Raw genomic sequence first — 60,948 nt, forward strand, 5'->3', positions numbered from 1 at the left:
CCCATTCTAGACCTACACCACGCTATGCAGCAGGGCAGAGCAGCTCCAGGCCAAATACCCAGACACCCGTGACACAGAACAAGACAAACAAGGGGACACAACAGGGGGAGAAAGCTCTGAGCGAGAAGAATGCCCTCAGGGAGCCAGAGACTGCAGAATGAGATGACCTAGCTGAGACTGATGGCGAGCCTCTAAGGCTCAGAGAACCCTGCAGGAACAAGATGCTAACTGAATGACCTATTCCAAGCAAGGCAGAGACGGATGCCCGAGAATCCTAGCGTCAGAATGCTCTACGGATCTCCGCATTGCTACGAGTCCTAATCTGCTAGAACGCATCCTTGCTGTCACTATTGTCACAAATCACAGCTGTCGAGAACAGCCCAGAACAAGACCTCAAAAGACATCTGACCGGATGCTACTCCAAGGCCTGTCCGGGCTCCCGAGCCAAAGGTGAGAAGGAATCAGCACGGGGCCGAGGAACACAGAGATGAGAGAGGCAAAGATGGACGCCCGGGCTTCCGATAAGCCCCTCAAAGGACTAAGGCAAAAGACACAGAAGGCACGACAGACAAGTGACACACCGTGCACCGGCACTGCTCTGCCCTGAGCACTTCAGCACTGTGAGGCTTTTCCTTTAGGTGGCCTAAAGGGCCACCCCCATCTCCAAAGCTGCCTCCAAAAGCCCTCCCAGCGCCTCGCTTCCATCCCCTCTCAGGGTCCCAGCCCTCCACTTATCTCTCGGACAACCGGGGAGGAGTACCCACGTCGGGGGCCGAGGAAGGCCGCCTCGCCTGCTGGCAGTTTCCTGGAGTCACCGACTGTGGCCCCTTGCTCAGCTACAATCAAGAACACCAAACATCACTGCAGGATCTTAGCTACACAGAGGCCAATAACCAATAACAATTCTGCTACTCACCATTCTCCTAAGAACGTCCGCCTCATCTGGCCGCACCCGGAGGCCGATGCCCTCGCGGCAGGGTCTGCCTGGGTGAAGAGGAGACGAGGTGACGTGGCATCGCTGAAACTCGAGTGGACCCTGGCTCCTCCTCCCTAGCTCCCCGACTTACAGCAACTCCTCGGCCGCTCCTGAAGGCTCCCCGGGTGACACCTTCAAATGACAAAGATCAGGGCTTCATCACAGTTCCGTGCACCGCTTCCCGAATTCCCACGAGAGTGACGAAGCGGGGGTCTGCGGGCCCGTTGCTGAGGGGGCTCTCGGCGTAATACCAGCTGACCGCCTAGAGCACGCAAACAAGAACGGAGCCTAAGAGCTGCACCGGGAATTGAGACCGGAGCAAGAACAACTGCTGCCTGCCACCGCTCACTGCTCCCCTTGCCCACTTACCTTGACTGCTAGTAACTGGCTTTAGTTCCTAAAAATAACAACAAAGAAAATAGCTGTAATACAGAGGCACCATTTATACTCCCCCTGCAAAGACAAACGGTGACTGACCTTCTCGGGGGACCCCCCCCCTCACCCGTGACGGGGCCCTCTGCCACGGATTCCATCTGGCTGCTCCTGAAAGAACGTTAGGACAAAAGTCAGAGCACTGCAGGATAACTTAACAGCTCCAGATAGCCTTCATCAATCTACAGATCCCATCTAGAGTCCAAATACACCCCACATTACAAATTTCCAGGCCCCAGGACACGCCCCATTCTAGACCTACACCACGCTATGCAGCAGGGCAGAGCAGCTCCAGGCCAAATACCCAGACACCCGTGACACAGAACAAGACAAACAAGGGGACACAACAGGGGGAGAAAGCTCTGAGCGAGAAGAATGCCCTCAGGGAGCCAGAGACTGCAGAATGAGATGACCTAGCTGAGACTGATGGCGAGCCTCTAAGGCTCAGAGAACCCTGCAGGAACAAGATGCTAACTGAATGACCTATTCCAAGCAAGGCAGAGACGGATGCCCGAGAATCCTAGCGTCAGAATGCTCTACGGATCTCCGCATTGCTACGAGTCCTAATCTGCTAGAACGCATCCTTGCTGTCACTATTGTCACAAATCACAGCTGTCGAGAACAGCCCAGAACAAGACCTCAAAAGACATCTGACCGGATGCTACTCCAAGGCCTGTCCGGGCTCCCGAGCCAAAGGTGAGAAGGAATCAGCACGGGGCCGAGGAACACAGAGATGAGAGAGGCAAAGATGGACGCCCGGGCTTCCGATAAGCCCCTCAAAGGACTAAGGCAAAAGACACAGAAGGCACGACAGACAAGTGACACACCGTGCACCGGCACTGCTCTGCCCTGAGCACTTCAGCACTGTGAGGCTTTTCCTTTAGGTGGCCTAAAGGGCCACCCCCATCTCCAAAGCTGCCTCCAAAAGCCCTCCCAGCGCCTCGCTTCCATCCCCTCTCAGGGTCCCAGCCCTCCACTTATCTCTCGGACAACCGGGGAGGAGTACCCACGTCGGGGGCCGAGGAAGGCCGCCTCGCCTGCTGGCAGTTTCCTGGAGTCACCGACTGTGGCCCCTTGCTCAGCTACAATCAAGAACACCAAACATCACTGCAGGATCTTAGCTACACAGAGGCCAATAACCAATAACAATTCTGCTACTCACCATTCTCCTAAGAACGTCCGCCTCATCTGGCCGCGCCCGGAGGCCGATGCCCTCGCGGCAGGGTCTGCCTGGGTGAAGAGGAGACGAGGTGACGTGGCATCGCTGAAACTCGAGTGGACCCTGGCTCCTCCTCCCTAGCTCCCCGACTTACAGCAACTCCTCGGCCGCTCCTGAAGGCTCCCCGGGTGACACCTTCAAATGACAAAGATCGGGGCTTCATCACAGTTCCGTGCACCGCTTCCCGAATTCCCACGAGAGTGACGAAGCGGGGGTCTGCGGGCCCGTTGCTGAGGGGGCTCTCGGCGTAATACCAGCTGACCGCCTAGAGCACGCAAACAAGAACGGAGCCTAAGAGCTGCACCGGGAATTGAGACCGGAGCAAGAACAACTGCTGCCTGCCACCGCTCACTGCTCCCCTTGCCCACTTACCTTGACTGCTAGTAACTGGCTTTAGTTCCTAAAAATAACAACAAAGAAAATAGCTGTAATACAGAGGCACCATTTATACTCCCCCTGCAAAGACAAACGGTGACTGACCTTCTCGGGGGACCCCCCCCCTCACCCGTGACGGGGCCCTCTGCCACGGATTCCATCTGGCTGCTCCTGAAAGAACGTTAGGACAAAAGTCAGAGCACTGCAGGATAACTTAACAGCTCCAGATAGCCTTCATCAATCTACAGATCCCATCTAGAGTCCAAATACACCCCACATTACAAATTTCCAGGCCCCAGGACACGCCCCATTCTAGACCTACACCACGCTATGCAGCAGGGCAGAGCAGCTCCAGGCCAAATACCCAGACACCCGTGACACAGAACAAGACAAACAAGGGGACACAACAGGGGGAGAAAGCTCTGAGCGAGAAGAATGCCCTCAGGGAGCCAGAGACTGCAGAATGAGATGACCTAGCTGAGACTGATGGCGAGCCTCTAAGGCTCAGAGAACCCTGCAGGAACAAGATGCTAACTGAATGACCTATTCCAAGCAAGGCAGAGACGGATGCCCGAGAATCCTAGCGTCAGAATGCTCTACGGATCTCCGCATTGCTACGAGTCCTAATCTGCTAGAACGCATCCTTGCTGTCACTATTGTCACAAATCACAGCTGTCGAGAACAGCCCAGAACAAGACCTCAAAAGACATCTGACCGGATGCTACTCCAAGGCCTGTCCGGGCTCCCGAGCCAAAGGTGAGAAGGAATCAGCACGGGGCCGAGGAACACAGAGATGAGAGAGGCAAAGATGGACACCCGGGCTTCCGATAAGCCCCTCAAAGGACTAAGGCAAAAGACACAGAAGGCACGACAGACAAGTGACACACCGTGCACCGGCACTGCTCTGCCCTGAGCACTTCAGCACTGTGAGGCTTTTCCTTTAGGTGGCCTAAAGGGCCACCCCCATCTCCAAAGCTGCCTCCAAAAGCCCTCCCAGCACCTCGCTTCCATCCCCTCTCAGGGTCCCAGCCCTCCACTTATCTCTCGGACAACCGGGGAGGAGTACCCACGTCGGGTGCCGAGGAAGGCCGCCTCGCCTGCTGGCAGTTTCCTGGAGTCACCGACTGTGGCCCCTTGCTCAGCTACAATCAAGAACACCAAACATCACTGCAGGATCTTAGCTACACAGAGGCCAATAACCAATAACAATTCTGCTACTCACCATTCTCCTAAGAACGTCCGCCTCATCTGGCCGCGCCCGGAGGCCGATGCCCTCGCGGCAGGGTCTGCCTGGGTGAAGAGGAGACGAGGTGACGTGGCATCGCTGAAACTCGAGTGGACCCTGGCTCCTCCTCCCTAGCTCCCCGACTTACAGCAACTCCTCGGCCGCTCCTGAAGGCTCCCCGGGTGACACCTTCAAATGACAAAGATCAGGGCTTCATCACAGTTCCGTGCACCGCTTCCCGAATTCCCACGAGAGTGACGAAGCGGGGGTCTGCGGGCCCGTTGCTGAGGGGGCTCTCGGCGTAATACCAGCTGACCGCCTAGAGCACGCAAACAAGAACGGAGCCTAAGAGCTGCACCGGGAATTGAGACCGGAGCAAGAACAACTGCTGCCTGCCACCGCTCACTGCTCCCCTTGCCCACTTACCTTGACTGCTAGTAACTGGCTTTAGTTCCTAAAAATAACAACAAAGAAAATAGCTGTAATACAGAGGCACCATTTATACTCCCCCTGCAAAGACAAACGGTGACTGACCTTCTCGGGGGACCCCCCCCCTCACCCGTGACGGGGCCCTCTGCCACGGATTCCATCTGGCTGCTCCTGAAAGAACGTTAGGACAAAAGTCAGAGCACTGCAGGATAACTTAACAGCTCCAGATAGCCTTCATCAATCTACAGATCCCATCTAGAGTCCAAATACACCCCACATTACAAATTTCCAGGCCCCAGGACACGCCCCATTCTAGACCTACACCACGCTATGCAGCAGGGCAGAGCAGCTCCAGGCCAAATACCCAGACACCCGTGACACAGAACAAGACAAACAAGGGGACACAACAGGGGGAGAAAGCTCTGAGCGAGAAGAATGCCCTCAGGGAGCCAGAGACTGCAGAATGAGATGACCTAGCTGAGACTGATGGCGAGCCTCTAAGGCTCAGAGAACCCTGCAGGAACAAGATGCTAACTGAATGACCTATTCCAAGCAAGGCAGAGACGGATGCCCGAGAATCCTAGCGTCAGAATGCTCTACGGATCTCCGCATTGCTACGAGTCCTAATCTGCTAGAACGCATCCTTGCTGTCACTATTGTCACAAATCACAGCTGTCGAGAACAGCCCAGAACAAGACCTCAAAAGACATCTGACCGGATGCTACTCCAAGGCCTGTCCGGGCTCCCGAGCCAAAGGTGAGAAGGAATCAGCACGGGGCCGAGGAACACAGAGATGAGAGAGGCAAAGATGGACGCCTGGGCTTCCGATAAGCCCCTCAAAGGACTAAGGCAAAAGACACAGAAGGCACGACAGACAAGTGACACACCGTGCACCGGCACTGCTCTGCCCTGAGCACTTCAGCACTGTGAGGCTTTTCCTTTATGTGGCCTAAAGGGCCACCCCCATCTCCAAAGCTGCCTCCAAAAGCCCTCCCAGCGCCTCGCTTCCATCCCCTCTCAGGGTCCCAGCCCTCCACTTATCTCTCGGACATCCGGGGATGAGTATCCACGTCCGGTGCCGAGGAAGGCCGCCTCGCCCGCTGGCAGTTTCCTAGAGTCACTGACCTGTGGCCCCTTGCTCAGCTACAATAAGAACACCAAAGAAACATGTTACCATAATCAGTATTTCACAGATTCTCTGCAACAACAAACAAAACATACATGACAATCAAACAAACTAAATGAATAAAACCTCTATTATACAATAAATAATAATGCAATTTCCAATATTATAAATACCTCACTGATTAACTACAGGACAGTACCTAAAACCATCAAAACGAACACTACATACTCACACTTAGAAAACCCACTACAGCAGAATTATAACCCTCTACTTCATGGTATGACCTATATAAACTTTTGTAGACCTTAAACAACAGATCCTCGTAAAATTTTACTGTTTTAATTATATTTTTATAGCATAAAAATATTACTACATAGTAAAAAAAAAAATAAATCAAAACAAAAAAATCTAGCAAATTCCACAACAAAAAAATATTCAACAAAACTCAATCCCAAAAAACTCTTGCCATCAGCACCTGAACCAAGAACCGTAACATTCAAGAAGTACACCATGTCGGTTATCATACATCAACTACGAACAAAATAAAACGATACAATCAATTCCTAAGAACCACTTCAAAGTCACAACATCAAGGAACTTTGGAAAATTAAAAGCCGCGCTCCCGGCACCGGGCGGAACGCGGCTTCCGGTAAGAAAGCTGCTCCTCCGGCGGCTCCTGAGGGCTGCAGGGGGCCCCGACGGCGCCCGAGCCCCGCGCCCGGAGCGGACGGAGCGGCCGGCACCGGCGCAGCGCCCGCGCCGCCTCTCCCACCCGCCGGCCCGGCAAAGCTCCCCTCGGCTCCGCACGCCTCGCTCCGGCGCGGCTCTGGCAGTCCCGCGCCAGCCCGGCCACGCCCAAGTCCCCTTCCACCTCGGCAGCTCCCCAGGCAACGCCAGCCGCTCCCGCGCCACAGCCTTGGCTGCCGGGCCAGGGGCAGAAGAAGCGCCCTCCAATGCAGCGGCACACCCCGATTCCAACCCTTCAAACGCTGCGAGAGCTGCAGCTTCCTTCAATTCAACCCCCGGAACTGACGCCACACTCAGGTGCTCACCTCACTTCAACAAGGGCAAATAAATGTGTTCTCCCCTTCAGTTTCAGCCCCTATAAAAGCAGAAAAGAAGGTACTTTCCTCAAATGATGGTAAAAGGGGGATTTTTACCGCAGTCCAAACCCTTTACAAGGACGGACAACACGTCCCCTACCAACTACCCCCTCCATTTAAACCTCAGGATGATGAAAATGGGGGGGGGGGCTACCCTCAAGTCAAAACCCAGCATACAACAACAATATTTTTCCCCTTCTATTTGAAATAGAACACAGGGATTCGCTGCCACCCCGGGATACCCCTAACACCCTGGAAAAGGCATGTTTTCCTTCAATCAAGACCCTCAAAACCACGAGTGCACGGGAATCCCACCCAATTCAAACACAAGCAATAATGGAAGAAAAGTTGCTTCCCTCATTTTGAATTTCTTTTGTCTTAATAAACCCTAGTTTGTTTGGGTTTTGTGGTTTTTTTTTTTTTGGTTTTGGGGTTTTTTGGTTTTTTTGGTGGGTTTTTTTTTTTTCAGGGAGCAATGGGGAGGGATTGGCAAAACGAAATTTAAAAGGGAAAGGAGAAAAGTCCCCGCTACAAAGGCACACCGTCTCACCTGTTTGGCTGCTGTTTCCTGGCACAAAGGTTTGTCCCTCGGCACCTCCTTTGAGCAACGCTCCAGGTATCCAAGCGATCCCCCAGACCCTGTCAGAAGCTCTCACCGTCCTTCCATGAGACAACCCCGGGAGCCCCCCCCACAAACTCCTCTTCTCCAACAGCTCCATGCAAGAGTGAGCTGAGGCAAACCCCCTAAAACAGCCGCCGGCAGGAGCCGCCCCCTCATCATCCTCACAGCTCACACCTGGGGCTGCTCTGAGCCCTCATCATCCTCACAGCTCACACCTAGGGCTCCTCTGAACCCTCATCATCCTCACAGCTCACACCTGGGGCTGCTCTGAGCCCTCATCATCCTCACAGCTCACACCTGGCGCTGTTGCCACTCTCCAACAGCGCCTCTCCCTGTCCATCACACAGCCCAATTCTCACAGACACACATCAAGCAGAAATCCACTAGGGGTGTTGGCTTTTCGCCCTGCAGCGATTTCGGCTCCCTCCCAACAAACAATGCACAGTCACTATGCCAGTCCCTGCACCATTTCACCTCGAGGCCCCCAGCCCAGTTCTCAGGAATACTGTTTCTTTTCCATTTTCACTCACGATCCCAGCCCCGCAGTCCATTTCCCAGGGCCCACAGTGATTCTGGCTCCAGCCCTAGAGGTACCATCAGAGACCAAGGCAATACCACTGCATCACCAGCTTTTTCAGGCACACAGTTAGAGCCCCGATTTCCCCACTACACATCCTGGTCTAGTTTCAGTCCCAACAGCCAGCGCCCCAGCATCAGTGTCACAGGCCTACAAGAATTTCAGTGCACAAAGCCCACAGTCTCTGCGTCAGCCATTTGGTTCCTATGCCCCGTGCAGTCCCTTTCCCAGCCCTGCAGTGATTACAGCTCCAGCCCTACAAATCCCCTTTCCCAGCCCCAGTGATTTCAGCTCTTGACCCACAAGCTTTATTTCTCTGCCAGCTCTCTTCTTCCAGCTCCAGCTGCGCGCGTCTCCAGCTTCAAAGGGCAGCATCTTGGTCTTGCCGCCAGCTCTGCAGCAGCTCAGCTCCTGCCCGGCGGTCCCTAAGCCCATCCCACCACCAATACCCCAGCCCCGCAGCGACTTCGGCTCCCTCCCAACAAACAATGCACAGTCACTATGCCAGTCCCTGCACCATTTCACCTCGAGGCCCCCAGCCCAGTTCTCAGGAATACTGTTTCTTTTCCATTTTCACTCACGATCCCAGCCCCGCAGTCCATTTCCCAGGGCCCACAGTGATTCTGGCTCCAGCCCTAGAGGTACCATCAGAGACCAAGGCAATACCACTGCATCACCAGCTTTTTCAGGCACACAGTTAGAGCCCCGATTTCCCCACTACACATCCTGGTCTAGTTTCAGTCCCAACAGCCAGCGCCCCAGCATCAGTGTCACAGGCCTACAAGAATTTCAGTGCACAAAGCCCACAGTCTCTGCGTCAGCCATTTGGTTCCTATGCCCCGTGCAGTCCCTTTCCCAGCCCTGCAGTGATTACAGCTCCAGCCCTACAAATCCCCTTTCCCAGCCCCAGTGATTTCAGCTCTTGACCCACAAGCTTTATTTCTCTGCCAGCTCTCTTCTTCCAGCTCCAGCTGCGCGCGTCTCCAGCTTCAAAGGGCAGCATCTTGGTCTTGCCGCCAGCTCTGCAGCAGCTCAGCTCCTGCCCGGCGGTCCCTAAGCCCATCCCACCACCAATACCCCAGCCCCGCAGCGACTTCGGCTCCCTCCCAACAAACAATGCACAGTCACTATGCCAGTCCCTGCACCATTTCACCTCGAGGCCCCCAGCCCAGTTCTCAGGAATACTGTTTCTTTTCCATTTTCACTCACGATCCCAGCCCCGCAGTCCATTTCCCAGGGCCCACAGTGATTCTGGCTCCAGCCCTAGAGGTACCATCAGAGACCAAGGCAATACCACTGCATCACCAGCTTTTTCAGGCACACAGTTAGAGCCCCGATTTCCCCACTACACATCCTGGTCTAGTTTCAGTCCCAACAGCCAGCGCCCCAGCATCAGTGTCACAGGCCTACAAGAATTTCAGTGCACAAAGCCCACAGTCTCTGCGTCAGCCATTTGGTTCCTATGCCCCGTGCAGTCCCTTTCCCAGCCCTGCAGTGATTACAGCTCCAGCCCTACAAATCCCCTTTCCCAGCCCCAGTGATTTCAGCTCTTGACCCACAAGCTTTATTTCTCTGCCAGCTCTCTTCTTCCAGCTCCAGCTGCGCGCGTCTCCAGCTTCAAAGGGCAGCATCTTGGTCTTGCCGCCAGCTCTGCAGCAGCTCAGCTCCTGCCCGGCGGTCCCTAAGCCCATCCCACCACCAATACCCCAGCCCCGCAGCGACTTCGGCTCCCTCCCAACAAACAATGCACAGTCACTATGCCAGTCCCTGCACCATTTCACCTCGAGGCCCCCAGCCCAGTTCTCAGGAATACTGTTTCTTTTCCATTTTCACTCACGATCCCAGCCCCGCAGTCCATTTCCCAGGGCCCACAGTGATTCTGGCTCCAGCCCTAGAGGTACCATCAGAGACCAAGGCAATACCACTGCATCACCAGCTTTTTCAGGCACACAGTTAGAGCCCCGATTTCCCCACTACACATCCTGGTCTAGTTTCAGTCCCAACAGCCAGCGCCCCAGCATCAGTGTCACAGGCCTACAAGAATTTCAGTGCACAAAGCCCACAGTCTCTGCGTCAGCCATTTGGTTCCTATGCCCCGTGCAGTCCCTTTCCCAGCCCTGCAGTGATTACAGCTCCAGCCCTACAAATCCCCTTTCCCAGCCCCAGTGATTTCAGCTCTTGACCCACAAGCTTTATTTCTCTGCCAGCTCTCTTCTTCCAGCTCCAGCTGCGCGCGTCTCCAGCTTCAAAGGGCAGCATCTTGGTCTTGCCGCCAGCTCTGCAGCAGCTCAGCTCCTGCCCGGCGGTCCCTAAGCCCATCCCACCACCAATACCCCAGCCCCGCAGCGACTTCGGCTCCCTCCCAACAAACAATGCACAGTCACTATGCCAGTCCCTGCACCATTTCACCTCGAGGCCCCCAGCCCAGTTCTCAGGAATACTGTTTCTTTTCCATTTTCACTCACGATCCCAGCCCCGCAGTCCATTTCCCAGGGCCCACAGTGATTCTGGCTCCAGCCCTAGAGGTACCATCAGAGACCAAGGCAATACCACTGCATCACCAGCTTTTTCAGGCACACAGTTAGAGCCCCGATTTCCCCACTACACATCCTGGTCTAGTTTCAGTCCCAACAGCCAGCGCCCCAGCATCAGTGTCACAGGCCTACAAGAATTTCAGTGCACAAAGCCCACAGTCTCTGCGTCAGCCATTTGGTTCCTATGCCCCGTGCAGTCCCTTTCCCAGCCCTGCAGTGATTACAGCTCCAGCCCTACAAATCCCCTTTCCCAGCCCCAGTGATTTCAGCTCTTGACCCACAAGCTTTATTTCTCTGCCAGCTCTCTTCTTCCAGCTCCAGCTGCGCGCGTCTCCAGCTTCAAAGGGCAGCATCTTGGTCTTGCCGCCAGCTCTGCAGCAGCTCAGCTCCTGCCCGGCGGTCCCTAAGCCCATCCCACCACCAATACCCCAGCCCCGCAGCGACTTCGGCTCCCTCCCAACAAACAATGCACAGTCACTATGCCAGTCCCTGCACCATTTCACCTCGAGGCCCCCAGCCCAGTTCTCAGGAATACTGTTTCTTTTCCATTTTCACTCACGATCCCAGCCCCGCAGTCCATTTCCCAGGGCCCACAGTGATTCTGGCTCCAGCCCTAGAGGTACCATCAGAGACCAAGGCAATACCACTGCATCACCAGCTTTTTCAGGCACACAGTTAGAGCCCCGATTTCCCCACTACACATCCTGGTCTAGTTTCAGTCCCAACAGCCAGCGCCCCAGCATCAGTGTCACAGGCCTACAAGAATTTCAGTGCACAAAGCCCACAGTCTCTGCGTCAGCCATTTGGTTCCTATGCCCCGTGCAGTCCCTTTCCCAGCCCTGCAGTGATTACAGCTCCAGCCCTACAAATCCCCTTTCCCAGCCCCAGTGATTTCAGCTCTTGACCCACAAGCTTTATTTCTCTGCCAGCTCTCTTCTTCCAGCTCCAGCTGCGCGCGTCTCCAGCTTCAAAGGGCAGCATCTTGGTCTTGCCGCCAGCTCTGCAGCAGCTCAGCTCCTGCCCGGCGGTCCCTAAGCCCATCCCACCACCAATACCGCAGCCCCGCAGCGACTTCGGCTCCCTCCCAACAAACAATGCACAGTCACTATGCCAGTCCCTGCACCATTTCACCTCGAGGCCCCCAGCCCAGTTCTCAGGAATACTGTTTCTTTTCCATTTTCACTCACGATCCCAGCCCCGCAGTCCATTTCCCAGGGCCCACAGTGATTCTGGCTCCAGCCCTAGAGGTACCATCAGAGACCAAGGCAATACCACTGCATCACCAGCTTTTTCAGGCACACAGTTAGAGCCCCGATTTCCCCACTACACATCCTGGTCTAGTTTCAGTCCCAACAGCCAGCGCCCCAGCATCAGTGTCACAGGCCTACAAGAATTTCAGTGCACAAAGCCCACAGTCTCTGCGTCAGCCATTTGGTTCCTATGCCCCGTGCAGTCCCTTTCCCAGCCCTGCAGTGATTACAGCTCCAGCCCTACAAATCCCCTTTCCCAGCCCCAGTGATTTCAGCTCTTGACCCACAAGCTTTATTTCTCTGCCAGCTCTCTTCTTCCAGCTCCAGCTGCGCGCGTCTCCAGCTTCAAAGGGCAGCATCTTGGTCTTGCCGCCAGCTCTGCAGCAGCTCAGCTCCTGCCCGGCGGTCCCTAAGCCCATCCCACCACCAATACCCCAGCCCCGCAGCGACTTCGGCTCCCTCCCAACAAACAATGCACAGTCACTATGCCAGTCCCTGCACCATTTCACCTCGAGGCCCCCAGCCCAGTTCTCAGGAATACTGTTTCTTTTCCATTTTCACTCACGATCCCAGCCCCGCAGTCCATTTCCCAGGGCCCACAGTGATTCTGGCTCCAGCCCTAGAGGTACCATCAGAGACCAAGGCAATACCACTGCATCACCAGCTTTTTCAGGCACACAGTTAGAGCCCCGATTTCCCCACTACACATCCTGGTCTAGTTTCAGTCCCAACAGCCAGCGCCCCAGCATCAGTGTCACAGGCCTACAAGAATTTCAGTGCACAAAGCCCACAGTCTCTGCGTCAGCCATTTGGTTCCTATGCCCCGTGCAGTCCCTTTCCCAGCCCTGCAGTGATTACAGCTCCAGCCCTACAAATCCCCTTTCCCAGCCCCAGTGATTTCAGCTCTTGACCCACAAGCTTTATTTCTCTGCCAGCTCTCTTCTTCCAGCTCCAGCTGCGCGCGTCTCCAGCTTCAAAGGGCAGCATCTTGGTCTTGCCGCCAGCTCTGCAGCAGCTCAGCTCCTGCCCGGCGGTCCCTAAGCCCATCCCACCACCAATACCCCAGCCCCGCAGCGACTTCGGCTCCCTCCCAACAAACAATGCACAGTCACTATGCCAGTCCCTGCACCATTTCACCTCGAGGCCCCCAGCCCAGTTCTCAGGAATACTGTTTCTTTTCCATTTTCACTCACGATCCCAGCCCCGCAGTCCATTTCCCAGGGCCCACAGTGATTCTGGCTCCAGCCCTAGAGGTACCATCAGAGACCAAGGCAATACCACTGCATCACCAGCTTTTTCAGGCACACAGTTAGAGCCCCGATTTCCCCACTACACATCCTGGTCTAGTTTCAGTCCCAACAGCCAGCGCCCCAGCATCAGTGTCACAGGCCTACAAGAATTTCAGTGCACAAAGCCCACAGTCTCTGCGTCAGCCATTTGGTTCCTATGCCCCGTGCAGTCCCTTTCCCAGCCCTGCAGTGATTACAGCTCCAGCCCTACAAATCCCCTTTCCCAGCCCCAGTGATTTCAGCTCTTGACCCACAAGCTTTATTTCTCTGCCAGCTCTCTTCTTCCAGCTCCAGCTGCGCGCGTCTCCAGCTTCAAAGGGCAGCATCTTGGTCTTGCCGCCAGCTCTGCAGCAGCTCAGCTCCTGCCCGGCGGTCCCTAAGCCCATCCCACCACCAATACCCCAGCCCCGCAGCGACTTCGGCTCCCTCCCAACAAACAATGCACAGTCACTATGCCAGTCCCTGCACCATTTCACCTCGAGGCCCCCAGCCCAGTTCTCAGGAATACTGTTTCTTTTCCATTTTCACTCACGATCCCAGCCCCGCAGTCCATTTCCCAGGGCCCACAGTGATTCTGGCTCCAGCCCTAGAGGTACCATCAGAGACCAAGGCAATACCACTGCATCACCAGCTTTTTCAGGCACACAGTTAGAGCCCCGATTTCCCCACTACACATCCTGGTCTAGTTTCAGTCCCAACAGCCAGCGCCCCAGCATCAGTGTCACAGGCCTACAAGAATTTCAGTGCACAAAGCCCACAGTCTCTGCGTCAGCCATTTGGTTCCTATGCCCCGTGCAGTCCCTTTCCCAGCCCTGCAGTGATTACAGCTCCAGCCCTACAAATCCCCTTTCCCAGCCCCAGTGATTTCAGCTCTTGACCCACAAGCTTTATTTCTCTGCCAGCTCTCTTCTTCCAGCTCCAGCTGCGCGCGTCTCCAGCTTCAAAGGGCAGCATCTTGGTCTTGCCGCCAGCTCTGCAGCAGCTCAGCTCCTGCCCGGCGGTCCCTAAGCCCATCCCACCACCAATACCCCAGCCCCGCAGCGACTTCGGCTCCCTCCCAACAAACAATGCACAGTCACTATGCCAGTCCCTGCACCATTTCACCTCGAGGCCCCCAGCCCAGTTCTCAGGAATACTGTTTCTTTTCCATTTTCACTCACGATCCCAGCCCCGCAGTCCATTTCCCAGGGCCCACAGTGATTCTGGCTCCAGCCCTAGAGGTACCATCAGAGACCAAGGCAATACCACTGCATCACCAGCTTTTTCAGGCACACAGTTAGAGCCCCGATTTCCCCACTACACATCCTGGTCTAGTTTCAGTCCCAACAGCCAGCGCCCCAGCATCAGTGTCACAGGCCTACAAGAATTTCAGTGCACAAAGCCCACAGTCTCTGCGTCAGCCATTTGGTTCCTATGCCCCGTGCAGTCCCTTTCCCAGCCCTGCAGTGATTACAGCTCCAGCCCTACAAATCCCCTTTCCCAGCCCCAGTGATTTCAGCTCTTGACCCACAAGCTTTATTTCTCTGCCAGCTCTCTTCTTCCAGCTCCAGCTGCGCGCGTCTCCAGCTTCAAAGGGCAGCATCTTGGTCTTGCCGCCAGCTCTGCAGCAGCTCAGCTCCTGCCCGGCGGTCCCTAAGCCCATCCCACCACCAATACCCCAGCCCCGCAGCGACTTCGGCTCCCTCCCAACAAACAATGCACAGTCACTATGCCAGTCCCTGCACCATTTCACCTCGAGGCCCCCAGCCCAGTTCTCAGGAATACTGTTTCTTTTCCATTTTCACTCACGATCCCAGCCCCGCAGTCCATTTCCCAGGGCCCACAGTGATTCTGGCTCCAGCCCTAGAGGTACCATCAGAGACCAAGGCAATACCACTGCATCACCAGCTTTTTCAGGCACACAGTTAGAGCCCCGATTTCCCCACTACACATCCTGGTCTAGTTTCAGTCCCAACAGCCAGCGCCCCAGCATCAGTGTCACAGGCCTACAAGAATTTCAGTGCACAAAGCCCACAGTCTCTGCGTCAGCCATTTGGTTCCTATGCCCCGTGCAGTCCCTTTCCCAGCCCTGCAGTGATTACAGCTCCAGCCCTACAAATCCCCTTTCCCAGCCCCAGTGATTTCAGCTCTTGACCCACAAGCTTTATTTCTCTGCCAGCTCTCTTCTTCCAGCTCCAGCTGCGCGCGTCTCCAGCTTCAAAGGGCAGCATCTTGGTCTTGCCGCCAGCTCTGCAGCAGCTCAGCTCCTGCCCGGCGGTCCCTAAGCCCATCCCACCACCAATATCCCAGCCCCGCAGCGACTTCGGCTCCCTCCCAACAAACAATGCACAGTCACTATGCCAGTCCCTGCACCATTTCACCTCGAGGCCCCCAGCCCAGTTCTCAGGAATACTGTTTCTTTTCCATTTTCACTCACGATCCCAGCCCCGCAGTCCATTTCCCAGGGCCCACAGTGATTCTGGCTCCAGCCCTAGAGGTACCATCAGAGACCAAGGCAATACCACTGCATCACCAGCTTTTTCAGGCACACAGTTAGAGCCCCGATTTCCCCACTACACATCCTGGTCTAGTTTCAGTCCCAACAGCCAGCGCCCCAGCATCAGTGTCACAGGCCTACAAGAATTTCAGTGCACAAAGCCCACAGTCTCTGCGTCAGCCATTTGGTTCCTATGCCCCGTGCAGTCCCTTTCCCAGCCCTGCAGTGATTACAGCTCCAGCCCTACAAATCCCCTTTCCCAGCCCCAGTGATTTCAGCTCTTGACCCACAAGCTTTATTTCTCTGCCAGCTCTCTTCTTCCAGCTCCAGCTGCGCGCGTCTCCAGCTTCAAAGGGCAGCATCTTGGTCTTGCCGCCAGCTCTGCAGCAGCTCAGCTCCTGCCCGGCGGTCCCTAAGCCCATCCCACCACCAATACCCCAGCCCCGCAGCGACTTCGGCTCCCTCCCAACAAACAATGCACAGTCACTATGCCAGTCCCTGCACCATTTCACCTCGAGGCCCCCAGCCCAGTTCTCAGGAATACTGTTTCTTTTCCATTTTCACTCACGATCCCAGCCCCGCAGTCCATTTCCCAGGGCCCACAGTGATTCTGGCTCCAGCCCTAGAGGTACCATCAGAGACCAAGGCAATACCACTGCATCACCAGCTTTTTCAGGCACACAGTTAGAGCCCCGATTTCCCCACTACACATCCTGGTCTAGTTTCAGTCCCAACAGCCAGCGCCCCAGCATCAGTGTCACAGGCCTACAAGAATTTCAGTGCACAAAGCCCACAGTCTCTGCGTCAGCCATTTGGTTCCTATGCCCCGTGCAGTCCCTTTCCCAGCCCTGCAGTGATTACAGCTCCAGCCCTACAAATCCCCTTTCCCAGCCCCAGTGATTTCAGCTCTTGACCCACAAGCTTTATTTCTCTGCCAGCTCTCTTCTTCCAGCTCCAGCTGCGCGCGTCTCCAGCTTCAAAGGGCAGCATCTTGGTCTTGCCGCCAGCTCTGCAGCAGCTCAGCTCCTGCCCGGCGGTCCCTAAGCCCATCCCACCACCAATACCCCAGCCCCGCAGCGACTTCGGCTCCCTCCCAACAAACAATGCACAGTCACTATGCCAGTCCCTGCACCATTTCACCTCGAGGCCCCCAGCCCAGTTCTCAGGAATACTGTTTCTTTTCCATTTTCACTCACGATCCCAGCCCCGCAGTCCATTTCCCAGGGCCCACAGTGATTCTGGCTCCAGCCCTAGAGGTACCATCAGAGACCAAGGCAATACCACTGCATCACCAGCTTTTTCAGGCACACAGTTAGAGCCCCGATTTCCCCACTACACATCCTGGTCTAGTTTCAGTCCCAACAGCCAGCGCCCCAGCATCAGTGTCACAGGCCTACAAGAATTTCAGTGCACAAAGCCCACAGTCTCTGCGTCAGCCATTTGGTTCCTATGCCCCGTGCAGTCCCTTTCCCAGCCCTGCAGTGATTACAGCTCCAGCCCTACAAATCCCCTTTCCCAGCCCCAGTGATTTCAGCTCTTGACCCACAAGCTTTATTTCTCTGCCAGCTCTCTTCTTCCAGCTCCAGCTGCGCGCGTCTCCAGCTTCAAAGGGCAGCATCTTGGTCTTGCCGCCAGCTCTGCAGCAGCTCAGCTCCTGCCCGGCGGTCCCTAAGCCCATCCCACCACCAATACCCCAGCCCCGCAGCGACTTCGGCTCCCTCCCAACAAACAATGCACAGTCACTATGCCAGTCCCTGCACCATTTCACCTCGAGGCCCCCAGCCCAGTTCTCAGGAATACTGTTTCTTTTCCATTTTCACTCACGATCCCAGCCCCGCAGTCCATTTCCCAGGGCCCACAGTGATTCTGGCTCCAGCCCTAGAGGTACCATCAGAGACCAAGGCAATACCACTGCATCACCAGCTTTTTCAGGCACACAGTTAGAGCCCCGATTTCCCCACTACACATCCTGGTCTAGTTTCAGTCCCAACAGCCAGCGCCCCAGCATCAGTGTCACAGGCCTACAAGAATTTCAGTGCACAAAGCCCACAGTCTCTGCGTCAGCCATTTGGTTCCTATGCCCCGTGCAGTCCCTTTCCCAGCCCTGCAGTGATTACAGCTCCAGCCCTACAAATCCCCTTTCCCAGCCCCAGTGATTTCAGCTCTTGACCCACAAGCTTTATTTCTCTGCCAGCTCTCTTCTTCCAGCTCCAGCTGCGCGCGTCTCCAGCTTCAAAGGGCAGCATCTTGGTCTTGCCGCCAGCTCTGCAGCAGCTCAGCTCCTGCCCGGCGGTCCCTAAGCCCATCCCACCACCAATACCCCAGCCCCGCAGCGACTTCGGCTCCCTCCCAACAAACAATGCACAGTCACTATGCCAGTCCCTGCACCATTTCACCTCGAGGCCCCCAGCCCAGTTCTCAGGAATACTGTTTCTTTTCCATTTTCACTCACGATCCCAGCCCCGCAGTCCATTTCCCAGGGCCCACAGTGATTCTGGCTCCAGCCCTAGAGGTACCATCAGAGACCAAGGCAATACCACTGCATCACCAGCTTTTTCAGGCACACAGTTAGAGCCCCGATTTCCCCACTACACATCCTGGTCTAGTTTCAGTCCCAACAGCCAGCGCCCCAGCATCAGTGTCACAGGCCTACAAGAATTTCAGTGCACAAAGCCCACAGTCTCTGCGTCAGCCATTTGGTTCCTATGCCCCGTGCAGTCCCTTTCCCAGCCCTGCAGTGATTACAGCTCCAGCCCTACAAATCCCCTTTCCCAGCCCCAGTGATTTCAGCTCTTGACCCACAAGCTTTATTTCTCTGCCAGCTCTCTTCTTCCAGCTCCAGCTGCGCGCGTCTCCAGCTTCAAAGGGCAGCATCTTGGTCTTGCCGCCAGCTCTGCAGCAGCTCAGCTCCTGCCCGGCGGTCCCTAAGCCCATCCCACCACCAATACCCCAGCCCCGCAGCGACTTCGGCTCCCTCCCAACAAACAATGCACAGTCACTATGCCAGTCCCTGCACCATTTCACCTCGAGGCCCCCAGCCCAGTTCTCAGGAATACTGTTTCTTTTCCATTTTCACTCACGATCCCAGCCCCGCAGTCCATTTCCCAGGGCCCACAGTGATTCTGGCTCCAGCCCTAGAGGTACCATCAGAGACCAAGGCAATACCACTGCATCACCAGCTTTTTCAGGCACACAGTTAGAGCCCCGATTTCCCCACTACACATCCTGGTCTAGTTTCAGTCCCAACAGCCAGCGCCCCAGCATCAGTGTCACAGGCCTACAAGAATTTCAGTGCACAAAGCCCACAGTCTCTGCGTCAGCCATTTGGTTCCTATGCCCCGTGCAGTCCCTTTCCCAGCCCTGCAGTGATTACAGCTCCAGCCCTACAAATCCCCTTTCCCAGCCCCAGTGATTTCAGCTCTTGACCCACAAGCTTTATTTCTCTGCCAGCTCTCTTCTTCCAGCTCCAGCTGCGCGCGTCTCCAGCTTCAAAGGGCAGCATCTTGGTCTTGCCGCCAGCTCTGCAGCAGCTCAGCTCCTGCCCGGCGGTCCCTAAGCCCATCCCACCACCAATACCCCAGCCCCGCAGCGACTTCGGCTCCCTCCCAACAAACAATGCACAGTCACTATGCCAGTCCCTGCACCATTTCACCTCGAGGCCCCCAGCCCAGTTCTCAGGAATACTGTTTCTTTTCCATTTTCACTCACGATCCCAGCCCCGCAGTCCATTTCCCAGGGCCCACAGTGATTCTGGCTCCAGCCCTAGAGGTACCATCAGAGACCAAGGCAATACCACTGCATCACCAGCTTTTTCAGGCACACAGTTAGAGCCCCGATTTCCCCACTACACATCCTGGTCTAGTTTCAGTCCCAACAGCCAGCGCCCCAGCATCAGTGTCACAGGCCTACAAGAATTTCAGTGCACAAAGCCCACAGTCTCTGCGTCAGCCATTTGGTTCCTATGCCCCGTGCAGTCCCTTTCCCAGCCCTGCAGTGATTACAGCTCCAGCCCTACAAATCCCCTTTCCCAGCCCCAGTGATTTCAGCTCTTGACCCACAAGCTTTATTTCTCTGCCAGCTCTCTTCTTCCAGCTCCAGCTGCGCGCGTCTCCAGCTTCAAAGGGCAGCATCTTGGTCTTGCCGCCAGCTCTGCAGCAGCTCAGCTCCTGCCCGGCGGTCCCTAAGCCCATCCCACCACCAATATCCCAGCCCCGCAGCGACTTCGGCTCCCTCCCAACAAACAATGCACAGTCACTATGCCAGTCCCTGCACCATTTCACCTCGAGGCCCCCAGCCCAGTTCTCAGGAATACTGTTTCTTTTCCATTTTCACTCACGATCCCAGCCCCGCAGTCCATTTCCCAGGGCCCACAGTGATTCTGGCTCCAGCCCTAGAGGTACCATCAGAGACCAAGGCAATACCACTGCATCACCAGCTTTTTCAGGCACACAGTTAGAGCCCCGATTTCCCCACTACACATCCTGGTCTAGTTTCAGTCCCAACAGCCAGCGCCCCAGCATCAGTGTCACAGGCCTACAAGAATTTCAGTGCACAAAGCCCACAGTCTCTGCGTCAGCCATTTGGTTCCTATGCCCCGTGCAGTCCCTTTCCCAGCCCTGCAGTGATTACAGCTCCAGCCCTACAAATCCCCTTTCCCAGCCCCAGTGATTTCAGCTCTTGACCCACAAGCTTTATTTCTCTGCCAGCTCTCTTCTTCCAGCTCCAGCTGCGCGCGTCTCCAGCTTCAAAGGGCAGCATCTTGGTCTTGCCGCCAGCTCTGCAGCAGCTCAGCTCCTGCCCGGCGGTCCCTAAGCCCATCCCACCACCAATACCCCAGCCCCGCAGCGACTTCGGCTCCCTCCCAACAAACAATGCACAGTCACTATGCCAGTCCCTGCACCATTTCACCTCGAGGCCCCCAGCCCAGTTCTCAGGAATACTGTTTCTTTTCCATTTTCACTCACGATCCCAGCCCCGCAGTCCATTTCCCAGGGCCCACAGTGATTCTGGCTCCAGCCCTAGAGGTACCATCAGAGACCAAGGCAATACCACTGCATCACCAGCTTTTTCAGGCACACAGTTAGAGCCCCGATTTCCCCACTACACATCCTGGTCTAGTTTCAGTCCCAACAGCCAGCGCCCCAGCATCAGTGTCACAGGCCTACAAGAATTTCAGTGCACAAAGCCCACAGTCTCTGCGTCAGCCATTTGGTTCCTATGCCCCGTGCAGTCCCTTTCCCAGCCCTGCAGTGATTACAGCTCCAGCCCTACAAATCCCCTTTCCCAGCCCCAGTGATTTCAGCTCTTGACCCACAAGCTTTATTTCTCTGCCAGCTCTCTTCTTCCAGCTCCAGCTGCGCGCGTCTCCAGCTTCAAAGGGCAGCATCTTGGTCTTGCCGCCAGCTCTGCAGCAGCTCAGCTCCTGCCCGGCGGTCCCTAAGCCCATCCCACCACCAATACCCCAGCCCCGCAGCGACTTCGGCTCCCTCCCAACAAACAATGCACAGTCACTATGCCAGTCCCTGCACCATTTCACCTCGAGGCCCCCAGCCCAGTTCTCAGGAATACTGTTTCTTTTCCATTTTCACTCACGATCCCAGCCCCGCAGTCCATTTCCCAGGGCCCACAGTGATTCTGGCTCCAGCCCTAGAGGTACCATCAGAGACCAAGGCAATACCACTGCATCACCAGCTTTTTCAGGCACACAGTTAGAGCCCCGATTTCCCCACTACACATCCTGGTCTAGTTTCAGTCCCAACAGCCAGCGCCCCAGCATCAGTGTCACAGGCCTACAAGAATTTCAGTGCACAAAGCCCACAGTCTCTGCGTCAGCCATTTGGTTCCTATGCCCCGTGCAGTCCCTTTCCCAGCCCTGCAGTGATTACAGCTCCAGCCCTACAAATCCCCTTTCCCAGCCCCAGTGATTTCAGCTCTTGACCCACAAGCTTTATTTCTCTGCCAGCTCTCTTCTTCCAGCTCCAGCTGCGCGCGTCTCCAGCTTCAAAGGGCAGCATCTTGGTCTTGCCGCCAGCTCTGCAGCAGCTCAGCTCCTGCCCGGCGGTCCCTAAGCCCATCCCACCACCAATACCCCAGCCCCGCAGCGACTTCGGCTCCCTCCCAACAAACAATGCACAGTCACTATGCCAGTCCCTGCACCATTTCACCTCGAGGCCCCCAGCCCAGTTCTCAGGAATACTGTTTCTTTTCCATTTTCACTCACGATCCCAGCCCCGCAGTCCATTTCCCAGGGCCCACAGTGATTCTGGCTCCAGCCCTAGAGGTACCATCAGAGACCAAGGCAATACCACTGCATCACCAGCTTTTTCAGGCACACAGTTAGAGCCCCGATTTCCCCACTACACATCCTGGTCTAGTTTCAGTCCCAACAGCCAGCGCCCCAGCATCAGTGTCACAGGCCTACAAGAATTTCAGTGCACAAAGCCCACAGTCTCTGCGTCAGCCATTTGGTTCCTATGCCCCGTGCAGTCCCTTTCCCAGCCCTGCAGTGATTACAGCTCCAGCCCTACAAATCCCCTTTCCCAGCCCCAGTGATTTCAGCTCTTGACCCACAAGCTTTATTTCTCTGCCAGCTCTCTTCTTCCAGCTCCAGCTGCGCGCGTCTCCAGCTTCAAAGGGCAGCATCTTGGTCTTGCCGCCAGCTCTGCAGCAGCTCAGCTCCTGCCCGGCGGTCCCTAAGCCCATCCCACCACCAATACCCCAGCCCCGCAGCGACTTCGGCTCCCTCCCAACAAACAATGCACAGTCACTATGCCAGTCCCTGCACCATTTCACCTCGAGGCCCCCAGCCCAGTTCTCAGGAATACTGTTTCTTTTCCATTTTCACTCACGATCCCAGCCCCGCAGTCCATTTCCCAGGGCCCACAGTGATTCTGGCTCCAGCCCTAGAGGTACCATCAGAGACCAAGGCAATACCACTGCATCACCAGCTTTTTCAGGCACACAGTTAGAGCCCCGATTTCCCCACTACACATCCTGGTCTAGTTTCAGTCCCAACAGCCAGCGCCCCAGCATCAGTGTCACAGGCCTACAAGAATTTCAGTGCACAAAGCCCACAGTCTCTGCGTCAGCCATTTGGTTCCTATGCCCCGTGCAGTCCCTTTCCCAGCCCTGCAGTGATTACAGCTCCAGCCCTACAAATCCCCTTTCCCAGCCCCAGTGATTTCAGCTCTTGACCCACAAGCTTTATTTCTCTGCCAGCTCTCTTCTTCCAGCTCCAGCTGCGCGCGTCTCCAGCTTCAAAGGGCAGCATCTTGGTCTTGCCGCCAGCTCTGCAGCAGCTCAGCTCCTGCCCGGCGGTCCCTAAGCCCATCCCACCACCAATACCCCAGCCCCGCAGCGACTTCGGCTCCCTCCCAACAAACAATGCACAGTCACTATGCCAGTCCCTGCACCATTTCACCTCGAGGCCCCCAGCCCAGTTCTCAGGAATACTGTTTCTTTTCCATTTTCACTCACGATCCCAGCCCCGCAGTCCATTTCCCAGGGCCCACAGTGATTCTGGCTCCAGCCCTAGAGGTACCATCAGAGACCAAGGCAATACCACTGCATCACCAGCTTTTTCAGGCACACAGTTAGAGCCCCGATTTCCCCACTACACATCCTGGTCTAGTTTCAGTCCCAACAGCCAGCGCCCCAGCATCAGTGTCACAGGCCTACAAGAATTTCAGTGCACAAAGCCCACAGTCTCTGCGTCAGCCATTTGGTTCCTATGCCCCGTGCAGTCCCTTTCCCAGCCCTGCAGTGATTACAGCTCCAGCCCTACAAATCCCCTTTCCCAGCCCCAGTGATTTCAGCTCTTGACCCACAAGCTTTATTTCTCTGCCAGCTCTCTTCTTCCAGCTCCAGCTGCGCGCGTCTCCAGCTTCAAAGGGCAGCATCTTGGTCTTGCCGCCAGCTCTGCAGCAGCTCAGCTCCTGCCCGGCGGTCCCTAAGCCCATCCCACCACCAATACCCCAGCCCCGCAGCGACTTCGGCTCCCTCCCAACAAACAATGCACAGTCACTATGCCAGTCCCTGCACCATTTCACCTCGAGGCCCCCAGCCCAGTTCTCAGGAATACTGTTTCTTTTCCATTTTCACTCACGATCCCAGCCCCGCAGTCCATTTCCCAGGGCCCACAGTGATTCTGGCTCCAGCCCTAGAGGTACCATCAGAGACCAAGGCAATATACCACTGCATCACCAGCTTTTTCAGGCACACAGTTAGAGCCCCGATTTCCCCACTACACATCCTGGTCTAGTTTCAGTCCCAACAGCCAGCGCCCCAGCATCAGTGTCACAGGCCTACAAGAATTTCAGTGCACAAAGCCCACAGTCTCTGCGTCAGCCATTTGGTTCCTATGCCCCGTGCAGTCCCTTTCCCAGCCCTGCAGTGATTACAGCTCCAGCCCTACAAATCCCCTTTCCCAGCCCCAGTGATTTCAGCTCTTGACCCACAAGCTTTATTTCTCTGCCAGCTCTCTTCTTCCAGCTCCAGCTGCGCGCGTCTCCAGCTTCAAAGGGCAGCATCTTGGTCTTGCCGCCAGCTCTGCAGCAGCTCAGCTCCTGCCCGGCGGTCCCTAAGCCCATCCCACCACCAATATCCCAGCCCCGCAGCGACTTCGGCTCCCTCCCAACAAACAATGCACAGTCACTATGCCAGTCCCTGCACCATTTCACCTCGAGGCCCCCAGCCCAGTTCTCAGGAATACTGTTTCTTTTCCATTTTCACTCACGATCCCAGCCCCGCAGTCCATTTCCCAGGGCCCACAGTGATTCTGGCTCCAGCCCTAGAGGTACCATCAGAGACCAAGGCAATACCACTGCATCACCAGCTTTTTCAGGCACACAGTTAGAGCCCCGATTTCCCCACTACACATCCTGGTCTAGTTTCAGTCCCAACAGCCAGCGCCCCAGCATCAGTGTCACAGGCCTACAAGAATTTCAGTGCACAAAGCCCACAGTCTCTGCGTCAGCCATTTGGTTCCTATGCCCCGTGCAGTCCCTTTCCCAGCCCTGCAGTGATTACAGCTCCAGCCCTACAAATCCCCTTTCCCAGCCCCAGTGATTTCAGCTCTTGACCCACAAGCTTTATTTCTCTGCCAGCTCTCTTCTTCCAGCTCCAGCTGCGCGCGTCTCCAGCTTCAAAGGGCAGCATCTTGGTCTTGCCGCCAGCTCTGCAGCAGCTCAGCTCCTGCCCGGCGGTCCCTAAGCCCATCCCACCACCAATACCCCAGCCCCGCAGCGACTTCGGCTCCCTCCCAACAAACAATGCACAGTCACTATGCCAGTCCCTGCACCATTTCACCTCGAGGCCCCCAGCCCAGTTCTCAGGAATACTGTTTCTTTTCCATTTTCACTCACGATCCCAGCCCCGCAGTCCATTTCCCAGGGCCCACAGTGATTCTGGCTCCAGCCCTAGAGGTACCATCAGAGACCAAGGCAATACCACTGCATCACCAGCTTTTTCAGGCACACAGTTAGAGCCCCGATTTCCCCACTACACATCCTGGTCTAGTTTCAGTCCCAACAGCCAGCGCCCCAGCATCAGTGTCACAGGCCTACAAGAATTTCAGTGCACAAAGCCCACAGTCTCTGCGTCAGCCATTTGGTTCCTATGCCCCGTGCAGTCCCTTTCCCAGCCCTGCAGTGATTACAGCTCCAGCCCTACAAATCCCCTTTCCCAGCCCCAGTGATTTCAGCTCTTGACCCACAAGCTTTATTTCTCTGCCAGCTCTCTTCTTCCAGCTCCAGCTGCGCGCGTCTCCAGCTTCAAAGGGCAGCATCTTGGTCTTGCCGCCAGCTCTGCAGCAGCTCAGCTCCTGCCCGGCGGTCCCTAAGCCCATCCCACCACCAATACCCCAGCCCCGCAGCGACTTCGGCTCCCTCCCAACAAACAATGCACAGTCACTATGCCAGTCCCTGCACCATTTCACCTCGAGGCCCCCAGCCCAGTTCTCAGGAATACTGTTTCTTTTCCATTTTCACTCACGATCCCAGCCCCGCAGTCCATTTCCCAGGGCCCACAGTGATTCTGGCTCCAGCCCTAGAGGTACCATCAGAGACCAAGGCAATACCACTGCATCACCAGCTTTTTCAGGCACACAGTTAGAGCCCCGATTTCCCCACTACACATCCTGGTCTAGTTTCAGTCCCAACAGCCAGCGCCCCAGCATCAGTGTCACAGGCCTACAAGAATTTCAGTGCACAAAGCCCACAGTCTCTGCGTCAGCCATTTGGTTCCTATGCCCCGTGCAGTCCCTTTCCCAGCCCTGCAGTGATTACAGCTCCAGCCCTACAAATCCCCTTTCCCAGCCCCAGTGATTTCAGCTCTTGACCCACAAGCTTTATTTCTCTGCCAGCTCTTCCATTTCACTTCTTGCTCTCTATCTTCCCAGCAGTGCTACATATTGCTGCTTTTGGTTTTCAGGTCATGATCTTGGTTTCAGCTCAGCTCTTGAGGCCAGATTCCAGCCCTAACCTGACAATCCGTCTTATACTAGCCCTTAGTACAATTTCAGCTCCAACCATGCAGTTCACACCCCAGGTACATATTCCCTGTCCCAGCTCCACAGTGCTTTTACCCCAAACCCTACCACATTTCTGTCTCCTCCAGCTCTGCTGCCTCAGCTCCAGCTCCTCATGTTCCTACTGCCTGCGGCTAAAAGCTGCTCCTGCTTCTCACTGCAGCTTGGAGCTGTTGATAAGGGCAGAAATCAGTTACTGTCATAATTTCAATGTCTCTTGGAGCTGTCCCAGCCACCCTAATGGGATCCCAACTTTGGGGACAGTTGAGGCCTGAAGCCAAACCTCTACCTTTCCCTTTCCCCTGGGTCTCAGCCCAGCACCTGCCCAAAGGCCCCATCTCCCCAGGCAGCCCCAGGGGCTGGGAATAGCCACCAGGCCCCTGCTCCCACATCCCAAAAGTTTCCCTTGGGCTGGTGCATGGGCCCTGGAACCCTCTGAGCACCCACACCCTCAGCCTCTGCTTGGTACCTAGGGGCAGGGGTTCCTGTACGCCCTGCACTGCAGCTCCATGCCCTTCTCCCATAGCATTTATCCAGCTCCAGCCCCAGCATTTCCAGTGCTCCATGTTGTTTTGGGCCTGACTCAAAAGTCCTTATTCCACACCCTGGACTTTGGGTCTCCAGTGACCTCACAACCGGTTATTCAACCCCAGCCCCACAACCCCTACTGAACTAGTATCAGATAAAGAAAATAAAAACAAACAAAATATATTTAATAAAACGAGCAAAGCAATGAAATAATGCACTAAGGAAAAAAAAATATTATTATAAAGAAAAGCAAAATAAAATAATAAAAACTGCAAACAGCCAGCTTTATTCCCGGTGATCTGAACGCTACTTTGAATCCACAAACCGCGAAAGGGCTACTCCCCAGTAACAGCAGCCGCTCCCCCCTGCGCCACTCCAGGCCCCGCACCAGCCTCTGGCCGCCCGAGCCGGGCAGGCCGCGGTGGAAAGAACTGGACACCGCCGGCCCCCAGACATTGGCGCACACAGACGCGGCACTCGCGTCCGAGCTCACCGGCGCTCCTCAGATCGGCCGCCGCGGGGGCCCCGTCGTGGCGCAGCGGCGCTCCTCGGAACACGCATCCGCAACTCCCACCGCTTCCAGCCCCGCCGCCGAACTGACGCCAGCACCCCTCCGACGCACGCTATTTATACCCCAGGGGCGGGCCAGCCAGCCAATCACAACCCGAGGCAGCGCCGGCCCCACCAATCCGAGTCCGCCCATTCCCGCTGCGCTCGGCTCCGCGACCACCCCGCGGTCCCCTCAAACCCCGCTGCCGCCGCCGCCATTGCAGGGGCCGGGTCCGCCCGGTCCCCGCCGTCAGTCTGTTTCCCTGGGAGAAATCCCGGCCGGGACCTGAACGGGAAGCTCCCGCCCGCCCTTCCTGGCTCCAACGGCGCTTGCCGAGGCTGCGGCAGCAGGGATAGGGCTCCGCCGGCTCCCAAAGCGGCGGCGGCGGGAGTGGTGCCTCAGACGCTCGGGGGAGTGGGGCCAGGCTGAGGAGCTGGGCCGCGACTGAGCGGGCTGAACTTGGAGGAACCACGCCCGGATTAAAAGGACAGCTGTGATTGGACAGGGCGGAGAAAGGCGGGCCGGGATTGGCAGGGCTTGGGAGCAATTACTCTGTTTATTATATCTGTGGAGTGGCCTTTCCAAGTGATAAGATAACAGTGACAAAAACAGACCATAAGCATGCAGGAAGGATTTATTGACTCTATCGGCACTATCAGGGAGTGTGAAACAACAGGATAAAACTACAGGAGGAAATAAAATATGTAGACCTAATTTACAGAATGTTCTGCAGACAAGTCAGAAGTTAAAACCAAACAGAGATTTCCTGGAAGATCAAAAACTCAAAGGAATATCTGAATAATGCATAAGCTAATAAATATGCATGTAACCCCAGCAATGTAACCGTATATAGCGAACATGATTTTAAGCTACCTCTGTGCTCTTTGGCCATGTGCCAAAAGCACCCCAGTTCTGGATTATTTTGTCCTTTTATCTTTTATTAAACTTTAAAACATTCTGAAGAGTGAACTCTGTTTATCACATCAGTGAAGCTGAAGCTGATCTGCATCCAGGTGCTGTGGGGCCTACTGGGGGAGGCCATTGAAGTAAGTGTGGGGCTATCGCAGTGAAGGCCAAGTATTTCAACACTACAATAGCATAATCAGCAATATTAATTAATTTTGTGTTCTTCATGCAAGCCTCAGCTAAGAATGCTACTGGCCTCTACTAGTAGTAATAATATGCATAGTAAGTGTTATTAGTATTAATATTTAGGTAAAAATTGTTAGTGTTAACACTGGTAGTGAGTGTGTTAGCTGGTGTTTACTGTGAAGCTCTGCTCTCCCACAGTATGACAAGATCCTGAAGTTGACCTCAGGTGCAAAGTTAGGTGAGCACTGCTGTCCTTACCGTGATCCCCCAATGGAGCCATGCTCCAGAGATGGGCAGCAGTGAGTCTGCGGATGCCTTCCCAAGGTGACAGAGCTCACCCTCCCTCCCATCTGCAGTCACGGGATGTGAAGGCAACCATTGCTGTCCTCGGCTTCATCCTCTCCAGTGCAGCCAAGCACAGTATAGACAGCGAGTCTCTGTTAAGCGAGCTGCAGCAGCTGGGGCTGCGCAAAGGTAGGGGAAACCCTCAGGGTGGCACCATGAGCCAGACCTGGTGGGATGTTGCTGACAGTTCCCAGCCCTGCCTTCCTCATACCCAGATGGAGGGCAGGCTGCCTACTGTGCTGTCCTCCATCACCTCCCTTCTGTGACTTGGGATGATGAAAGAGGCCTTTCTTGACCTGGAATTTGGAATCAGGAGATGCTGGCAAGGCTACTCCAGACAGAGCGTAGCCTGTCAGATTTCTGATAATTTAAGGGTCAACATTTTGGTAAGAGTTGATTCAACGTCTGTAGTTGTGGTGCAACAGTGATGTGGGATTTCAGAGTTGCCAGAAGCAGGAAGAGACTACACTTTTCAGGATGGTGGTGGAGGTGTGAGGGGGGATATGAAACTTGGGAGACGGAATATACCATTTTAAGGCTGGTTCTTGATCCTTTGAGGTCTTATGAAATGTATAGCTTTATAGCCCTCTCCTGCTCGAGGCACTCTTTTACTGCAGAACTACAAGAATAATATAATAACACACCCTTAAGAACAGAAAAAGCTCAACCATTCACTTGACTGCCATGACTAAGGCACTCTCTCCAGCCAAACTGGACTTTGGGCTGATTTGCTGCACTCAAGATAAAGCCTTTGCTTCTGAAGTGCTAAAAAGTGCTAAAAGGCATTTTTGTTACTGTGACTGAAGTTGGTTCAAAAACAGGTCATGGGTAGAATTGTCTTTACTATTATCAAATTAATTCCCAATATTGTAGCCTAAGCCAATATATTCTACTCAGTGAGTTTGGGTTTTTATTTTAAATGACTACACATCAATATATAGTTCTGCTAGTATGAAAAATGTGCAGGCCAAATCTTGGGTGGCTATCTCTGCTGAGTGAAGTACAGGTTAAACAACTTTAGGCCTTACTTAAATGTAAGTACAGAGATTATTAAATACTTCCTCCCCTTCCCAATTACCTTTTACTGTACATTACAAGTGGAATATCATTCAGTCTCAGCTAGGATGTGTGGAATGTAAATTAAGAGGCAATTTTAGCACTTCTATGAAGACAAAGACGATTTTACCCTTCAGAGAATAAGTATTTTCCACAGCTAGTTTTATTTTCAATTACAGCAAAATCAAGTGTTGACAATTAGTGTCTTAAAAGCTACAAAAGGAGGATTTCAACCCAGCAACAGATTTAGAATCAACTCTATGTTCAATCACAAGTCGCCATCCAACAGAGACCTTCTCTAGAACGTTTAATGTTAGCAAGTTTCACTATACATACTCAAGGTATGCTGTATCTCAAGTATCAGTAGAATTTTGTCTAAGGGACTCATCAATACATGAAGACATCTGTATATTTAAAAGAACCATAATTATGGTATTACTGGTATCAATTATTGTGAGAAGAAGCAGCTGTTTCTCACAGTATAGAAAAGTGATGGCAAATGTGAACAGGAATAATTAAATACCTGTGTGGTATTAAGTGCATGGCTTAAATAGGATTTTATTGGTTTGTTTGGTTTGGGTTTATTTTTTTTTTAAGTGCTTTGCATGATCCACCATCAAAAGAGGCCTGTATGAAGACCAGTACTAGCATGGTTGATGTTACAGGAATAGAAAAGTTAAGCATTCACACCGTCAAGCTCTGATTTGAATCTTACATTTAAAAAAAAAAAAAAACCAAGCCAAGGCCCATAGATTTAGATACAGAATTTAAATGTTTCTACACATCTTAGAATACAACCAAATAACATGTTACACTCAGATTATGAGAATCAGCCTGTTCTGAAACAATTTATGAAGTGACAAAGTCCACAGCAAAGCTACTGCTTTACTTCCATAATGTAAACACATCTGAAAGAAGAATATGCTGACAGTTTCACAGATGATATTATAAATCAGTAAAACCAAAGCAATTGGTCATACAAAGCTTTTGTCTCTTACGAGGCTTAGCTTACAAGCTCAGGCTGTACGTTTATTCTCTGAAGGACATCTTCTGGCATACAAAAGACAGGATTGACGGCCTTAATTTGTTCTTCTCCTAATAAAGATAGTCCAGCAATACCAAATAAGGTATGAAATGGATCCACCTGGAAGAAAAAAGAAAGCTTGTGTCTGTTTCCGAAAGTCAATTGTTTTTTTCACTTTTATGGAATGAAATTTTCATTTGCCAGCAAGAGAAATGAAAATCTCCATGGCTTCTCTGGGGAAGACAATACAACTGAATAAACTTTCATTTGCGTTAACATGTGTTGACAGGCAAGAAATTTCCATAGCAGGCATTTACAATACTATGATTTACTCAGGCATGCTTGTCAATTATCTGCTGCTAAGACGATTTTCAACTCTGAGTTAAAAAGCACTCACATTTCTTTATTAGCATGCAATATCACAGGGTGGTAGAAGCAAAGATAATTAAGATTTTAAAAGTAAACTGGATCATCTACAGGTACCACTTCCCCATTTGTTCTTCAGAAACATCATAATGCTCTCTATTGATTTCCAAATACAGAAATGTGCTGTAAAACCTTGAGAGAGAAGCAGCAACCTATTATGCCAGAAAACATCCCAGAACTATAAATAAAAACAAAAACCCCCGAAACCTCTACTCCTAAAACCACACGACCATCACCCCCCTCTCCCCCTACAAAAAAAAAACAAATGAAAAAACAACCCAAACACAAAATACCCTAAAACAACAATGTCTGTTAGGACTGAGTTTCTGCAGGAATAAAGCAAGAACCTGGAAGTCAACATTTCCTCAGGAGTAGAATTTTCTACACTTCAGCAATCAAAGACAACTAAAAATAATATTAAATAACTGCTAATGTAACATAGAAAAGCTGTCCCAAAGGTGCTCTCCTTAGATATAGAGAAAAGGCTCTTCAGAGCTGCTCTTCCAAGAAGATACAAATATTTAATTACTCAAAGCTAGAAAAACATTTAGACTTCAAGTTCTGGGCTTTTCTTCAAGAATTCTGAAAAGGGAAAAGGTCTTCCTATAAGCTCCTTAGAAATACAGAACTCTTCCTATTTTAAGAACACAAAAACACTTTCCAAATGACAGATCGGAGATTTCTCCCCCAACTGGGAATAAACTAACTGCTTGCAAAAAAAATAGAAAGTTACTTTATTTTTTAATGCATTTGCAGAGAAGGGAGCAGACATGGGCAGCTGCAATAAAAACAGCTAATACCTTTACAGACCATTAACAAATAAGCCAAGTGTTAACAGGAATGAAGTCTCACAATACTTTTTATTTTATCTGTCCAGCACTCTTGAAAGATAAAAACTTTATCTGCCATTTCACTAGGACAGTATCAATTACTCCCACTTGAAACCAAAGAGAACAGACCAGCTAAATCGTAACTGCTCTCTCAACAAGCAAAATCCATAGCACCAGCCTCTTGACAATGTTATCTCAAAAGCTTCTTCCTCCCTCAGCTAGACAAATGTCAGCTACAAGATTTATTCAGTGGCTGGGCTAGCAAAGAATGAAAGTTAAGTGTATAGGGATTCTTAATAAAAACTCATAATTTAATTAGATCAGACAAAACAACAAGAGAGTTGAAGACCATTTAACCTACACCAGACTTTAGCTTGCAGATCATTTCACAAAACAAAATAATAAACCCAAAGAACCCATACACGCACCGGAAAACCCACCACGAAACAAGAGTGTTTTTACACAGATCTTCCAAATGGTCTTGTGCGGCCAGTCTTGTGAGAAATGGTTTGCATTGCGAGTGTTATGGGGAACCAAACCAGATTTTGTAAGGAATGGCAACTGACTTCACTGGGGGATACATGTGCGTTGTAAGGAATGCGCTCCCCAAGTACGCCTTCAATGGCAATTCTACCCTGTTCTTCCTTCAGAGTAAACTGCAGCCTCTGCAAAACCCACCTGGACCATGAGTTGAGTTACACTCACACAAAAGTTGAAATCTCCAGTTAAAATTCTCATGTGTATTTTATTTAGAAAAAATATCACTTACCATATCTCCCGGTCTGTCAGCAAATCCTCCAGTCTCCTCATCCTGGCATGCCAAAATAAAGCAGCGCAGTTTCTCTCTGTCAATCCACTGTATCCTACCAATCATCTTCAAAGAAGCTAGCACCCACCACGAATAACATACATCAGGTAACTGGCAAGCAGAGAGGCAGATTAAATATTTGCTCGGGTTTTAAACATAATGTTGCAAGTTTTACTGGTAATTCTGCACATTATCAGGTGCGCTATCATAATACTCTTGTGGAGACACAACACTTAAGAGTGTCTTTGGAGTAAAAAAAATTCTTGATAGCATCTCTTTTCAGTGGACTTCTGCTTTCAGGAAGGGAAAGTATCTTTTTCAAACTTCAAGAAACAAGACCACAAGGATGTGATTTTTAAAGACTTCACCTTCTGTGAGAGAGGCTGAAAAACCACAGCACTTCTTTCAAGAGGAAATACAAAGTTGTTCATATCAACTATTTGTATTTTGGGGGCAAGGGGGGAAGCAGGGGAATCTGTTGGTTGATTATCTATTTGCCAGAGATTTTTCTAGGTTACACAAATCTCTAGTGTGATGTGGAACACTATGACACTCGGGATTTACATCTAGTAGAACAGTAATTTTTATACAAATCCTATAGAAAAGATCATTCCCCAAGTAAGAAAATACTAAAGACCCAGTTTAACAGGATAATGGTTCAAGTGGTCAGCAAGACATCCTTCAGTATGTATACTTTGCTATACTGAGGACTCAAACGAAGCATAGGTAAGGACTGCATGACAGGTGTTAGTAACAAAAGAATCAGGACAAGGCCTGACTTCTTTGAAAAGTTTACTATATGTTTTATAGAAGTCATGACATTTTGCAGTAGTTCAGCTTCAGAATCTCTGTTGAGATTTGAACAAAGAAAAGAAGCCACATGATACCTTCTCTGGTCGTCCGTTGAGACCCCCAGAAGGTAACTGACGTTCACAAAGCCACCAACCCAGCAAGTCAACATTTACTTGATGCAACTGGTCTGTTATAGCCAGAAATCCTGTGCAACAATAGATCTAAAATTACAGACATAAATTTTTTGTGTATTTAATAACTAAATATAGTTTAGCAGACTAAATGCAGGAAGAACTCAAAGCAGAAATGCAGTCATGTAAACAATACAAAATAAGCTCACACACATTTCAACTTTTAGTTTCAAAGACTTTTCCTTCATAAAACCATGTTATTGTTATAGTTCTTTTTGTTAAAAAGTTCCAGTAGCACAATTGGTAATATTTCACTAATATAAGACACTACTGCAAGGTTTGGAAAGTGATCCCAGGAGATCTGAGAGAGCCATACAATTTTATTTTAAAAACACAGACTCTCAAGCCAGAGTAGTCAAACTGACTTCTGCAGGCTGGATATGGCCTTTATAAAAATTTTGCATCCAGTCTATGGTTTGTTCCTGTACCTGCCTTTTATCCTAGCACTTGCAAACAGTAAACAAAAAATTAATTCCCTAACAGAAACAGGCTAACTTGGATCATTAACTATCTTGGCAATTCCCTATGTGTTTGGTCATGTCACGCTTACTTTCCAAGTGCCATGTAATATATCTGCATTGATTAAACCCCTTTTAATATTATTAATCCCCTTAATTAATTAATTAATACAATAATTTTATTAATTTTAATTTACTCCCCTTTGAATGTTAATTTTAAAATTAATAGTTTTTGCCGGGGAGATAACATTTATGGTGCAACAGCATACTTTGGTCACATTTCATGCGATCACTAAGAAAGCAGTGAAGCACAAAAAGCCAAGAATCATAGAATCATTAAGGCTGGAAAAGGCCTCTAAAATCATCAAGTCCAACCTTTAACTGAATACCACCAAATAACACTACACTATATCAGGAAGTGCCACATCTACACGTTTTTTGAACACTTCCAGAGATGGAGACTCCACCACTTTCCTAGGGAGTCTGCTCCAGTGCTTAACCACTCCTTCAGTGAAGAAATTCTTCCAAATATGCAACCTGAATCTCCTGCAGTGCAACTTGAGGTCATTTTCACTTGTCATGTTACTAACTGACTGGGAGAAGAGACCGACCTCCACCTTGCCACAACCTCCTTTCAGGCGGTCTCTCCTAAACCTTCTTTTGTCAGGACTAAACACTCCAGTACCCTCAGCTGCTCCTCACAGGCCTTATGTTCCACACCCTTCCCCACCTCTATCACCCTCCTCTAGACATACTCCAGCACCATAATGTCCTTATGGAAGTGATGGGCCCAAAACTGCCCTCAGGACTGGAGGTGCCCCAGCAGTGCCAGCCCAAGGGACAGCAACTGCCCTGGTCCAGTGACCACCCCGTGGCTGGTGCCAATGGCCTTCTTGCCCACCTGTGCACACCTGGGCTGATATTCAGCTCCTGTCATCTAGGTCCTTTCCTGCTGGGCAGCTTTCCACCCACTCTTCCCAAACCTGGAGCATTCCACAGGGTTGTTGTGACACAAGTGCAGGACCTGGCACTTGGCCTTGTTGGACGTCACACAGCTGGTCTTGGCCCATAGATCCAGCCTTTGCAGAGCCTTCTGCCCATGAATCAAAACTTCCACACAAACTGGTCTTTCCTGTGACCTTACTGAGCATGCACTTGATTCCTTTGTCCAGACCACCGATGAGGATATCAAATAGGACTGACCCCAAAACTGAGCCCTTCTGACCCTTCACCAACTGGATTTAACATCATTCCCCACTACTCTCTGGGTCCAGCCATGCAGCCAAGACTGCACCTGTCCAAGATATGGGCTGCAGCCTCTCCAGGAGAATTCTGTGGGAAAGCACGTCAAAAGCTTTACTCAAGTCTGGGTAGACATATCCACTGCCTTTCTCTCATCTATTAGGCAGGTCACCCAGTCATAAAAGGACGTCAGGTTTGCCAACAATCCCAGACAACTACTGAACTTCCATGGAGGTGAAAGAGAGAGCTTTTTAAGGAGTATGTGAGTAAGCACAACAGATTGAATCCTCACAGGCAATGCCAGCTGCAAACAGAGTGGGTTCAGCTATTGAACTAACTTCCTTGAACACTATAACATGGTCCAGCCACTTAGACTATATGGGCAATGCTACTGTACATTAAAACTATAAGGTAAGTACATGTAACAGATTTAACTTTTTTTCTTGATTTTAAACAAAGAAGGGGCAGGAAACCCAACACTTGTCAACAAAATGCCTCTAATATTTTCATGTGATGAGGTGAATCCTAGCTATGGCATTACTCACCATAATTATGCAAAATAAACAGGTAACTGCAACAGCATTAAAAGTTGATTTTTTTCACACATTCAGGTTAAGTGCACTAAACTTTTCCATGAAAAGAAAAAAAAATAGGAAAGGTAAATTTAAATTTAAAATTATTTCCGTTATGTAAATTTCCTGATGAAAGAAGTTATTTAGATTATATTACTCAGGAGATCTCCTAGTTTTTTCTAATTATACTACTGCATTTCCTTCTCAAGTACGTTTTACTGAGCTTTTCTCAGAATTCACTGTCACCAATAACAGTGTGTAAGACTAGTGATTCTAGCTGATAAATATTCCCATTACTAGCTTAGGTATGCCATCTAAAAACTGACTTTCCTCAAAAAATTAAGTAATTCTTGACAGGATTCATATCTTGTTTTTATTTGGGTTTATTGGCTGATAAATCTCAGACTGTACAATTGACCTTTACGTCTCATTATGACCTGTTTCAGAAACAGTGATAAATCTTGTTCACCGTCTCCATTGATATCCATTTCAAATTCTCTAAAAATCCTCATGCTAGCAATTACAAAATCACTATGCGAAGACTCAAATACAGCCCTAAAAGCTTTTTTCCCACCTAAACTTTCAAGTCTCGACTCGCCCTCCCAGATTAGGTTATGCATCTGTTCATTTATTTTAACTAAGGTACTAGAATCAGGCATTTGGGAAACAAGAGGTACATCCATTGTCATCACTGATACATGTTGTAAAGAAACATTTATAGGCAGTATGTGATGCTTGCTAATTTAAAGTATTTTCATATTAAGAGAAACTCACCTGTCCTGCATGTGATTCAGAACCTGGTCTACAACCAAATCCTCCATCAAAGTTCATACAGGACAAAACGAATTCTACTGCTTTTTCCACATCAATGGCATCCAGCTTTCCCTGCAAGTCAGAAAATAACTAATGCACTTGATACTCTACCAAGCTGATCTTCTGCAGAAACTTCAGCAGTACCAAAGAGCAGTACCAATCGATTCTCTGCTTGTGCAAGTGATGGTTTAGGACTTACCAGAAGTGCAAGAGTTGCTGCAGCACAGAAAGAGAACCTTGTATCGATTTCTCCTATAATGTGGGGGACAAAGAATGAAAGCAGATTATTTTTTCAACAAACATACATTTAAATCATTACTGAAAATATGGAATAAAATGTTAAAATCCTAGGTTCTGCATCAAAAACCAAAAATCAGCTAAAAAATATCCTCCCAAACAATTTAATTTTCCAGCTTACCAATTATTTCCCCAGTAATTTAGAAAATATACGTTATCATTTAAGTCATCTGTATGTTTTACTATTCATAAAAGTCGACAACTCATTTAGAGCTGGACAGCTATATATCCAAATCAATTCAGATAGTGGTAGTTCACAAACAACTGTTTAATTTTAGAGTTTATCTGTAGTGCTCTACAGATAATTGCAGAGCAATGGAAATAATGCAAAAATAATCAGACAACTCTTGCTCTGCCTTAAATCCAGCCAGAAGTAGAAGCCATTTCTTGTTTTAGGGCAAATCTAATTAAAGTTACAAGGCTTCTCTGGCATATTTGTACCTGGAAGAAAAACCAAAGCCCCTACATCTATAACAGAATAATTGCTTGTCAAGTCCAATATAACTCTTGTAGCACCAACTCCAGGCAATTAATACTTGAAGTCACAATTTAAAATATAACTGAGCTCCAAACATTCTGTTTCTTGGTAGAACTTTTGCAAGACTTCTGTTCATAAGAAATTCACAAGCTGAAACACATAAAGCAAACATTTGCTGCTCTGACCTACATCAGGGATCACACTCCCTCAGCTGCACCTCTCGGAATACTTCAAGAAAAAGGGCGCAGCAAACTATGAACCAATTTAGCACACAGCACATCATCTACCTTTACAGTAGCATACATACACTGCTAAGATCTCAGTTGCTGAATTTTACCTGAACAAGAGTGATATGCAATAGATTTTCTTAAAATTTAGGTCTCCCATGGTGATAAATACTTTTAGAGTGACTAAATATTTATGCCACAGCTTAAAAATCCTGTGTTTGTTCATAAAGAATTTATATGCAGAAACAAAATCAGTATTAAGAGAAGTTCATGAGTACAAACCCAGTCTTTCTCACTCCCACATTATGAAAAATCCTTTCACATTTGACATGGATATAGGTCATTACTAACTACTATCAAATAGCAAGTATAAAATGCTCCTTATGAAACAGTGTCTCTAGTATTTCAAAGTACTGTTAAGTTAAAAATGCCCAAAAGTTTTCTTCTTCAAGACACTTTATTCTTAATACAAGAATGGAACTGAAGTTGAGAATATTTATGAAAGGAATGAAATTAATTCTGTCCTTCACAAACCCTTCTTTTTCATGACTCAGAAAATAAAAGTGTTCACATATAATACATATGCAAAAAAAAACATCCAAGGGAACTTAAGTTTACGGACTTACACAAGTCAACCTAGACACTATATTTAAGAGATCTAAAAATTACCCCATTCGTCTCCAGCAAATGATCCATCTTCTTTCTGCAAGCTCTGTATATATTCAACAATTTTATTTACATCAACTACATGGAGACTATCATATAAGGTAAGAATCTGGGGAGGGAAAAAGGACACAGTAACAATCAAAGTGGAACAAAAATTTTGAAAATTTCTTAACAAAAAGAAATAATGGATTTATAAAAGACTTGATTTAATTAATTCTGAATGCTATTTGGTAAGGCTTATTAAAATAAAGGGTTTTTTTCACTTTAGTAGTTAATCTCTGCACTGTAGATTATTTTTGTCTAAAACCTTTAGGACATTCTCAAAGGGAGATACAAACAATTCAAATGGAACTGTTTCATCCTTTGTTACTTTCCAGTGTTGAGGTCTTCTTTCAAAAGCATAACCAGGTTTATTTATTTTATGTTAGCAATATGTAGAACAGAGATTTGATTATGGTTAATATTGTAATGGGACAATGACACCTTAGATGTACCAATTTGTAGTTTTGCACTGCAACTACTTGGATATATGTATGCTAAGCTGCTGGTTACTAACTCCACTTACAGTGCAAACTTGTCAACAATTACTCATTTCAAATTATTAGATTTTTGTTTACATTAAAATTTTAAATATAACTAATAGAACCAAAAATGCAATAATTTAAGAAAAAGTATGAACAATATGATTATATACCAGCTGTGCAGTGAATATATTCTGGAAGAAAAATAAAGGTAGGGAATACAATTTTCCAAACCACCACTGATTTAAACCAGCAAATTTGTATGACACAATGTCATGTGAAAACAACAATACTGTTTCGGAGCCCTATCTGACTTAATGTTTTTACTCACACCTTGCATAATCAGTAAGAGAGTAAGTAAGAATTTATTATATATCACAAAATGGAAAAAAACCTCAGCTGAAACTAAGCAATGTTACAGTAACAATCCTGAAAAACACTGCACACTATTGACTTTAAATCTAGCTAACTGGAATCTTTCAATTGTTAAATAAAATTGAAGTCAAATAAAATATAAGTCTTACGGAAAATTAAAAAAAAAAAAAAAAAGAACATACAACTCCAACAGAAAATATATAATCACAACATGCACCCTAAATGCAAATCTGAACAAATTACTATTAACTGTAATGACAAGAACATATGACATGACCCTCTAAACATCCCAGATATGTAGACAGGACTAAACAGTGTTTGTTCACTAAGACCACGCATACTCATTAAGATATGCTGGTTAAGTCTACCACAAAAATTTTACATCGGCATTTCTGAACACTTTTTCAGTTTGGACAGCTACAGCTCAATTTAGTTAAAATGAAAATATCTCCTAGTAATATCAAGTATATATTTAAGAACTAACATATCTAATTTGTAAGGTAACAACCTCAAATTATACCCCCCTTATACTGAACTGGAATTTGTGAAAGGAGCTGGATTGGACAGTTCGGAAAAGTTCAGACATCACAGCCTGGAAAAACTTCAGTGTCCTGGTTCTCACAGTATTCAGAGTAATTCTAGTGCTAAAGTGGCAATAACAATCAACCTTAGAGCATTCTGTCCTATCTAAGGGGTTCAAACCCATTATCTTAAATCCAGCATAGTTTCTGCCTAGAAAAGAATGCTGTATTATTTTTTGTAATGTCATTAAAATCCTTCATCCATAAGATTGAATGAGAGACGCACACTGCAAGCAATCAAGCTAACTGTTCAGAAGTGTTCGGGCCTTTTTGGTACTTTTTCACACAATGGTTTATATCAGCAGAACAAAAAAACAGAACAAAATAAAGGCATGAGCAATAGTGAGAAAATAAGTCTATAATGGAGATAGCTGCAGTGAAAAAATAAGATTGAGAATTACTTCTTATCGGGGGAGCATATGCACCAAACAAATTAAATGCTCAACAGACTAACACAGTTTTTAAATTATACACCCCCAAAAAACTCATATAAAAAAAAATTTTTTTGCTCTTGTTCTGGTGATACGTATCTGTCACCTCAATGTGCACTAAGAAGAATTTATGAAATCAAAAATTATCTATAAAATGCTCCGGTAAAACTTGCAGCTAAAGAGTATTCCAAGATAACTTACAAAACTGGCAACAATGCAGTAACCATTAATTGACCATTAAAAGTAAAACATTCCCAAATATGACAATTTTTAGAAAGTGATACAGCTGAATCCTACAGTTTTGTCCATTAGATTTTTTCTTTTAATTAAGATACTGAAATAATTTTTGTCATGGGCTTCCAACAGTAACTGGTTCATAAATCTGCAATCATAAAAACTTAATCACAAACACTTTCTTCTAAAATTACCCTTCTACTTTTACCTGGACAGCACTGAGGGTATACAGAAGATGAGGATCATGACCTATGCTGGCACTTATTCCACCACACTCATGTTGACATGATTTGATGAATGATAGAATTTCTTCTTTGTTCATTCGGTGCAGCTGCCCCATGAGATCCATTGCTGTCAGTCCCCAATACACACCACTCATCCTCAAATATTCCGACATGCAGTATTCCTAAACAGTGCATTGTTTTAGTTCTTGATCAGAGAAGCACACCATCAATATAGCACAATGAAAATATGTTAGTTAACTTTCACAAATATCTTAGCTTCTAGTTAGTCAATCATTTTCCAACCATTTAGTAACTACGCGCCAGCCACTCAGAGATACTCTGTACATCATGTACATGTGTATACACATACTCATAGATATGGGAAAATGCACATGTAGATACCAACACGTACTACACTCCCTTCCTCCCTGTATTTTTCTAGTTCAAACCGTCAAGTTCAATGTCAACTTAGCCACAAACAAGTAGTTGTGCACCAATTCACTTCAGATCACTTACTATCCTGACATTCAAAGAAGCCCTCAAATTGCCACCCCAACTAGTCTCAAAAAATAACAAGTCTATTTCCCAGGGCCAAAACTCTCATAATTTTAAGTCGCACTAGGGAGTGAAAATTTTTATTGAATTCTCTTACATTGATTACATCACCTGCAATACATAAACATTATTTTTTACATGCACTACAATTGAAAGTAACAGTGCTTGGCATGCTTTTCTGAACAGTAAAGGTAACCACAACTTTTCTTCACATAAGCAGTTATTGACAATTTTTACCTGCTGGAAGTGGAATCCCATTGGTGTGGACTACATCCAACCACTTATGACTGTAAAACTGCTGTAAGTTGTCCCACCAAAAGAGTAACATGCAAATGCAACTCTACTTGTGCATTCTAGTGGATGAAGAAGCTAGTAGCTTGTTTCTCAGGTCTCAGAGTAATTATAGAGCTAAAATGATAATCTTCAAAATTATAGTCAGATAATACATGCCAAAACTCATCACAGACCTAGAGACATTAACAAGTGCACCTTTATTTTATACTTTGGATTGCAGGGTGAAAAACAATTAGCTTGTTAACTTGCATCTAACCCTTAAATCTGAGCCAATAAATAAAGGTTATTACTGTTAACAAAACCACAGCTGTACTGTAACAAACTGATACGTACATAATCATCTTTCTTTGTTCCATATGAAGCTATATAGTCTGCATGTTTTTCTGAAAGTAATGTGCTTGGGGCATCGGGTTTTATTATAACATCCTTTTGCGGTGTCCCCTGTAAAAAGCACCAACAAGTCAGTTGCAATGTCAGGTCAAAACGTTTTAGCAACTTGGTATAAAGTAGCCAACACCGGTGACTGTGACTCTGGGAAAAAACATCTCTCTAGCTATTCTGAGCCTACGTCAGGTCGCGCATCTCACGCCATCACTGTTCAGCCTGGCTAAACCCTTCCCCAGGAAAGGCTACGAACCAAACCTTGCAATAAAGCTAAGAAATAACACCAACTCGCCAAGAATAACCTGAAGTGCCGGACGGCGGAGCCCTTCCCCGAGCCCGGCCGTGCCGCCCGGCGTCCCCACGGCTCCGCGAGGCCCGGCCCAGCCCGCGCGCTGCCGCGGCCGCCGGAGAGGCGAGCGCCGCCCCGGCCCCCGAGCGGACCCAGCGCGACCCGCGTCCCTCCAAGGCAGGTACAGCCGCGCGCTAGAAAACAAGTTCCCGCAGGAGAGACGAGCCGCAGCACGGAGCCCTCCACCCACCATGTCCTCCGCACGCACAGGAAGACGCGAAGGGGCCAAGCGGAAGGCGGTGGCCGGCGGTGCCTCGCTGTGCCCGCCCGGCCTCGCTCGGGCCCCGCCCTCCGGTGGCTGCGCAGAGCAGAGCGGCGCTGCGCGCGCGGGCCCGCGCCGTGCCCCTCGGCGTGGGGAGCGGCTGTGGCCTTCTGACTTGCCGCAGATAAAGTGTGCTCTGAAACAGGTAGTACATTTAAAGTACACTAACTCCAGCTGTGAACTTTCTTGCATCACAGCAAACAGGACAGCGTTTGGAAATAACTTCGGTTCCTTCCTCAGCTCTGTGAAAAAGCAAATCCAAGAATTTAGTCGCAGGTAAAATGGGTAAAGAGAACTGTCCTTTTGCTCAAAACCGTCTCTCTTGCTTCTTCATTAAAATTGTCTTGGGTGATTCTGTTCATGATTACCAACTCTTGATGCTGGCACATGTTCCCCCTAAACTATACCAGGCAGGAACATCAAAGAAGTAGTACTAAGTATTATGCTGTGTTGCATGGGACAGTCAAAAATAAGGTCTGTTTCTTACATACGGCAAATACTTACCAAAGATGTTGCATTATGACTCTTCTGGAGGAAAGTCAGTAATTTATAGAGACTAAATGCTTTCTTTAAAGAACTGATTTTCCAGGTAGCTTACCCGAGTAAGGATTGCAGGCAGAGTTTATACCTGATGACAGCAGTAGTACCATCCAGTAAATTCAGATGAGACATGAAAGAGACCAGACAGAGGCAAGGACATTTTGGAGTGAAATTGGAAATTACTTAATAGAATTATTGAGATTTGAAGATACCTCTTGAAATCATGGAGCACAACCCACCTACATCAAGTAGGTTTAGCTAGAGCAGGTTGTTCAAGACCACTACCTGTTGAGTTTTGAGAGTCAAATGGAGACTCCACCACCTCTGCCAGCATAGAACATCCCTCACAGTAAAAAAAAATAAATTCTGTTCCAGTGGAATGTCATGTATTTTAATTTGTCCCCATTGCCTCTTGTCTTGTCAATGGGTACTATGAGGCTGGCTCCCTCTTTATTACATCCCATCAGGTATTAATGCACATAGATAAAATTATCTGAGTTTTCTCTTGTTCAGGCTAAAAAGTTAGCCTCTTCTCACATGACAGATGCTTCAGGCCCTTAATATTTTTGTGGCCATGTGCTAGACTCCCTCCTTTAAGTCCCCATTTTTCTTAAACAGGGGAGCCTAGAACTGGATGCAGTACAGCCTCACATATCCAGTAATTTGTCTAAGAACTCCAGGGAATGTCCATTCTGCCAGCATTGCCAAGAAAGGTCTATCCAAGGTTAAAAAAAAAAAAATCCTAATTCCTTCTTCTTGGCTGTTTTTGCTGCAAGCATAGTTAAGTATACATTGATGGAAAGGAATAATAGGTTTATATATACAAGAAAGACATTAAGCTATTAGCATCCAAAGGATGGCAGTGAAGATGGTGAAGGGCCTTGTGGGGAATCATGAGGAGTGGCAGAGGTCACTTGGTCTGTTCAACCTGAACAAGTCAGAGGGGAGACTAATCACAGTCTACAACTTCCTTGTGAGGGGAAGAGGGACAGACACTGATTTCATCTCTCTGGTGCTCAGTGACAGAACCTGAAGGAATGGCTGGAGCTGAGTCAGGAGGTTTAGGTTTGGTATTACAGCAAGGTTTTTCCCCCAGAGGATGGTCAGGCACTGAACAAGCTCGCCAGGTCATGAGATCCAAGGCTGCCAGGGCTCAAGCAGCATTTGGACCATGCTCTTGGGCATAGAGTGGGATTTTTGTGCAGGGCCAGGAATTGAACTTGATGGTCCTTGTGGGTCCCTCCCAACTTGGCATACTCTCTGATTCTGTGTTTAAATATACTGGATTTTAAATAAAAAACACATTGTAAGTCATTGTTAAGTCATTCTCACTTGAAGTGATTCATCCTCATTTAATATGTACATGCTTCAGAGTGTAAAGGCCAGACTCTCTCAAGCTGATACTGATACTGCTGACTAGTATATAAATCCCCAGCACAGATGCACGTAGACAATAGCAATGCAGGCCTTCCTGCTGCTCAGCTGGAATGGCTGTTCAGCTGCTTGGGGCAAGAGCATAGGGAAACTGAAATACAGCTATTAACCTACTTCAGAAATTGTATTTTGGGTTAGTTGTCCAGTGTAAGTGATATGACAAGCAAAATTAATACAAACCAACCACACTTCTCTTAAAAATATTTTATTGAAATGCAGCATTGACTGTCAAAAATTACACTCTGATTATCTTATTTTATACTGAGAAGAGAATCAGTGCTTAATAATGAACGGAATAAAAATATTTTGAAGGATTTTTTTTCATCCCTTTTTAATTCTATTGAGAAACACACTAAAATCTTCTTCCATAAGAACACAGAACACTACAGCAGTGCCAGACACACTTTATATATTTCTTTAAGCCTTAAATTTGCCAACATGTTCACGAGCTATGATCATCCTTTGAATCTGAGCAGTTCCCTCATAAATCTGAAAAGGAGAATTGCAATAATGTTACTGGGTGATTTTTAAAAAGGTTTTAACAGGTATATATTTGTAAACCTCCATGGCACTAATCCAGTGTGAATTAGGATGCGCAGGAAGACAGAAAAAAACAGAGAAAATTCCAGTGTGCTGGAGTAATTACAGTGGGATAAATTAAATGTAACTCATAGAAGATACTGAGAAAGTCTTGTTCTCTCAGGTGCTCCTATCTAAAGTCAGTAGGGCTCTCATGAAAACAGGTGACAACATTCCTCTTATTTGAGGAAGAAAATACATTATTTAGATTTTTTAATGTAGGATCTGAAATCACAGGTAGAAGGGAAGAGATGACTTGTCCTTAAGTGTTTTCTTTAATTAGCCTTTCAAGGTCATACCATATGTTGTCTTTGATCCATTTATTTCCATTGCTTCTTGTTAACTAGTACTCTCTCCTGCACAGTTTTGTTTGTGGTTTTCTTTATTCTTGAATTTTCTTCAAGAAACAGCCTGCATCATCCCTCTGTTCTGTTTTTTTTGCTGGCAGCAAAGTCAAAAATAGACAAAAAAGCACCTATGAAGTTCTAATGCCAAAGGAGGACGTATGCTCCACAGGCATACTGCAATGTAATGCAACGGCTGAGGCAACACAGTCGAGAGGTTTTAATGTTTCAGCTCACACTTCTGCCAGAACTTAGTTTGGCAAATTGCTGAAAATCATGCAAATTCACTTATAGGAATAATCTTTCCAGGAACCTTAAAGAGCATTTTAAAAACAAGAATATATATATATAACCTGTGTTCACGTTAGTGTTCTGGTTCAGAACAAGCTGTTGATTCCCAAGGTGAATTCTCTGCTGCTGCTGCTTACCCCATGTTGATCCAGTCCACAGAGAAGACTGTGTTTTGTGAGTACTAGGTGCCTTCTGAAACCAACTGAAATGGAAGCTCTGCTTTCTCTCTATACTAAGCATTCACCAATCCCTAGGACAACCATAATGGTACAAGCCTGCACCTGGACCCTAACAGTTGGATGCCTATCAGGGACATAAATTCCAAGGGAACAAACAGGCTTGCTATGAACTCAGACTGCTCAAACTGCTTAGAGCGTAGCTTTCAGGGTCTCGGCAGCTGTTCCTGCAATCTACCAAACTGCTCCTATTGCACTAAAATTTGCACTTGCTGATGAACACAGCCATGGAAATCAAGTGTAAAGACATCACAACTCACAATCTTACTAAGTAATTACAGGAAAGGTTTTGGTTTGTAAGCTGATGGAAATAGTTTCAAGACTCTCTGACAATTAAAGAAAGGAAGTTTTCCAAATCTAAGAGTTTCCAAACCTAAGAGTTTCTACAAAAGTAGCCAGGATTTGTAGCCGGACAAAACTAGGGCACAGTAAGGACATGTAAAAATGTTATCAGTAAACACATTAAAAGGATTGTGTAATAACAAAAAAGATCAAACATATGAAAGATAATTTGAAAAATCAAGTTTTTCTGCATGCAACATATGGGCAAAAGTACATACCATCTGGAATTGAGCAATAATACAGCAAAGCACAGTGAAGTGTAAGATACAATCAATAGACATGGACAAAATAATTGCAAGACAAAACCTTTCCTGAATTCTTTTGGGGATGAAATGGAACTGACAGTCATAAAAAATTTAATACTAAATCTGATTAATTAGAAAAACAAGCCTACTTAGCCATGCATTTGGATCACTGTAATGAAAAAACTAAGTTATACTGGGACTTTGTTAAATCAATCTCAATCAATCTGAGTTTCAACCCTCACACCATCATTCTCTAAAAAATCAGGAAAAAAATCCCAGTCATAAATTTCAATTAGTCATTCCTTTCCTCACTCACAGAAGTGAAGTTAGTTATAGGGACCTTTAGATTCCAGCATAGCAGTTGTCTTTCCTTAAATAAAAATAAATTCTTAATAAATTTCCTTAAAGAAAAATAAATTCTTGGCTAGTGGCAATAATAGTTTGCATTTTGAAGTCAGCTGTAGGACAAAATATTAACTGCCTAGAATCTTGGATTGACAGCTGTTACAGCTAACAATCATTAGAGGTCAGGGTCTGTGTGCATTTCTTGATACCATCTACTTTGGTATGTTTTATCTAGTCACTATTAGTGTTAGATGTCAATAAAGATTACTGGTTTTCCTGAATGCAAGTAAAATATTCTTTCTGAATGAAGAACTGCAGCATAGTATATGCCAATATACTAATTACAACATGACATGGAATAATTTCTTGACAGTAACACTGCAGTAAAAAAAAAACTGGGGATTACAGTGAACTATGGGCTAAACATGAGTACAAAAGGGTCTTGTTAAAAAAATGGATAATCACTCTACATTGTGTCACACTTCGTAGAGACAACACATTTTACATGTCATGGTGCAAGCTAGGATAGGGTTAATAGTTTTCTAGTAGCTGGTCCAGTGCTGTGTTTTGTGAGAACAGTGTTGATAACACGTTCATGTTTCAGTTCTTGCTCTGTAGTGCTTACTGCAAATCCAGGACTTTCAGTTTCCTGTGATCTGCCAGTGAGGAGGTGCACAAAAAGCTGGAAGGGAGCATGGCCAGGAGTGCTAAACTCTGCCAGTGAGGAGGTGCACAAAAAGCTGGAAGGGAGCATGGCCAGGAGTGCTAACCTGGAATGGCCAAAGGAGCATATCATGCCATAGAGAGTCACGCCCAGTATATAAACTTAGGGAGAGGTCACCAGGAGGGTGTTGATTGCTGTGGGTGGATGGGGTGGGCACTGGTCACCAGGTGGTGAACAACTTTATTGTGCATCACTTGTTCTTCCTGGGTTCTATTCCTATCTGCCTCTCTCTTTTATTATTATAATTTACTTTATTTCAATTATTAAACTTATTAAATTTATTTCAATTATTCTCAATGCATGAGATTTACTTTTTTTTCCCAGTTCTCTCCACCATCCCTCAGGAGCAGGGAGGAGAAGGCAGTGAGCAGCTCCCTTGTCTGGCAACTTAGTTGCCAGCTGGGTTTAAACTACAACACCACGATACTCAATACTGTTGATACATCAGCCACAGCAGTCTACGCAGCTTATAATACCAAAGTTTCAAACAGAAAGTTTAATGCAAAAGTAAACCAAAAACCCCAACCAAACAAAAAACACCTCTTCCCTCATAAGTCGTTGGGGTAAGAAACTGCTTTAGTGTTCAGGCTAAGAAGACAGCTGAACCATAAGCAGACATCAACCCAAGACACAGACAGATGGTCAAAAGTTTCGCATCTCTGAAGATTTTCAAGAACGGTATGATATGTAAACCACCTCTACTTACAGAATACCAAAGCAAGCATTGGTATTTTGATCAAGATTTTTTTCCCAAGAGTTCAGAGACTTCAAAATTGAGAATCCAAGAATGGCAACAAGTTACCACATTAGAGGGAAAAAAACCCAAAACCCATACAATATAATTTATTTCTCTTATGTGGTTTCAGTTTTCGTCAAGTGCAATGATTTTATTATAGAAGAAATTTCCTGATTTGAAGGAATTTCCTGGTATGAATCACTGTTTCTTTAAACGGAAGGATTACTGCTTTCATTCTAAATTTTTTTTTTAATATCACATTTTTTAATATCACATAATTACATCATGATTTGAAGTATGTAGCCATTACTTTATTCTATATAAAATCTATGCATTAGCACATTCTCTTTTACTTACCTGGTAGATTTTAGCATCTCTCATTAGTTTTTCTACAGGATATTCAGTATTAAATCCATTTCCTCCAAAAATCTGTACTGCATCTGCAGCTACTTGGTTTGCAATGTCACCAGCAAATGCCTTCGCAATGGAAGCATAGTAGGTATTCCTGCGACCGGCATCAACTTCCCACGCAGCTCTCTGGTAAGCCATCCTAGCGAGTTCAACTTTCATTGCCATTTCAGCAAGCAAGAAAGACACTGCTTGGTGCTATGATGAAATAAACTAGGTTAATATTGCATGCTTAAAATTCTACGACATGCAAGAAAGATAAAATCTCTTTAATACATTGATTTTTTTCAAAAAACTCAGTAAGTTGTACAAGAGAAGTTATGCAGAACATGTATCATGCTCTCATATATGCATGTTGATTCATACTCTTAAGTTTTCGATTTCCAAATCCATTTAGTCATAGGGATTAAATACTCATGAAACAAAAGTTGAAGTTGTTCTTTCCTCTTTATTGGTATTTATCTTGTTGTTTATTCATATTTTTTCAAAACTGGTAAGCAGCATGATAGCAATGTATTCTATTGATATTAATACTATTTATCTTGTTTCACAAAGCTCAGATGTTTTCTTCTTTCCTGAAAATCCCTCTTTATTAGCACTGAAGAACTTAAATATGCCCAGTTGGTATGTAAGTTCTGAGCTTTGGGGCAAAGTTTTCTTTCTGCTTTTCCTACTATCATTGATAAATTACCAAAAATTCTTGAAGTTACCACATAGCTAAGTTTACTTATGGTGCAACCTATATACTTGGAAACCACAAAAAGGCAGAGGTACAATATAAAAACTAAGAAAATATAATTATCAAGGAATAACCTTGAAAAATCAGTAGCAGTACATCTGGTGTGAAAACATAAGCTTTTATTATATTGTTTGCCCCCACACTTACTTCAACAATTGGTTTCCCAAAGGTTTTTCTCTCCAAAGCGTATCTAGTAGCTTCATCAAGGGCTCTTTTTGCTAATCCAACAGCACCAGCTGCTACCTAAATTTAATACAGGCCAGAATAAAAAATCAGAAATTGCTGCTATATTTTATAACCTATTTTTTTCTGATACTTACGGGTGGTCTGGTCTTATCAAAAGCTCCCATTGCGATTTTAAAGCCAGCTCCTTCAGCTATCAATACATTTTCTTTTGGGACTCTCACATCTTCAAAGACAATGCCTCTTGTATCTGAGCAGCGTTGACCCATATTCATTTCCTGAAGTGGGAAATTTACAGATGTGCTACTAATTTGGATTATTCAAAGGTACATTATGTTTTCATTCTTTTGTTGACTCAAAGCATAGTTTTTCTTACCCAAAACACCTAATCTAAAAATTACCACATGCAAGACAAATACTAGTTTTGTATTTGCAGACCAGCATGCCCTTAACTTGTCTAAGCTGGGCAGCTTACTTTCTCCTTATATGAAATGAGTTCTGTCACTGTAATCAGTCTTCTTGTGTTCTTCTAGTTCAACTATCTTTGAGATGCAAGTGGAAAAAGAAAAGAATCTAATATTCAGGAAGTACAGGTATACTACAAGTGAATAAATAAATAAATGAGCACTTCAAGTTTTTGGATTTCTTGCCTAATGTTCAACATTCAGTTTACCTACTATTAAAAATAGTACTTTTTTGTAAAGAGAGGACTAGCAACAGAATCTCTAAGGCCTTTTCTCTGACCAGCACTTGCTAAAATGAAAACTCGCTATGTGTATAATTTGTCAAAATTGTTCAGCTTGCTTCTTACTTTTTCAAGGCATACTACTTCTCATTTATTTGCACCTGCCAATACAGTCTTTCTCAAAGACTCTCTGCAGATGTTCAAAGTAGTCGTCTTACTTTAGACCATTCTGAATAATTCCTTTTCTGAATTAACAGCTTTAAAATTATGTTTTATGAATTGTTCCTCTGTGTTGTGAAAATGAAAAGGTGGTTGTACATAGGCATATGAAACTGTTCAGTTGTGTAAGTCTTTTTTCTTTAGTGATACATTTGTTTGATTATTGATTTAGAACTGAACAACAATTCCTGGCTTGTCAAACAAGAAATACAGTCTTCACCTTTCTTCCAATTTGGATCCCTGGGCTATCTGCTTCCACAATGAATCCAGTAAAGGCTTTGCTTGCAGGAGCTTTTGGATCTGGATTCGTACGTGCTAGCAAAAAATACCTAGTGTAAAACAAAGCAGATGGATGCAGTTTATCTTCACAGTTAACAAGATATATTTATCTAGCACTTTAAACATTTTTGTGTGCATTTCTACCATATAATAAATTCTGTCTCTGAGTTAACAACCTTTCTTTCTTGCCCATCCTGAAAATAAAATGAGAGGGAGCAAGAGAGTAGAAGTTTCAAAGATTCAAGATTTCATAAAGATACTCAGATCAACATGCAAATATACCCTGCCTTTTCCATGTATTCTAAGTCTTTATGATGTTAACAGCTTCCTAAATAGTACAAAAGAAACCTATTCATAGCATGTACATAAAAGTTAATGCTTAGAACATACTTTCTTGGATGCAAAAATTATAACCTGATTTCAAAGATCTTGATTTTATTTTTCTAAGTGTAAGTTGTAAATAAGTATTTATCTTAAAAAGAAAACAGCTCTAAATCACTTCTATGGTATTCAGTAAGGCCAAAGAAATCTTACAGTTTGTCTTTGGTAGGTCTGCCTGCAACAAGAAAATAACTAGAAAATTCAGTTTTTGGGTAAGCGTAGAATGTTTCTTCCACTTGAATTCAGGGAAATTTCTGTGTTGTGAATCAGTGTGATGTAAGACACGCTTTAAGAGGTTTACATTATAAAAGCACACTCCAGACAATATCTGCAATCTTTGACAGATGGAAAATGTCTTCTTTTCAGAAAATAAAAAGTAACACTACAATCTAACAGTATTTCTAGCTTCACTAGGAGTAAGAGGTGTTTCTAGTAGAATCACATTTAATTTTGATAGCCGAAAGATTCGAGAGGGTATTATTGACTGTGGAATCATAATGTCATCACTCATTTTTCTTTTCAAGCTTTGCATAGCACTCAAGACTGCATTTGTATACGCTATCCTGACAGCTATCCTCATAAACTGGGCAGAGATTAAAATGTAGTCTGCTGAAACACAGAGAACGTTCAGCTTTGTGTCTGAAGGATAGGTCTTTAAAGAATTTAACTGAGGTTGGAGGGTTGGGGTAAAACCGCTACAGAACAGCAGAGAACTATGACACCAGTTAACATACCAGTTTGCTTTCCCCCCATTTGTGATCCACATCTTCTGACCATTAATAACATATTCATCTCCTTTCTTCTCAGCCTTTGTTTTTATACCAGCCACATCAGAGCCCGCTCCAGGCTCTGTTACACAGTAAGCCTAAAAGAAATTAAAATGCAAAAAAATAAAAGAAGTTCTATCTTTAATCAACTACAAATTAATGCAGATTATGTGCATCAAACTAGTTGTTGAAGGTTTAAGTCAACTGCATAGTAATATCCAAACACTAAATAAACAAAACTCCCCAATAAAACCCCAAAACAACCCTACACACAGCCCCCTCCCCCCTGCAAACAGCTGGTCAAGTAAGGGTTAATTTTATTTATAAATCCATAGTAATATATTAAATTGGCTTTTTATCAAACAGAAACATTCTGTAACCCTTAAGTTACTACTTCCTCAGGATTCAAAAATTCTGATGTGAAAGCTGAGGATCTTTAAAGTCTGAAAATAGGAGCACTGAGTCCTTCAGTTTAGGAGGCTTAGTTGTAAATTTACATACATTGCACACAAATCCTTACTTCTTTCTGTGTAACAAGTACTGTTTATGTAATATTTGAGATCACAAATAGACTGTCATTCCCATCCAAGTTGAGGGTCTCCTTACATAAACCTTGTATTTTTCTTAAACATCTACAACCCTTCTCAAAAGGGAAATAAAAACTATTAATTTTTGGTAAGTGACTTAGGATGGGAATAATATCTTCTGTTTACTTACTGGCTGTATCTCATTAGGTATTCACTAACTTTCAGTAAATGTCACTGTTTACATATAAATCAAACAGGGCTAAGTTGTGAGTACATGTAAGTGTTCAGGGAAAAAAAAAACACACAAAAAAAGGAGGAAAAATAAAAAAAGGAGTAATACAATTAATGTGGTTTAGAAACATTCTGCAGTATAGCAGTTATACTTACACACATCATTGGTTCTTCTGTCATTCTTCCTAAGTATTTTTTCTGCTGATGCTCATTTCCTGCAATGATAACTGGCATTTGCTGAAAAAAAATATTTAGACCATTAATCCGGCTCTTTCAAGGGCAGAGATTATAGTTTAAGGGATTTAAGAAAAGACAGAACTCACCCCTAGAGAGTTTGCTTCAATGGCGGTTTGAACCCCTGTACATCCATAAGCTAACTCTTCTGTAATAAGGCACGCTTCAAAACTGCCGAGGCCAAGGCCACCTACGGTTGAAGTATTTAAGTTACTCAAGGGGATTTAAATTATAATGTATTAATATTAAAGATTTACGTAACATAATTAACAAAAATTTATTATTCCACATACATTTGATTGTGTACTGTGTTTGGTTAGGCATTCTCATGCAAGCTTTTAAAATAAATCTTCATCAGAAGAGTAACAGGTGATTTGAAAATTACTTATCATGTGTCCAGAGTTATTGTTTGATTAATGTAGGAGAACTTGCACAAAGTGGCATAGAACATACCACTCACATTTTTTTACTACTGTACATTGAAGAATTAAGAGTTCCTAGGAAGCAGAGAAAGGGCCCCTGAGCCAAAAGCATTTGGGAACAAAAAAGTGTCCGTATTAGTAGACAACCAACGCAGTAATCTGTGTCTGACGGATGCCAACACTATGGGAAATTGGTCAACACTACATACAAGTACAATAACCACTACCTCAAAAATATTTTCCTGAACTTTAAGGTGACTTCCTCGGTCAAAGAAATAATTCTCTTTGGTATCTTTGTTATGCCAAACAACATGTAACATCTGTTACATGAATTTATCCAGTGTCTTTTTGAACCTATGTCAAATTTTAGCACCTATATCCTACAGGGGCAATAAGTTGCAAATTAACTCCACACGGCATGCAGAACCATCTCCTTTCACTTGTTTTGAATCTAGCATCTGCTGACATCATTTGATGCCTTCTAATTATATTGAAAGGGACAGTGAACCATCAATCCCTTTTCACACTCTCCCATGACACTGACATTTTAGTCATTTCTCCTATAGAATTTACATCTCACACAGAAGATAAAACTTCTATATTCTTTGTCATCCGTTTAGAAATGTTCTCCATTTCCCCAATACTCTCTTGAGATGGAAGCATCTGACTATATAATGAGTTAAAGAGGCAAGTGCAATTTGGATTCAGGAGGCAGCATAATTATGCCTTCTGCTTTTTCATTCATTCCCGTAAGAGTCCCTCTTGACCTTAGCTTTTACAGTTTTGACCACTTCTGAGCATTATGCTCGTGTTCACAGGATCCAAAGATGTCTTTTCTGAGAGGCACTATCTAGTGCACAGCATAGCTTTCCTCTGTGAAGTTCAGATTGATTCTTTCCCTTCACATGTGCATCACTTTTTCTTTTTGGAATCACATTGCCATTTTAACTCTCACTTTCTTCTGTGACCTTTTCCTGCAGCTCTCTGAACCAGATCATCTTTTCTATGCTGAATAACTTAGTATTATCAGCAAACTCTATCACCTTTGTATTGACACCCTTCTCAGTTTATTTATAGACATCCCAAATAGCACAAGACCTAGCAAGGCTGTGCTGCTAATTTTGCCAGTATGAAACCTGATGATTTTTAAAACTTATTTTGGAAGTTCAGGCATTCTCTATTCCCTGTTCACACATTTATTAGCTACTTCAGAGAACTTCAATGATTTTATGAGGCATGACTTCCTTTCACTAAAACCCTTCTCTAGCATATCATGTTTGTCTGTATCACTCATACATCTTATGAGTCAGGACTCTGCTGTACTGCACTTTATCTAAACTGAAAAACTGTCCTTCTGGGATGAACTCTTACATTGCTCCAGCCTGTGTCAGAGACTAGAACAAAACATGACCTTCTAATTTCTCTGCCTAATCACCTGACACTGCACCAGGGGAACATTAAGCAGCTGTAATCACAGTAGAAAAACCTGGTCATAAATTACTAAACCATAATCTGCCTAATTTGTCTCCTGATTACACCCACACCTAGTACCACACTTGCATGTGTCAACCTGCCTACTGATTAAATTTAGATTATTCAAGTACCGACTATTTATGCGACAGTACAGAATGCATAATTACACATAAGAATCTCATCTAATGTCTTTTCATTGTTTCATTTTACAGATTAAAAAGAATGTTTACTTACCACAGCTTTCCGGTATGTGTGAATTCATAAGACCAAGCTCCCAAGCTCGCTTTATAAGTGGAACAGGATACTGAAACATACATGGAAAAATCACCTTCTGATTCATCACAACCAAAACTTTAAATTGTATGCAGGTTAAGATAAAAGTCTGTTTCTTCCCAATTTTTCCCTTACACTGTGATAGAATTTACCTCTCCAGTTTTGTCATATTGTGCAGCAACAGGAATAATTTCCTCCACAGCAAATTTACGAGCAGTAGCTTGAAACTCTTTCTGTTCATCAGTAAGTTCTATTTTAAAAAAGGAAGAGAACAAGATCATAAATCCTCTGCTGTCTTTTATTTTGCCAACTGTCACGACTACAATAAAAAAGAAGACGAGCATCCTTCCAGGACAACCCAAACCACCACTATTTGGGGCTCTCCAGGAAGCAAAAAAGTTCAGCTTCCTCTTCCTCCTGGGAGAAAACCTCCATTGTTCTCTCATCAACCCCTACATGCACTTACTTATGTCTGATGAAATTATCCACAAAATACTGAAAATGAAGCAGAGAGGACTGTGTAACATAAAATGTATTACCAAAAGAAATAAGAAGAATGCTGTGCTAATTAAAAGCATAACAAGACAGAGGTTACCCAAAGATCCTGACTCTTCAACTTCAAACATCTAGCTCTGATCCTCTAAATTTGCTTGTATGTATATATTATATATAATATGCCAAGATGAAGATAAATTTCTTTTTTTACATTTCTTGACAACCAAGTTCAACTATGAACTACATTTAGGTACTGTAACATTGAAAACAGCAATATGAGGTAAGTATTCAAAGCTAAGACACTTTGGCAATAAAAAAAAAACTTATCATAGACATGAGTTAAAAAAAGAAGAAAATCTTAAGAACACTACACACATATCTGCCTTGCCTCAGTTGAGGACAAAGCTACTTTATTTTTCAAATTATTTTTTTACTAGAAATATATTTAGAACAAACACCTCCATTTTAAAATCATGGTGAACTACAGTATAGGATATTATTTCTTTTTAATTCTGCAATTTGCCCATTATTGTTACATTTCTTTCAAAAACTGTACTACTTACCAAAGCTAAAGCCAGCTCCAGGTTTGCCTACATGTAAGTTTTGTGCAGGTTTACTAGAATAGGACCTCCATCCATGCCCTGTGATGGTTTGAAGCATTTGCTAAAGAGGAAAAGAACATGAGGGATAAGATCTTTACAGCTCAAGCCTCCTAAAGCTACTAACCTATCTGCAGCACAACTTTAGACTCCCTCTCTAGAAACCGTGACACATAAGTATAATACAATTACTACAGTGATAAAAGAAATACTGGCTACGTTGTGTTTTCCTCCTGTGGCAAGCAGCAGTTACATGAACTGACACCTCTACCAGGAGTCTCAGGCTTTAACAGGACCAAGGGCGAGTGAACTGCTGTATGCTCTTTTAAGTATTGTGCAACTGAGTATTTAAAAATTATTAAGCAGAATTAAAATTTATAGTCATAGAGACACAGCAATATATATTTCTTTCATTTATACACACACTCATCAAACTTCATTTTCTGGCCCTCTAGTGAATATCCTATTACTTACCTACATGCAGATTTAGCAAGATTTTAATAACAACCTACCAATTAGCCAATATATCAGAATATTTTGCTAATGTCCTAGACATTAATCTCTGCTTTCTTTTAATAAGGTGCTGCCACTGACATTAGGAGAGACAGCAGACTATCTGAAGTTTATTTTTCCTCCTAATAGTTACCACAAATTTATTCTTTTTCATTGTAAATACTTTCTCCGCTTTTTTGAGTTTAGAGCCCCAAATATTGTTGCTACAGGTATTTTCAGAATGTCTTAATACTGTGCAAAAACATGTCTGAATTTGTTTTTAAGAGGATGGTTTATTCTCTTCAAGAGCTATGAATCTCTGAAATGTTTGGAAATTAGTGAAAAATATGAAATTGGATAATTTTTTAGGATGACCTTTAGCATACGCAATCAATATTGCAAAAACAAATTTGCCTGAACACTTGTCACGTCTGTGAAAATGCAGACTTTTTTTTTTTTTTTTTTTTTTTTTTAATCGTGATCAGAACAGTCACTTACTTCCTAGCATTAGAAAAAACTTAATTATTGTTAGTAATGCAAAAAATATCACAAAAATGTTACTGGGACCTCTAGATGACAAGGACATTACAGAAAGTCACACAGCCGGGGAGGCAACAGGTACCTTCAAAAAAGTTATGGTAGATAAACTGTGCTCTTAATAATAATGCTATTTGATAGATGGTTATAACACAGCACAAGAAGCATGATGAATACTGCCAATAATAGGTATCGACACAGTGAAAAAAGTATTTCCAGAGGATACTGAAAACATCTATAAAGTTCAAAGGTGAAGAAATGCAGAAGGACCACTGCTGGGCAGAGAAGAGGGAGAGACTATGACTATGACTATGTGCTGGTGATGTCAATTTATTAATAGTTCAGGATTGCATTTTGCTGTAGGTAATATATTATTAATTTCAAGTTTTTAGAAACAATAGACATTGCAAAAGAGTACCTTGCTAAGTTTTCTGTTACTGCTACCTCTCATATTAAAAGCCAAAACAATACCACAAAAATTTAGATAGACCTTGATTCTTCAGAATTATTTACACCGTATTTTATCTGGGAAAAAGACAAGATGAAATTGAAAAAAAGTCAGATTATTGAATTTTTTTTTTTCTTTTCTTTTTTTAAGGAGCAGCCCTTGATAGACTAATGCATAGCTTTGCCACCAAAAGGTTTTGCCTACACTTGGAAAAGTACTGGATTCAAACTAATGCTATATGTGATACCCTATATGAAAGAAGCTGTAAAATTTAAACTGGTGAAATTATGTCTATTGTCTAGTATGCAAGGTAATACTGAAGATTACTCTGGAAAAACTCAACAATACCCCCACAAACAACTGTGGACAGATGGAACTCATACCTGGAAGCTGCATGACTGATCAGATGACAAAGGATGAGGGTTTGCTACATGTAAGAATTTGGATGACTATCTGCCTACTTGTCAACTTTCCCGTTGCTTGACTTTGAGGAACAGTTGGATTCAGTGACAAACTACTGCTAGTGATGTTCAGATACAACTCCTACTGCATTTCCTTGCACTACTGTATAAACTCTATTACAAATACAAATACGACCATCAGTGTAGCAAGACTAACACTGGAAGAATGTGCTGTGAGGAAAAGGGTATGACAAGGCTATTCAAAAAAGTGATGCAATCTCTTTATTACGTTATGGCAAAAGAACTATAGAACCTGTTCAAAAAGATGCACATCACAGAAAACAGTGGGACAACAACAAGCTAAGGGTCACTAACCTTGATTCTGCCTCACGTATCCCAGGGCAAAATGGAAAAGAATTATCAAGAGCAGTTTGTTGCTGGGGTAACATGTCAGGAGGCTGAACTTGAAATAATAATTTCCTCTCTATGGGCTTCCTTTGCCTAAAGCATTGCTTTTGATCCATAAGATACCAACTTCAGATGGAGACTGCTTCCCTCACTGACTTCCCTCACTCTTACAGCAACACTTAGGACCTGTGGCCAAGCTGCATCACTTTGGGGCAAACTAACGCTGCTGCTAGGAGGCTGTGATGGGCCTTTCAAGTAATTCAGACTCATTAATGCCTCTGGAAATGAGGAATCCAGAAAAAGGCATGTGTCATGCTAAATGTGTTTTGAATAGTTTTTGTTTTCTAGTTTGAAGCTGTGAGGTTATTGGTGGTTCAATACAGTATGAAGTTTGTACTTTAGAAAACCAAGTATTATATTTCACACTATTTTTTTTTTAAATTAACATAGGTAGTTAATAGATATCACAGCTACGTATGCTAAAGGAAATGCATTGGATAAAATACCCTGAACGCTAAGCCCGGTGTTTTGAAGCCGTCTCCACCTCTAAATGGAGAGGTGTCAGACACACTTGGCACGACGCGGCCTTTGCCACATGAGGAACCCCAGGGCTGTGCAGTATCTCCACTGAAGAACATCAAATGGCAATAGCCATTCGAACCGTGAGGATTACGGCCATAAACTCGGGTAACACTGCGAGGCAGGAAGAGTAGCAAAGCGGGTGGATTCCAGCCCCGCCGGCTCTACCCAGTGGGGCAGCCCCTACGCCTGCAGCTGTCCCGACGGTCACGGCGAGCGGAACGCGGGCTGCCCCTGCCTCTTCCGCTCTTCTCCCTCTGCGATCCCGCCGCCCTTCCCCGCCGCCCGGGCTCCCCCGGCCGCCAGCACCGGCAGCGCCTCGGTTGGTTCCGCTCTGCTCTGGTCCGGTCCGTCCCACACCGTCCCGTGCCTCTCCCTGGGTCTTGTGTCCCCCCAGCGGTCACCCGCCCCGGCCGCTCACCCGCGTCGCCCTCAGCGCAGCCATCTCGGCGAGAGAGCGCGGCAGCCGCAAGCAGCTTCCCCGGGGCGGTGCTCGGCGGCCGGGGCGGCGCCACGCGGGGCGGCCGGGGAAGCCCTGCACTCGACCGCCCGCGCCGCCTTACTCCGCTCCTGCGGGGAGAGCCTCCCGCGAGTTCCTGTTCCGCCGCTCGCTCGTGGAGGAGCGCCGCGCCCTGTCAGCGGCCCGGCGGTTCGTACTGCCCGAACACGGGCAGCGTCCGTGGCCCAGGCTGGGCCAGTTTGCTGCCTGTTTGCTGAGCGTCCTAGGCTGGTTCCAGTCACCTACATCATTCACCTGTTAGCAGAAAAGCCTTTTCTGAAAAGTGTAAGCAGTTTTACTGTAATTTTCGCCTCAGGGAATCATAAACTCATGTTTTGGAGGTGTGCCAGGAACTGGAGAGTGACTGGGCCTGGCGCACGGGAGTTGTAACTGTGTTGATAGTTACATAAATGTGCTTATAAATGCTCTTACTTCCGGTTGTATTTTAAAGGATAAGCAATGAGTTTGGAAATTATCTTTGGTGTGTAAAATATATGCTTTTGAATAGTACTGTTTCACAGCAGTGTTATTTAGGGGTTTATTAAAACAAGGCTTTCAAGAAAAATGGCAGCTATTGATTTTTCTGTTAACTCCTTATTTGTTGTGAAATTTCAATAGAATTAACAAAATAAAGTATTTTTCTGGAAGCTGGATTTTGAGTAACATTTTATTTTGTATAATAATACAAAGTAGTACACAACAAATATTTTTGCGTCATTATTACCTTTTTATGTTTGGCTCTTAGTTGCTTGTTTTGTTTCTGACAGTTGAGAGTATTGATTTTGTAGTTAATACCAAAGAAACAGTTTGATAGAAAACTAGCCATATAAAAGTTATTTACAGACATATTTATCAACTGTCTGAAAGGAGATGATTGTAATGTTCTATAGAGTTCATACTGTCGTGGTTGCAGGTGATTACGTAAGGGAGGCATGTGGGCTGCTTTGATTCAGTGCATAGGCTGCTGCTTTTTCACTCTGGTATCAGGAGATTTTTTTTCCCCCGTGCTTTAAAAGCAATGCAGTAAAAGACATAAGCATAATTTATAACTCTGTGTTGCTTAAGTATTTTTGAAGATTCTGTATGTTCC

General features: G+C 46.2%; 2 protein-coding genes, 2 long non-coding RNA genes and 1 other non-coding gene across 5 annotated transcripts; all 5 read right to left on the reverse strand.

Moving 5' to 3' along the window:
- Window positions 1-2,594: 2,594 nt before the first annotated feature.
- On the reverse strand, window positions 2,595-4,182 carry LOC128792190 (uncharacterized). Its single transcript, XR_008432337.1, has 5 exons — window positions 4,073-4,182; window positions 3,108-3,173; window positions 3,000-3,027; window positions 2,722-2,892; window positions 2,595-2,638 (listed from the first exon to the last, which is right to left on the reverse strand). It is a non-coding gene; the product is annotated as an uncharacterized LOC128792190 (long non-coding RNA).
- A 66-nt stretch (window positions 4,183-4,248) lies between these two features.
- LOC128792191 (uncharacterized) lies at window positions 4,249-5,323 on the reverse strand. Its single transcript, XR_008432338.1, has 4 exons — window positions 4,762-5,323; window positions 4,654-4,681; window positions 4,376-4,546; window positions 4,249-4,292 (listed from the first exon to the last, which is right to left on the reverse strand). It is a non-coding gene; the product is annotated as an uncharacterized LOC128792191 (long non-coding RNA).
- A 24,551-nt stretch (window positions 5,324-29,874) lies between these two features.
- Window positions 29,875-43,035, reverse strand: RABGGTB (Rab geranylgeranyltransferase subunit beta). Its single transcript, XM_053951076.1, has 9 exons — window positions 42,692-43,035; window positions 42,102-42,209; window positions 40,904-41,101; window positions 38,557-38,662; window positions 37,085-37,137; window positions 36,847-36,957; window positions 33,705-33,830; window positions 32,779-32,928; window positions 29,875-30,873 (listed from the first exon to the last, which is right to left on the reverse strand). Exons 1-9 carry the CDS (start codon window positions 42,953-42,955, stop codon window positions 30,733-30,735), a joined length of 1,257 nt encoding a protein of 418 aa, XP_053807051.1. The 5' UTR covers window positions 42,956-43,035; the 3' UTR covers window positions 29,875-30,732.
- On the reverse strand, window positions 41,860-41,942 carry LOC128792621 (small nucleolar RNA SNORD45). The gene has a single exon (XR_008432484.1). It is a non-coding gene; the product is annotated as a small nucleolar RNA SNORD45 (small nucleolar RNA).
- Window positions 43,036-44,926: 1,891 nt separating the features above from the next.
- Window positions 44,927-60,081, reverse strand: ACADM (acyl-CoA dehydrogenase medium chain). The gene is made up of 12 exons (XM_053951075.1): window positions 59,781-60,081; window positions 56,459-56,558; window positions 55,553-55,650; window positions 55,362-55,431; window positions 53,322-53,422; window positions 53,155-53,235; window positions 52,208-52,338; window positions 51,034-51,142; window positions 50,047-50,187; window positions 49,874-49,969; window positions 48,937-49,185; window positions 44,927-45,226 (listed from the first exon to the last, which is right to left on the reverse strand). The coding sequence occupies exons 1-12, from the start codon at window positions 59,802-59,804 to the stop codon at window positions 45,155-45,157; spliced, it is 1,272 nt and encodes a 423-aa protein (XP_053807050.1). The 5' UTR covers window positions 59,805-60,081; the 3' UTR covers window positions 44,927-45,154.
- Between the last annotated feature and the right edge of the window lie 867 nt (window positions 60,082-60,948).

Source organism: Vidua chalybeata, chromosome 9 (assembly GCF_026979565.1).
Source record: "Vidua chalybeata isolate OUT-0048 chromosome 9, bVidCha1 merged haplotype, whole genome shotgun sequence".
Taxonomy (NCBI): domain Eukaryota; kingdom Metazoa; phylum Chordata; class Aves; order Passeriformes; family Viduidae; genus Vidua; species Vidua chalybeata.

Coding starts and splice junctions, on each gene's coding strand:
- RABGGTB (XM_053951076.1), bottom strand. CDS start 42,955: ATGCAAGAAAGTTCACAGCTGGAGTTAGTGTACTTTAAATGTACTACC. Junction 33,831..36,846: donor CTGAATCACATGCAGGACAG/GTGAGTTTCTCT, acceptor CTGTAATTTTAG/ATCTATTGTTGCACAGGATT. Junction 30,874..32,778: donor CTGACAGACCGGGAGATATG/GTAAGTGATATT, acceptor TTTTTCTTCCAG/GTGGATCCATTTCATACCTT.
- ACADM (XM_053951075.1), bottom strand. CDS start 59,804: ATGGCTGCGCTGAGGGCGACGCGG. Junction 49,186..49,873: donor TTGGGAAACCAATTGTTGAA/GTAAGTGTGGGG, acceptor ATTTCATCATAG/CACCAAGCAGTGTCTTTCTT. Junction 45,227..48,936: donor GAGATGCTAAAATCTACCAG/GTAAGTAAAAGA, acceptor TCTCCTTTTCAG/ATTTATGAGGGAACTGCTCA.